This window comes from Cyprinodon tularosa, unplaced genomic scaffold, assembly GCF_016077235.1.
Source record: "Cyprinodon tularosa strain WSP-4 unplaced genomic scaffold, ASM1607723v1 ctg919, whole genome shotgun sequence".
Lineage (NCBI taxonomy): Eukaryota > Metazoa > Chordata > Actinopteri > Cyprinodontiformes > Cyprinodontidae > Cyprinodon > Cyprinodon tularosa.
In genome coordinates, this window is record NW_024039695.1 from 508 (window position 1) to 71916 (window position 71409).

General features: G+C 37.4%; 5 protein-coding genes and 1 long non-coding RNA gene across 7 annotated transcripts in view; all 6 read left to right on the forward strand.

Moving 5' to 3' along the window:
• The first annotated feature begins 9916 nt into the window (after nt 1-9916).
• LOC119776209 lies at nt 9917-11677 on the forward strand. The gene is made up of 4 exons (XR_005279753.1): nt 9917-10254; nt 11060-11162; nt 11318-11368; nt 11458-11677. It is a non-coding gene; the product is annotated as an uncharacterized LOC119776209 (long non-coding RNA).
• A 4303-nt stretch (nt 11678-15980) lies between these two features.
• On the forward strand, nt 15981-28655 carry LOC119776204 (OX-2 membrane glycoprotein-like). Its single transcript, XM_038274492.1, has 8 exons — nt 15981-16079; nt 23315-23653; nt 23727-24029; nt 26281-26319; nt 26395-26476; nt 26572-26619; nt 26810-26975; nt 27259-28655. The coding sequence occupies exons 1-7, from the start codon at nt 16013-16015 to the stop codon at nt 26964-26966; spliced, it is 1035 nt and encodes a 344-aa protein (XP_038130420.1). The 5' UTR covers nt 15981-16012; the 3' UTR covers nt 26967-26975; nt 27259-28655.
• Nucleotides 28656-32048: 3393 nt separating this feature from the next.
• LOC119776206 (OX-2 membrane glycoprotein-like) lies at nt 32049-38068 on the forward strand. Its single transcript, XM_038274494.1, has 6 exons — nt 32049-32175; nt 35468-35806; nt 35880-36182; nt 37208-37246; nt 37333-37409; nt 37498-38068. Exons 1-6 carry the CDS (start codon nt 32109-32111, stop codon nt 37516-37518), a joined length of 846 nt encoding a protein of 281 aa, XP_038130422.1. The 5' UTR covers nt 32049-32108; the 3' UTR covers nt 37519-38068.
• Nucleotides 38069-47307: 9239 nt separating this feature from the next.
• On the forward strand, nt 47308-49779 carry LOC119776194 (OX-2 membrane glycoprotein-like). Its single transcript, XM_038274480.1, has 6 exons — nt 47308-47346; nt 47505-47877; nt 47956-48258; nt 49183-49267; nt 49360-49407; nt 49635-49779. The coding sequence occupies exons 1-6, from the start codon at nt 47308-47310 to the stop codon at nt 49777-49779; spliced, it is 993 nt and encodes a 330-aa protein (XP_038130408.1).
• Nucleotides 49780-54252: 4473 nt separating this feature from the next.
• Nucleotides 54253-55650, forward strand: LOC119776195 (OX-2 membrane glycoprotein-like). The gene is made up of 3 exons (XM_038274481.1): nt 54253-54322; nt 55201-55539; nt 55613-55650. Exons 1-3 carry the CDS (start codon nt 54253-54255, stop codon nt 55648-55650), a joined length of 447 nt encoding a protein of 148 aa, XP_038130409.1.
• Nucleotides 55651-56295: 645 nt separating this feature from the next.
• The window catches only part of LOC119776201, a 101038-nt gene continuing 85924 nt past the window's right edge, over nt 56296-71409 (forward strand). The window contains exons 1-3 of one of the 2 annotated variants that reach the window (XM_038274487.1): nt 56296-56434; nt 62898-63236; nt 63310-63612. In XM_038274487.1, coding sequence (XP_038130415.1) covers nt 56368-56434; nt 62898-63236; nt 63310-63612 — 709 coding nt within the window. In that variant the 5' untranslated portion in view covers nt 56296-56367. The remainder of the gene's footprint in view (nt 56435-62897; nt 63237-63309; nt 63613-71409) is intronic. The other variant, XM_038274488.1, reaches the window with a different exon arrangement.

The following is a 71409-nucleotide window of genomic DNA, read 5'->3' on the forward strand; positions in this document are numbered from 1 at the left end:
ATGTTCATATATTCTTTAAACCTTCACAGCTTAGCTGAGGAAGATTTTAACAGGACATCATATTCACAAAAATCCCTTGAAACACAGAGGTAATAGCATAATGCTTTAGGAGTGAATTTAATTCAGATGGGACAAGGAAGCTGTTTATTGTAAGCTAAATGGACCTAGAAAAGAAAGGTTGGAAGCTTAATAAGACGTTAGATTGAGAGGCTCATGTTCCAACAGTTTAACAAATTTAAAGCTGCAACCAGAGCTGCAAGACCCATTCAGTTAAATTAGGATCATTTTTATTTTATTTTTATTTTATGTTATTGAGAGTAACTTTTTAAACCTTCCCAGCTTAGCTGATGAACATTTTGAAAGGACATCTGAGTTGTTAGCAAAAGGAAATGTGATTGAAAAGTGCTTTGATTTAAGAAAATCCATGGTAAGTTCTATTTAGTTTCTCAAATCCTAAGAAGATGAGGCCGGGGGAATTTGGGCGGGGGGGGGGGGGGGGGGGGGGGGGGGGGGGTCAGTTGTGTTCTGTTCAGCCACAGGTTGACCTGCTCCCAATGTAACACTGACTGTTCTACAGCAGAACCTCAGCTTCCTGTTTTTGGGGGAATATGGTTTAGCTCGTTTCTGCGCAGACTTACCAAGTGTTGTTTCTCTTCAGGTAATCAGTCACAGATTATCCTCATCATCGCAGTTCTACTTATTATCTGCATTGCTGGTGTAATAGTTTTGATCGTTCACAAAAGGTGAGACATTTCACTTCCAATAAGCAGACATTTTATTTATAGTTATATAATGGTTCACATGGATGATTGCCAACACTTCTGTTTTCTTTTCTTTTTTTAGGAGTTCAACGAGAAGAAGCAACAATGATACTATAGTTTGATCCGTTTTAAGGAGCAGAGCATTCCAGCATTACATCAGCCTCTGGGACTGTTGCACCAGTGATGTGAATAAGCTAAGAGCAGCTGCTTTCCTTCCAGAGTCACCGGATTTTGGACAATACACTGAATTTAACCTGCATTAGATCACATTTCTCTCAAACTGCGTCACTTTGCACTTTAACTCGGAGCTTGTCTACTTGTTTTGATGAATGTAAAAATGACAGCGTGAATATGATACTATGACAGAGGCTGTGAGGGAGGAATAATGCATCAGTCAGGATTTACATTAAGAAGTTCACACTTTAATGCAAACTGAGCCTTTATTGCCATCTAGTGTCCTATTTTATTTCTGCATAAAACTCCTACAAAATGTTTTACCTCAGTTCAGTAGAACAGTTTTGTTCTTAAATGTTTTTTTTTTTTCAAGATGGTTGTAGGTTTTTCTATCCTCTTGCATTTTGTACATGGTTTATAGTGGTTAAAATGTTATTTATCGTGTGCAAAAGGAATGAAAAACTATTAGAACTGTACTTATAAAAGATAGTGTTGTCCCTGATTAGTCATATTTATGTTGATGTCATTTTATTATTTATTCTTTAAAAAATATTTATTGACAATTGGTTTAAATAAAATATGTCAAGTTTTGGAAATGATCTAATTTGTGATTAGAGGTTTGTTTTTCTCTTTGTAAAATTAAAGTCCTTAAATGTCATTGTTTCATTTTGACTCACTTCTGACGCAAATGTACAGTTTGCTCAAAGACATCCCTTTTTTTTTGCAAGTGCATGGCTATAGGATTTAGACCCTTTGTAGGTGTTGATCAGTACAATAAATATAGATTTATTCTTAAAAAATGATCACTATGATTAATATTTGATTTCTATTTCGTAAAGTTCCTCTCTTTAAATCATGGCCACTTGAAAAACCTTCACTTAAGATACCAAAGCAGATACCAAAAAAAAAAAAAAAAACTCAATAGATTTATCACATAAACTATTTGAAAACATAAAAACACCCTATTCTTATCCCTCTATTATCAAAAGATATTGGACTATTTACAAGCATTAAACTTTTGATTCAACAGTTTTATTGCAGTTTCACCTGCATCAAACATGGATCTAAATATAAAAACATTAGATTTGACATTTAAAAAATCATATCGGTTATTGTTTGGTTTTGGTCTGCAGAGAAGATGATTGGCTTCAATCTTCCGTCTCTCCAGGATCTGTACGCCTCCAGGACTCTGAGGCGTGCAGGGAAGATTGTGGCTGATCCCTTGCACCCAAACCCCAAACTATTTCACTCACTTCCCTCTGGCAGGAGGCTGCGGTCCATCAGGACCAAAACCTCACGCCACAAGAACAGTTTCTTCCCATCCGCTACCAGCCTGATCGACAAGGCCCAGAGCCCCCATGACACTGCCTCACTCCCTCCCCGTTTTAGGACCTAGAAGCTACACTAACATCACATCTCCTGACCTCCTGCGTTACATTAAGGCACAGCCTAATGTGTATATGATAAATAGTTACATACAATTTATTGTATATAGTATAAGGTATGTTTCTTATCATATAGAACTAGAAATCCTGTATTCTGTATATATATATATATATATATATATATATATATATATATATATATATATATATATATATATATATATATATATATATATATATATATATATATATATATCTTTTGTCTGCACCATCAACACCAAGCCAAATTCCTTGTACGTGCAAACCTACTAGCAGAGATGGGAAGTAACGAAGTACAAATACTTCGTTACTGTACTCAAGTAGATTTTTCTGATATTTTTACTTTACTTTACTACTTATTTTTATGGCGACTTTTTACTTCTACTCCTTACATTTTTACACAAATATCTGTACTTTCTACTCCTTACATTTTAAAAAATTGGCTCGTTACTTTAGTTTTGAATCATTTCAATGGAGTTACCGTTATTATTTTTCACATCATCAATACTGTGAAAACGGAGCCGTTTTCCCCCTCTGTTCCCAAAGTGTAGCCGCCGTCTGTCACACACAGCGTCACATCCTCCACTACATTTCCCAGCATGCACCACAGACCGGCCGTCATGGCGACGGCAGTTCCAAACAATTCACCCGGTAATTCTCACTAGTGCCGAAATTACAACGTCACCTTTCATTCAACACTTTACTTACTCACCAGCGTAGCAAACTCTGAAGGTACCCACTGCGACAGCTTTAATATACATTCCGTAGTCGGCAATAAAACTTCCCAGTCAAATCTTCACTTAGTCCGTCAGCATACTGGTCCGTGTGGAAACACGTACCGCATCGGAGCCAGTCTCTTATCCATTGTCCCAGGGCATTGGAAAAGACTATTAGCGGGCAGGGGTGTTAAGTGGGATTTCAATGTATGTAATAATTGTTTGCATGGTAATAAGTAGGTGAAATGGTAATGTTAGTATGGTTAAATTATTTCATAAATATGTATGTTTTTGTATGAATGATGCTATTGTCTGTTTTTATTTTTCTACAATGTTAACTGTGCTTTATTGGGGATTTGCCCTCCTGTTTAATTGGGCTGTCCAATTGGCTGATTATTGGTGGGTCTATTTAAGGGGCACACTCACAATGGCTTAGGGGGCTGCTTGGAGAGACTGGTTGGAGAAACTGCTTTTGAAGGTCTGCTTAGAGACTATATTTAAAGTCAGCTTGCTGTGAGGCTGTCAGTGTTTTGTATTGCCTGCAATGGCCGGTTTTGTTTTCTTTATTTGAAAGTATTTTGTTTGTTTGTTGTTGTTTTTTGTCTTCACCGTTGCACCAGTAAATAAACCGCTACACGCTTTTGAACTTGAATTTTGTTTTCCGCTGGTTCTTACCACCTTTTTGCAAGTCATCTGCTTACACCTCCTCTGATGTGAGACGGGAGCTGGCGAGCCGTTATCTCGCAAATACCAAATTCAATCTAATTGGATGGGAATCTACGTTGCATTTGACGCACCACTACAAGATGAATCGACAGATTCGGCGGTATTCATTCACGGCAAATCATTGCAGCTTGGTGGCGGTGGCGTTAGCATAGTAGTATGGACGACAAGATGATTGAAAATGAACACAACGGAGATCTAGTCCTATTGGCAGACATCCATTTAAAATGTAGGCAACAGCATGAAAAAAGCGGTTTCTACTTTTACTTTTATACTTTAAGTAAATTTACAAGCCTGTACTTTGTTACTTTTACTTGAGTAAAGAAGTTTAATCAGTACTTCCACTTTTACCAGAGTATTTTTTAACACAAGTATCTGTACTTTTACTCAAGTACGGAAAGTGAGTACTTTTGCCATCTCTGCCTACTAGGCAATAAACTTGATTCTGTTTCTGGTTGACATTTACATTATGACCATATAGCCATTAGATGGCGCATTTGTATTCCTTGCAGCCGATATTGAAAACTGAAAGTAAAAGTATTACTGTTGCCAGTTTGTACCAGTGCGTCTGAAAAAGGGGATCAACTGAAATTATAGTACTAAAATACATAGAAAGCCCTGCAAAAAAATAAACTTGTACTGTTGAGTTCCTATGAGTTTCTTTTGATTATCATTATCATTTTAATGAATGGAGATGAAGTGTGATTCAATTTTGCTTGTTGCTTGTTATTGATAATGCAGGCTATTGGTTTAGTGCAAATTTGATTTCCTTGACTCAATATATTTGGTGGCAAATTTGAAGCGATGGCGTGCAGTGAAGTTTCCTGTTTCTTTATTCTGCACTTTCTTCACATAGGTGAGAGAGACTTTGTCTGTTTAAAATTCGCATAAGGTTGTTGAAGCATATTGTGAATGTGTTTCTTTTGTCTGATTACTTCAGTATTGTAACTCTGCACTTGAAATGAGAAAAAAGTGTTAAAAAAGTAAACAGACACAAATGTGGTGAGAGAATTAGTAAGAGAATTAGAAGTAATTTCCCTCTAAGATTATTAAAGTATGTCTGGTTCTGATTCTGAACTTATTAGAGTGCTTTGATTTCCTGATAATGTAAGTACAAATGTGAAGCCCTTAAATGAATAACCTAAAATACGTTGCTGTTAAGTTTTCCTGCAAGATAATGATTCAACATATTAAATCAATTCCACAATCAACCTTCTTTCATTCCTAATGCTTAAAAAATTTGAGCTGAAGAGACAATTTACTATTATTTAAGCTTGGGGGACACTGTAGCCGAGGACAAATTGTTAACTTACAAAGGCGTATCTTACAGTCTAGCTGGGAGGTAATGTTCCTGCAGTTTCTCTGCTTGATTTTTTTAAAAACCAAGTAATTTAACTTCTATACAGGTGCAGCAGCTGTGGTCCAAACCCCGCTGAACGTCTTCGCAGCAGAGGGTGAAGATGCTCCTCTCAGCTGTCAGCTCCTGGAAACTAAAGAGGTCCAGCAGGTCACCTGGCAGAAGGTCTTTGGGAGCAAAGAGAGGAATATCTGCTCCTACAGCGAGTATTTTGGTCAAACAGTGAATCCTGACTTTAAAGATAAAGTCCAGTTTACAGAAGCTGGACTGAAGAATTCCTCCATAGTTATCAGGAAGGTTACAGAGGAGGATGAAGGATGTTATCTCTGCTTGTTCAACATCTACCCTGATGGAGCTCTGAGAGGGACAACTTGTCTAAATGTCTATAGTAAGAACCAGACTGTATTCCAGGGTTAACTTCTATAACTAGATGTTGATCATGATGTTTGTTCTTCTCTCAGAGCTGCATGAACCCGTCCTTGATGTCATCAGATCAAAGTCTCCTGCAGAGTCAGTTGTGTCCTGTTCAGCCACAGGTCGACCTGCTCCCACTGTAACACTGACTGTTCTACAGCAGAACCTCAGCTTCTCCCACTACAACAGCAGCAGTGTGACCCACAGCAACGGTACAGTCACCGTCACCACCACAGCTCTGCTGTCAGCTTCCAGCAGCACACAGGTTGGATGTTCAGTGTCAGTGCTCTCTGCTGCTCCCAGAGAGAAGCTGATCACCGTTCCTGGAGTTAAAGGAACATCGGATGATGGTCAAAGTGCATCATCTTATAGTGAGTATTCATGTTCATATATTCTTTAAACCTTCACAGCTTAGCGGAGGAAGATTTTAACAGGACATCATATTCACAAAAATCCCTTGAAACACAGAGGTAGCAGCATAATGCTTTAGGAGTGACTTTAATTCAGATGGGACAAGGAAGCTGTTTATTGTAAGCTAAATGGACCTAGAAAAGAAAGGTTGGAAGCTTAATAAGACGTTAGATTGAGAGGCTCATGTTCCAACAGTTTAACAAATTTAAAGCTGCAACCAGAGCTGCAAGACCCATTCAGTTAAATTAGGATCATTTTTATTTTATTTTTATTTTATGTTATTGAGAGTAACTTTTTAAACCTTCCCAGCTTAGCTGATGAACATTTTGAAAGGACATCTGAGTTGTTAGCAAAAGGAAATGTGATTGAAAAGTGCTTTGATTTAAGAAAATCCATGGTAAGTTCTATTTAGTTTCTCAAATCCTAAGAAGATGAGGCCGGGGGAATTTGGGGGGGGGGTCAGTTGTGTTCTGTTCAGCCACAGGTTGACCTGCTCCCAATGTAACACTGACTGTTCTACAGCAGAACCTCAGCTTCCTGTTTTGGGGGGAATATGGTTTAGCTCGTTTCTGCGCAGACTTACCAAGTGTTGTTTCTCTTCAGGTAATCAGTCACAGATTATCCTCATCATCGCAGTTCTACTTATTATCTGCATTGCTGGTGTAATAGTTTTGATCGTTCACAAAAGGTGAGACATTTCACTTCCAATAAGCAGACATTTTATTTATAGTTATATAATGGTTCACATGGATGATTGCCAACACTTCTGTTTTCTTTTCTTTTTTTAGGAGTTCAACGAGAAGAAGCAACAATGATACTATAGTTTGATCCGTTTTAAGGAGCAGAGCATTCCAGCATTACATCAGCCTCTGGGACTGTTGCACCAGTGATGTGAATAAGCTAAGAGCAGCTGCTTTCCTTCCAGAGTCACCGGAGTTTGGACAATACACTGAATTTAACCTGCATTAGATCACATTTCTCTCAAACTGCGTCACTTTGCACTTTAACTCGGAGCTTGTCTACTTGTTTTGATGAATGTAAAAATGACAGCGTGAATATGATACTATGACAGAGGCTGTGAGGGAGGAATAATGCATCAGTCAGGATTTACATTAAGAAGTTCACACTTTAATGCAAACTGAGCCTTTATTGCCATCTAGTGTCCTATTTTATTTCTGCATAAAACTCCTACAAAATGTTTTACCTCAGTTCAGTAGAACAGTTTTGTTCTTAAATGTTTTTTTTTTTTTCAAGATGGTTGTAGGTTTTTCTATCCTCTTGCATTTTGTACATGGTTTATAGTGGTATAAATGTTATTTATTGTGTGCAAAAGGAATGAAAAACTATTAGAACTGTACTTATAAAAGATAGTGTTGTCCCTGATTAGTCATATTTATGTTGATGTCATTTTATTATTTATTCTTTAAAAAATATTTATTGACAATTGGTTTAAATAAAATATGTCAAGTTTTGGAAATGATCTAATTTGTGATTAGAGGTTTGTTTTTCTCTTTGTAAAATTAAAGTCCTTAAATGTCATTGTTTCATTTTGACTCACTTCTGACGCAAATGTACAGTTTGCTCAAAGACATCCCTTTTTTTTTTGCAAGTGCATGGCTATAGGATTTAGACCCTTTGTAGGTGTTGATCAGTACAATAAATATAGATTTATTCTTAAAAAATGATCACTATGATTAATATTTGATTTCTATTTCGTAAAGTTCCTCTCTTTAAATCATGGCCACTTGAAAAACCTTCACTTAAGATACCAAAGCAGATACCAAAAAAAAAAAAAAAAAACTCAATAGATTTATCACATAAACTATTTGAAAACATAAAAACACCCTATTCTTATCCCTCTATTATCAAAAGATATTGGACTATTTACAAGCATTAAACTTTTGATTCAACAGTTTTATTGCAGTTTCACCTGCATCAAACATGGATCTAAATATAAAAACATTAGATTTGACATTTAAAAAATCATATCGGTTATTGTTTGGTTTTGGTCTGCAGAGAAGATGATTGGCTTCAATCTTCCGTCTCTCCAGGATCTGTACGCCTCCAGGACTCTGAGGCGTGCAGGGAAGATTGTGGCTGATCCCTTGCACCCAAACCCCAAACTATTTCACTCACTTCCCTCTGGCAGGAGGCTGCGGTCCATCAGGACCAAAACCTCACGCCACAAGAACAGTTTCTTCCCATCCGCTACCAGCCTGATCGACAAGGCCCAGAGCCCCCATGACACTGCCTCACTCCCTCCCCGTTTTAGGACCTAGAAGCTACACTAACATCACATCTCCAGACCTCCTGCGTTACATTAAGGCACAGCCTAATGTGTATATGATAAATAGTTACATACAATTTATTGTATATAGTATAAGGTATGTTTCTTATCATATAGAACTAGAAATCCTGTATTCTGTATATATATATATATATATATATATATATATATATATATATATATATATATATATATATATATATATATATATATATATATCTTTTGTCTGCACCATCAACACCAAGCCAAATTCCTTGTACGTGCAAACCTACTAGGCAATAAACTTGATTCTGTTTCTGGTTGACATTTACATTATGACCATATAGCCATTAGATGGCGCATTTGTATTCCTTGCAGCCGATATTGAAAACTGAAAGTAAAAGTATTACTGTTGCCAGTTTGTACCAGTGCGTCTGAAAAAGGGGATCAACTGAAATTATAGTACTAAAATACATAGAAAGCCCTGCAAAAAAATAAACTTGTACTGTTGAGTTCCTATGAGTTTCTTTTGATTATCATTATCATTTTAATGAATGGAGATGAAGTGTGATTCAATTTTGCTTGTTGCTTGTTATTGATAATGCAGGCTATTGGTTTAGTGCAAATTTGATTTCCTTGACTCAATATATTTGGTGGCAAATTTGAAGCGATGGCGTGCAGTGAAGTTTCCTGTTTCTTTATTCTGCACTTTCTTCACATAGGTGAGAGAGACTTTGTCTGTTTAAAATTCGCATAAGGTTGTTGAAGCATATTGTGAACGTATTTATTTTGTCTAATTACTTCAGTATTGTAACTCTGCACTTGAAATGAGAAAAAAGTGTTAAAAAAGTAAACAGACACAAATGTGGTGAGAGAATTAGTAAGAGAATTAGAAGTAATTTCCCTCTAAGATTATTAAAGTATGTCTGGTTCTGATTCTGAACTTATTAGAGTGCTTTGATTTCCTGATAATGTAAGTACAAATGTGAAGCCCTTAAATGAATAACCTAAAATACGTTGCTGTTAAGTTTTCCTGCAAGATAATGATTCAACATATTAAATCAATTCCACAATCAACCTTCTTTCATTCCTAATGCTTAAAAAATTTGAGCTGAAGAGACAATTTACTATTATTTAAGCTTGGGGGACACTGTAGCCGAGGACAAATTGTTAACTTACAAAGGCGTATCTTACAGTCTAGCTGGGAGGTAATGTTCCTGCAGTTTCTCTGCTTGATTTTTTTAAAAACCAAGTAATTTAACTTCTATACAGGTGTAGCAGCTGTGGTCCAAACCAAGCTGAACGTCTTAGCAGCAGTGGGGGAAGATGCTCCTCTCAGCTGTCAGCTCCTGGAAACTAAAGATGTCCAGCAGGTCACCTGGCAGAAGGTCTTTGGAAGGAAAGAGAGGAATATCTGCTCCTACAGCGAGTATTTTGGTCAAACAGTGAATCCTGACTTTAAAGATAAAGTCCAGTTTACAGGAGCTGGACTGAAGAATTCCTCCATAGTTATCAGGAAGGTTACAGAGCAGGATGAAGGATGTTATCTCTGCTTGTTCAACATCTACCCTGATGGAGCTCTGAGAGGGACAACTTGTCTAAATGTCTATAGTAAGAACCAGACTGTATTCCAGAGTTAACTTCTATAACTAGATGTTGATCATGATGTTTATTCTCCTCCCAGAGCTGAATGAACCCATCCTTGATGTCAGCAGATCAAAGTCTCCTGCAGAGTCAGTTGTGTCCTGTTCAGCCACAGGTCGACCTGCTCCCACTGTAACACTGACTGTTCTACAGCAGAACCTCAGCTTCTCCCACTACAACAGCAGCAGTGTGACCCACAGCAACGGTACAGTCACCGTCACCACCACAGCTCTGCTGTCAGCTTCCAGCAGCACACAGGTTGGATGTTCAGTGTCAGTGCTCTCTGCTGCTCCCAGAGAGAAGCTGATCACCGTTCCTGGAGTTAAAGGAACATCTGATGATGGTCAAAGTGCATCATCTTATAGTGAGTATTCATGTTCATGTTCTCACCTTATAATAATAAAACTATGTTTTATGCTATTCAGAGTGGCTTAAACCTTCCCAGCTTAGCTGAGGAAGATTTTAACAGGGCATCACATTCACAAAATATCCCTTAAAGCACGGAGGTAGCAGCATCATGCTGTAGGAATGATTTCATTTCAAATGGGACAAGAAAGCTGTTAATTGTAAGCTGAATTGGCCTAGAAAAAAATGTTAGAGGCTTAATAAGACGTTAGATTGAGAGGCTGATGTTCCAACAGGTCAACAACTCTAAAGTTGCAGCCAGAGCTGCAAGACCCATTCAGTTCAATTAGGATCATTTCTATTAAAGAGCACCAGTTACAATCACAAATTATAGTTAAACAATTTTGCAAAGTAAATCAAAATGAATAACCCAATCTGACATTATTTAAGGTTGTCTGAATTATTTTTCTTTTAATGTTTGAATAAATCATAAATATAAAATGAACAATCGATTTTTTTTCAAAACAACTATTTTGTTTAGTATCGACAGCATGTCAAATTAGTGTTGTATCTGGATACACTAAGTAAAGATACTGGTATTTTTTAAAACCCCAGAAATGAGTCTTACCTTAGATTGACATCCATGTTTTAGAATGGCCTCATCAAAGTCCAGACTCTAATCCCTCTGACTTTTACCTACTTTGCAAAAAAAGAAGAAGTAGCCAAGATGTGTCTGCAAATCTGTTAGGAGATAAAATCTGAAGTACCTTCAGCTGAAACTATTAATCTGTTCTCATGTTGTTCCTTTTTTGTTTTTCTTTAAGGTAAAACTCTAATCATCATCATCATACCTCTAATAGTTGTGTCGGCCTGCATCTTTATTATTTCGCTCACTATACTGTTTGTCAAACAGCAAAAGAAAAACAGGTAATAAACCTCATTTTCTACACCACTTTTGTATTATGATATAAAACAGTTAAACTCTTAGACATTCAGGAGCATTAAAACATTTCCCGATGCATTTATGTACGGTAACTCTTTAAAGCTCATAAAGCAAAACAACATTTTTTTCTTTTATTCAGGGACCCTGAATGGAACAAAACACCAGTTAAATTATTACAAGACACAAATGGGTAAGAAATCATTTCAAATACCTTTTTTTTATGCATTTTAACAATTTGGTTAAAACGTGTCATTCTCTGATGCAAACATCTACAATAAGGAGGGAGAATCAGGTCCGACTGCGATCGTCTGGAAAAGGAAGCAAAGGAAAACGTCCACCTTCAGAGGCTGAAGCACATGTTAAGGACAATGTGGTTACTACTCTGACATTTTAACATGACAACATTGAGCTGTTCTGTGTTAGATTGTCTGCTTAAGTTGGCTGAAACCTTAAACTGAAACTGAAATGTTCACAATCCTGATTAATAGATAAACAATTTAGATCTTTTATATGGATAATATTTCAGTTAGATTTATACTTGCTGCATCTTTGAATCCAGCAAGAGTATTTTTTTATTCCTAATATTTTAAAGAATGAACATTTAATGTAAATATTTTAGAGAAAGAAAACTTCAAACAGGATGAAACAAAGAGGATGTCCTCTCAATGACCATGGAGCATACCAAATAATTAATCTATGATAAGTATGAACTCAAACATGATTATTTCAACCAAAATTATTTTATTTAGTGTCATTATTGTTGCAAGAATTAAAGCTGAATTAAATAAGATAACAATCCTGATAATAATTAAAGTTAGATCTTTTATATAGGCAAACGTTTCCGTTAGATTTACATATCTGTACATCCAGCTATAGTTTTTTTTCTAAGCATTTTAATAAATGACCATTTATTGTTTACACTTTAAGGAAAGAAAACTGTTTTTATTTTATTAAATTATTTTATTTTGTTTCATTACTTGTCTTTAATGTGTACCATTCCTTGTTGCAGCTAAAAGTTTCACGATTTTTTCAGCGTTAACAAGTAGCTCATCTGTGCCTATATTTTATGGTTTAAAAATATGTAAAAGCTACATTTTTTATTTTAACATCTAAAACCAGCATATTTATATACCATCAAAGAAGAGGGGCTCAGCATATTCTTTAAGGAAGTTTATTTACAGTTTGATAAAAAAAAACACCAATAGATTGCGCATTTGTAACTCATTTTAGTGAGTTGGCACAATTGTGTGGGAGGAAAAAAAGGATAATTAGGAATACTGTGATTAAACTAGACAGAAAATTTGGCAAAACAACATAAATTGTAGAATCAAGTTGTCACCTTAGATCTATGAATAGAGGTGTTTATTACATTTTTCTGTCTGGATAAACATATTTAATGCATATGAGTTGCATGTCTAACCCTTTTTACTGTTATGTAATATTCTCAGCTTTTTGTTAATCGAAGAAGTTAAATGCTTTATTTGCAAAAGTAAGTAATCAGATTACATTGATGACTGCTGATAAAATCACAGATCAAATTCTCTTTTTATTATTTATGTAATAAACTTTTTGTAATTAAACTGAGATTTGAAAATTGCAATGGGTTTTATGTCTTTTTCAACATATTATGTGAATGCTTTGTACTCTTCTGAAAATTATGAAATTGTTAGGGAGATGAAACATGCCGTCTGGAAATGGCAGACCTGGAGCAGTTTGCTCATCAGTAGGGGGACAAAATACCTGCTGAGAGGAGCTACAGTACAGGTTTGATTACGGCTATTGACAAAAAAGGTTGTATAACAAGATATTAAGTTAAGTTTCTTTTTAATCATTCTGTTGATGCATTGTTGAAGAGCAATATCTGACTTTCATTTGTTGTGTTTCATAGAATTTTTTATTCGTTATTACTTTTGTCAGATTCAAGTTATTCCTGTGACCATTCTGAGTTTTTCCTCATCATGTTAAGACTGGACTCCCTTGATGAGATGACTGCAGTCTTGTGTGCTCTTCTTGGTTGGAAAGAAAAACCTGCAGCCACACGGGCCTTTCTGGAACCAGTTTGAGACCCCTGAAAATCCAGTTTGGCAGACAGGAAGTCAATTAGATAATTAGTAATCAGGAGGTCTAGCTATCGATAGGAAGCATCCTGCTTCCTTCTCTTAAATCCTTCCTCACTGTCAGCACTATTCAGACACCACTTATTGTAGGCCAGATGGATAATCTGCAGCATTTAGGTTTAGTTCTACATCATATTCAATTGGGACTGCTCTGATTGTTCTGTTTAGAGAAATTAGGAACATTCTACTTAACTTGTAAAAAGAAACACCCTAATACCAAAGTTTGATTTTAGACAATCATGGTAACATTGCATATTTTTTAATTTTCATATGATTGCCATGAAACCATGTAGATACCACAAGAAACCACAATAACGTTGGCTTCTATGATTTTGCTGTTCCTTCATTCAAAGATGAAGCATTCTTTTCTGTTCCTTTTGAGTTTATATTATGTTTGCATAAGAACCTAAAACAACCTTTACTTAAAGTTATATATAAATGTTAAAACCAGCCATCCTGGCTCTTGCAGTTGTTCCTCCCTACTCTTTTGCATTTCCAAGAAAATATTCAGTTTAAATCTGCTTCTGTCTCTGTGGTTGTGCCTACCTAAGAGTTCACAAGCTTGCATTATGTAATTAACCATTTTAATACAGTAAGTCACCAGTATAAATGCATCTTTCATGGAAATACCTCAGAGGTTTTTATTTGAACAGTTATCTAAAAATGGAATGGAGCACAGAGAAAGGAGAGCATTGCTCAGAGAAGAGGGCAAGAGGCCCTTAGTTACTCTGAAGGAGTTGCAGATCGGAACTCAACTGCCTGGCAGTGTGTTTCCTGAACGGGGCCGCCTGTGGAGCTGGTTTACAATTGCCTTTTGTATCTCTGCTTCATTTTCTATGTCTGCTTCTGTCTCCTTGAACCCCACTCAGCCTTGGCAGATGGCCGCTCACACTGAGCCTGGTTCTGCTGGAGGTTTCTTCCTGTTAAAAGGGAGTTTTTCCTCTCCACTTTCGCTACAAGCATGCTATAGTGTTAGGGAATGAGTCGATGAAATCAGCTGGTTTTCCTTAGATAGATTCATTCAAATTGTCCAGATAGATAAGTTGCATTCAGCCTATATAATGTGCCTGATACTTCCATAGTCCAGCTTTAAAGAATCTTCCTTCATTTTCAGCAGTCGGTGTCTTTAACCCTCAGCTCCGCCTTAATCAGTCTCTGTTCTCTGTTCACTCAGTGGTAATGAAAATGATAATCGTTGTCAGTGCGCCGAAATAGCAAGAGAAGAAAAAATTGTGATTGTATGTGAACAGACAAAACCTGTACACTTAGAGGACTGAACATTCTATTCTATTCTATTCTATTCTATTCTATTCTATTCTATTCTATTCTATTCTATTCTAGAACTACTGATGTGTAATTCTTTTTGCCTGATGACACCAAGGTGGTTTTGTTTCGCTATTACTTTGATGTACTATTTCAAAAATATACTAAAAATAAGACTATAAATAATTGTTTCAAAAAATGTTATTTTTAAAATCAAGTTGTACTATCATGCATATCATATCTACCCTGAACAACAACAAAAAAAGCTTGCCTTACTTTTTAAACTACGAGTGAAAAAAAGTCTGCTCTTTCTTGTTTACAGAGTTTTAAATATTGCATTTCTTTCACACCTAATCCCAATAACACACACTGAAGCTTTTTGTTGTAACACGAAACAACTTGGGGGTAGAAATATTCTTTTAACTAATTTTCAATAAATATTTGTAATGTTTGTTTAATTATTTATTTTATTATTTGATTTCAGCTCAAAATTCAGGGATTTATTCATATAGATACATCAAAACTTTTAGGATTTAAAAAAAATGCTAAGGAGTCAAGTTATTGCAACATCAATAATGCAATCATTAATTATGTGCTCATATATTACATTTACAATATATAACATGCAATTTTTAATATTTTGGCCACAACCATAAAATTACTAAAAGTCAGACAACATAAAGCTTGGAAATATGTTCAATGCTTCTATTCATTCTGAGGATGTTTAAAGTAAACAGATAGATTTAGTTTAACATCCATAACGCTAGTTTTTTGTATTTTTGTTATTCCCCAACTGGCCTTGATGCAGTCCTTAGTGTCTGTACTTTAAAACTAATCAACATTAACAAAAACATTTTATGTTTGCTGTATTTACTGTATCTTTTTTGGGTTGAATTAAAAATCCTCTGGAGTTTCACAATAAAAGCAGAGAAACCATCATCTCACAGATACCAGCACAAAGTAATTGCAATTTAAAGAAAATCTGTTTGAAACAATAAAACAAGCCCAAGCAAGTTTATTTCAACAGACCCTGTCACATAGGATCAATAAAATAAATTAATATACTTAGATATTATTTTATATTTTTATTTTACATAGCCAGTGTTAAAGGTATGTCTAGTGTTTTTATTCATTCATTTTCTAAGATACTTTTACCTAATTTGTGTGCATTCAACTTAAATGCTTGTGTGGCTATATAAGTGAACTTAAATTTCTCTAATGATGTCAATTTGATGCAGGACTTAATTAATTAAATTAATTGCATTTTTTTGTCAGTAACCTCGTTACATGCTACAGGAACTTTAGCCTCTTCTGCATTGACTGTTCTAATCAGTGCTTCTGGACCATCTATAAAACAATAGATAACTCTTGTTCATTTACATAATCTTGAGGCTGCACCACGTGTTGCCTTTCTCTCCGCCTTTTTTCAGTTTTCACTTCAGAATTGCACTACAATGCCACATGGAAGGAATCTATGGCTAATTCTATTTCTTTTTACCTTTGGAGGAGCATTTCAGAAAGGTGAGAATAAGCACTTCCAATGCTTTCGTATACATTGGGGGGGATTTTTAAAAATAAATTATTTAATGCATTGCTGACCAAGTGCTATGGAGTCAAACTTTCACTTTATTCAGTCTCTGAAGTCCAGTCTTTTCCTCAACTTTAGTTAAATAAGGAATTGAATCTAAAACCGTAATTATCAACAAATGGAATAAGGGTCGGAAATACTTTGACGTTGAAAGTTTGGTATTTCTTACGGAACCTTTCTTAGCTTAGTAAAAACGTTGTGTTCAGATCGATGTAAGCAGGTCCAGACCTGCCTTCTTGTTTTACTAGTTTAAAGGGGTGGAGCTCACCTTTAAAGATAACTGGAGTACATTTTAGATATAAATCTCCTTGTTGTTTTAGTATCAAATATCAAATATTGTTATAATTTTTGTCTCTCAGATTGTCAAAAAAAATCTACAATTAATATCCATGTTTACTCCTTTCTTAATTTGTCTTTTCTGATTTCTAATTTTTTTAATGCTCTTTATGGTAATTATAGTTTTTATTCATGAAAATGCCAGGATTAAACCTCTCATGAAATTAGATTATAATTTTTTTATTGAGCTGCACTTGTGGCCATTCTTTTATGATCACTCTTCAAAAACAGTCCCCTGTGTTCTATCTGCATATTAAAACTGACTATCTAGCTATCTATATTTGCCAATATGGCGAAGACACAACAATGTGGCCAAGTGAACAAGAGTGCACAGCATGTTACACCCACGCAAAGGCCCATAGAACATGAACATAAATATTTGTGAACTGAGTAAAGGAGTCTACAGGGACAGCTGGAGTTAAAAATAAAATCCTTTTACAGCTGAGTATTTTTAAAGGAATGTGGGAGAAAAAGGGAAACTTTTAAAAATAAGTAATACATGTTTAAGTTCAGAAGATGTTAAGGAAGCTTTTTATTTACTCAGGTGCTGTGGCAGATTACTCAAGAAACTTACATAATAACATTGTCATTTTTAAATCAGTGTTATGGGGCCAAGGCAGAAGCTGCATGTTGCTGAAATGGAAACTTTCTCTGATTACTTGGATCTCAGTCGCACAAAGATTTCACATTTGACTGAGACTAAGGGGTGTGGTTATCTGCACGGTTGGCAGAGTAGTTGAGCAATAGGATTGCTTCATAGTGACATGTTTTTGAGAAACGAGTTATGCAGAAAACAACATAAAGCTTTTGCAAAAGATTTTTAAGAACAGATGTGATCAGAGAATCTGGAGCTGGTTTCAAGCTTGGGGGAACTGCAGGGAGTTTACAGTAACTGTGGGAGAGGTTATGATCTTGAAATATGAGCTAACACACCCAATCATCCATTCTGGATATAAGAAGGATGACTGGGATCCAAAGCTGAGGTTTTCTCAGCGTAGGGGTGTATTCTGGCTGAGAAGGAGCAGCGCTGACAGGACCAAAGAATGCAGGAAAAACAATCCTGAGGCAGAGAAGCAGACATTAGGCAGACCTGACCGGGAGATGGGACTTGACAACCAGAGGTTAGCAAACATTCTTAGAAAAACCAGAGACTCAGGAGACTCAGCACCAGCTGGATCCAATCAGTGTGCACTACATCCACACACACACAGCAGCACAGCATAAATATTGCCATTGACTGATAACTTTGAAATAACACAAGGCAAATTTATGGTGTGACATTTGTGCACTGATTTATAATGCAAACTTCTAGCAAGTGTCTGCTCTCTGCCCTTGTACTGTTAGGAACCTGTTGTAACAGAAACAAGAGCTTTTCAAAGGTCCCTTTGTCCACAGTGGATGTGTAATAACTTGCACTGGGGAAATGCACATGCTCTCTTGGCTGTGTACGTAATGCAAAGGGTTTGTTGCAACAATGGGTGTCAAGGGTTAAAGATTACCAAAACTGTCTGATCTACTGGAAAGGAGGCAGGATATTAAATGAAAAGATATTGTATTGCAGTTCAGAGTAGTTAGAGACCTGTTCAGGTGGTTTAAGGCTAGTGAAGCTAAAAAAGAAATAATCTGCAAAACATAGAGACCACTTTCTCAGAACGTAACCCCTGTACCCTTTGAAGACCACCGCAGCAGAAGACCACAAAGATCTCTTGTTGGCTAAGAACATAAACTTATTAGAATAATTCACACTGGTTAACTAAAGTTACACAATAAAGTCTCTAAATATGTTCCTTGTTTTTTAGAGTATTGATTTTACCAGCAGTACTAAAAAAAAAAAAAAAATCATGCCTTCTTCAGGTACACAAAGCACATGTCAACCAGATGAGCAAACTCCCACGAAGCCTCAAGCACCCTGCAGAAGGTGTAGAACTGAGTCAGTGTTCCACAGCTGGAAAGAAAACAAACACTGCTCTTTCTTAAGCTAAGGTTTGCAGTTGGCAGAACTCTCCTCTCCAGTCCCCTGGCATAGGCCATCTTTGTAAAACTGAGAGGTGTGCTCGCACTGTAATTGAACCACACACACTGTCCCCCTTTCCTGTCAAGGTCAGTCAGCACAGGGCCATTGACCCTGATGACATTGAAGAAGCGGTATGTCATCCACCCCCTAAGCCTCGCCACCATGAAGATTTCCAATCACCTCATTCCTGCTGCATATAGGACTGTGGAGGGGTTAACCTCTGTAACTGGTCCTGCCCAAAATGCAGCAGCGGTATGTTTGATGCTGACAGGGCGAAGTCATTGGGATGATGAGCAGCGCCTTCAAGCTGGAGTCGATGGTTCTGACCAGAAAAAGTGGTTCAACCACCTAATGTTTAATGTTTATGCATTTAACAGACGCTTTCATCCAAAGCGACTTACAATATACTGTAGACACAATTTCACAGTTATCCTTAATATGACAATAAGTTCTCTAAAAGGAAAAATCCCTTGTCAGAATCAGTGGGGATAGCAGAGAGAGAGAGGGGGGAGTGCAGAAAGAGTAGTAGAGAGGTACAGAGGTATGGGTAAGACGGAAGACGGATGTGCTTAAAAGAGGTTGGTCCTTAAGTGTTTCCTAAAGATAGAAAGGGAGGCTGCTGTTCTCATTGTGCTTGGTAGGTCATTCCACCCTCTTGGAACAACCCATGAAAACAGTCTGGATTGTCCTAAGCGTGGCATAGGTACTGCTAGTAGGCAATCCATTAATGGCCAGAGTGACCAAGTTGTGATATGAGCCTTTGCAAGAGGGTTCATTCAGATGGGAGCCGTCTCCAACTTCGGGTTGGAGAAGAGTTCCTGCCTCAAATGAAGGATTTAATGTCTGTACTGTCCAGTTCATGAGAAAGAGAAACAAAAAGTGGAAGATCAACAAAAGATGGTGTCACTGTTGCCTGTGGATACTACAACAGATCGGGTCAAAAAAGAGCTCAGCCAAAAGGCAAAACTCTTGATTTACCGGTCAGTCTAAGTAATGTGATGTAGGCAGTAGTCCTTTTGAAGACGCCTATGCCTTGGGGCTTATTCCCAGTTCTTTTTAGCTGGACATATCACTCTTTATAAAAATAACACTGAATAACACTTCTTATAGTCAACAACTAAGACAGGACTTAAAACTTCAACATGATTTAATCTAAGTTTAACAGAGAAATGTGAGGCAGAGCACTGGGCTCATGTTACCTTTGGAAGAAAACTTTTCCCATCGGTTCTCATACCTTAGTGATATCTGCAAAGTTTACAGTATGTGTCATACTTGTCTATCTTATAGGGTGTGTAATTGTTTCAAAAGTCCAGACCCACTTTAGATGGCCTGCTGCTCTTGCAGCTATGAAGACACGTGTTGCCTTTATCAGGCCTGGCCCACCATTGTTTTTGTAATGTCAACTAAGAACGCCTTTGGACTGGTCCTATAAATACCTTACTTTGGGGAGTGAAGAGAATTTGTTGTTTCAACAGAGGAAAATGGGAGGGAATTAATAGTCATCTAATAAAATGGCCATCATACAGATAAGCTTATGTTGGGCCTAAAACAGAAGACCCAGTAATGATTGTCTGAGAGGATGCAGGTAACAAGATAGTGTGAATTGACCAACTGGCTGGATGGAAGTCACACAACCGTGTGATTCTGCCTGGAGGTCATAAAAGTTTATGACCCTTCTGGTTGATTCACAGCATAGAAATGTAACATCCTCTTTCTTTCAATGTTTCATATGTCCACACAATAATTTTATAATTATCACTCTAACATTTCCCTCCTCTTATACATAAAAACATCAGCATCTTTCAATTCATATTGTATTCATAGGAGTAGGAATATGAGTACAAACATAACAGTCTGTTTTGTTCAAATCTTCAGCAACGCGCTTGGCATGTTGCCACCACATATTGGCACCGTATGGATGACTTTCTGTGGATCCATCAAAAATCATCCTGCTCTTCCTTTGTTTCAGACGGTCAGTTTGAGTCCCTAGAAACACCACTCCAACGGTCACCACCAGGCAGATGAACGTCATTAGTTTTTCCATCTTCATCAGGTCTTCCAATGAAACACCCATTAACTAGGACTCTAAAGGACTGGGTTAGGTTGTTTCCTTCACCAGCGTTGAGACGAGTGGTCCTAAAAAAAACCAAACCTCTTTGAAGCTGGACTTCACCACAGATCCCTCACCTTAGTTATGGGGTTCCTGTGAAGGTAATTGGGCTTCTTGCTGTGGAAAGTTTTTAATCAGTTTACAATGACTCTGGTGGATCCAAGTGTCTCTCTCCTGGATTTTCACGGCAGTGGGGGTTGTTAGTTGCACTATGTAGGGTCCTTCCCACCTCGGAGCTTTCTAAGTTTTCCTTTTGATGATTTTAATCAGCACTCGGTCTCCAGGCTTCAGGCCTTCCTTTGGGGAAACAAAAGGAGCACTAGGCAGATTACATGTTTTCCGAACAGTTTTGTCGCTGAAAAGCTTCAGCATCCACTTAGTTAGCGGGTCAATGTCATCTTGTTCTTTTTCTGCCCATGGCTTTCCTGTTTCTGCCATGAATTTTCTCAATCTATTTTTAACATCCTTGGACCATTTAACTGGGTTCTGTCTGGCTGGAGGTAAACCTTGACAGGCAGTCCGCATCTCTGCATCTGTCCATGGCCCACACACAAGAACAGTGGGTCCACAATCCAGTGGGTCACCATCTTGGGGTCCCGTGCATTGACCACAATGAGGGTTGGCCACCTCCAACACCGGAAAAGCACATGGACAGGGGGCCTGCTCCTTCTCCTCCAATATCACCACACGATGGTGGGGCTACTGGAGGAGGAACAGTGGCATGGCTGTGTTCATATTCACCGTGATGGGGTTTATGTCCACCTTCCTGCGCAGCTGATGCCACTGCTTGAACCCCATCACCCCCTTGAATTTGATTAGGGTCAGGATATTGAGGAAGCATACGGGATACAACAGTTTCTTCATCAGCTTTAACTTTTACAGCAGCAATTGTAGCTTTTTTTCTATCCTTCTTCTGTTGTATTTGGCTTTCCCTATTTTTTGCTTGCATAATCCACTTATTTAACTCTTCTAATTCTTTTCTGTATTTAGCTTGTTTTCTTTTTGATTTATACACCAACTTCATCTCCACCTTCTGCTGAATCTTCGTCAGCGGCTCAACTCTCAACTTTCCATCCCAGTCCTCCTTCTCAATCCACTTTCTGGCAAACTCTGGGTCACCACCACAACACACAAATTCTTGCCTCTGCATCCACAAGAGTTATACTGTATTAATTCCTGCTGTTTTAGTATGAAACAACAGAACACAGTGGTTCGATTGTTTCCTCACACACTTTCACACAGTCACACACACCTATTCTAAGGCCTAATATTTTTTATTTTTTTTACAACACAAAGTCCCAGACTCGAATGCACAGAATACCCAGATCCCAGACCTGTAAACAAAACTTGGTTTCGTCAAATATTCTTGCAACTACAACCAGTTATAGCTTGAACACAGAGGGTCCCAGACCCGAATGCACAGAATACCGATCACAGATCTATCACAACAAACCCTGTTTTTCAAATATTCTAGCGACTACAACCAGTTATAGCTTTCACAAAGAGGGTCCCAGACCCAAAACGCACAGAATACCGATCCCAGATCTCTCACAACAAACCCTGTTTGTCAAATATTCTAGCGACTACAACTAGTTATAGCTTTCACACAGAGGGTCCCAGACCCAAATGCACAGAATACCGATCCCAGATCTCTCACAACAAACCCTGTTTGTCAAATATTCTAGCGACTACAACTAGTTATAGCTTTCACACAGAGGGTCCCAGACCCAAACGCACAGAATACCCAGATCCCGGATCTGTAAACAAAACTTGGTTTCGTCAAATATTCTTGCAACTACAAGTTATAGCTTGAACACAGAGGGTCCCAGACCCAAATGCACAGAATACCCAGATCCCGGATCTGTAAACAAAACTTGGTTTCGTCAAATATTCTTTTAACTACAAGTTATAGCTTGAACATGGTCCCAGACCAGCTTTTGATAAAAAACTTTAGGCGTACTCTTTCTGTGCAGATCAGTCCTCAGCTTGAGTCATCACCAGGATGTCCAGGGCAGGGCTGGACAAACCTATTGGCTCCGTCCGGCAAAGGGTGGACGGCTGTTGACAGTTTCTTGGCCTTGGTCCCGCACGGTCCTGGACAATTGGATCTTGACTCCCGGAGTTTCAGCACCAAAAAATGTTGGGTTTTAATCCAGAAAAATGTGAGTTTAAAAGATTAAAAGGAAATGATCAACACAGAGACAGGGTTTTGTGACGTCAGCGTCTGCCGGGTGGAGAGAAGATGCTGGCTCGGAAAACCAGCACCTTCTCCCACAGATCCCTTCATAGCAAAGCCTTTTATTAACAGTTTACAACATCAAACAGGCGGGCCTAAAACAGAAGACCCAGTAATGATTGTCTGAGAGGATGCAGGTAACAAGATAGTGTGAATTGACCAACTGGCTGGATGGAAGTCACACAACCGTGTGATTCTGACTGGAGGTCATAATGATTGTCTGAGAGTATGCAGGTAACAAGATAGTGTGAATTGACCAACTGGCTGGATGGAAGTCACACAACCGTGTGATTCTGCCTGGAGGTCATAAAAGTTTATGACCCTTCTGGTTGATTCACAGCATAGAAATGTAACATCCTCTTTCTTTCAATGTTTCATATGTCCACACAATAATTTTATAATTATCACTCTAATAGCTTACTATGCTCAATTTTTTTTTTTTTTTTTTTTTTTTTTTTACTGTTTCCTGAAGATGTAGCAGCTGTTATCCAGACCCAGCAGACTGTCTTAGCAGCAGAGGGTGAAGATGCTCCTCTCAGCTGTCAGCTCCTGGAAACTAAAGAGGTCCATCAGGTCACCTGGCAGAAGGTCTTTGGAAACAAAAAGATAAATATCTGCTCCTACAGCGAGTATTTTGGCCAAACAGTAAATCCTGGCTTTGAAGAAAAAGTTCAGTTTACAGAAGCTGGACTGCAGAAGTCCTCCATAGTGTTCAGGAATGTTACAGAGCAGGATGAAGGATGTTATCTCTGTTTGTTCAACACCTTTCCTGATGGAGCTCTGACAGGGACAACCTGCCTGAAGGTTTATGGTAAGAACCAGACTGTATTCCAGGGTTAACTTCTATAACTAGATGTTGATCATGATGTTTGTTCTCCTACCAGAGCTGCATGAACCCATCCTTGATATGAGGAGATCAAATGTTTCTGCAGAGTCAGTTGTGTCCTGTTCAGCCACAGGTCGACCTGCTCCCACTGTAACACTGACTGTTCTACAGCAGAACCTCAGCTTCTCCCACTACGACAGCAGCAGTGTGACCCACAGCAACGGTACAGTCACCGTCACCACCACAGCTCTGCTGTCAGCTTTCAGCAGCACACAGGTTGGATGTTCAGTGTCAGTGCTCTCTGCTGCTCCCAGAGTGAAGCTGATCACCGTTCCTGGATTTACAGAAACATCTGATGATGGTGAGAAGACTCTCTTTATAGTGAATACTCATATCCATGTATTTCTGTACATTTTCTCATATTCATGGTTATAAGGGAATGTAAGTTGGTGGACCAACTCAAAGTAGTTCATAATTGTGGAATATTTTTGAATGAAAAAATTACAATGCTGAGGTTCTAGAATCCTTCAGACCCTGTATGGGCACAGCAAACTTGTGGAAGAAGAGTTTGTTAATATGACCTAGACTTAGACAACTTTTATTGTCATTTTCACTATGGCTTGGTCCAGCAAGGTGTTAGAATTGTCTGTGAGGACATCAGCTAGCTGACCAGCACACTCCTTGAACACCTGCCCAGGTATGGTATGGGGGCCTGGTGCCTTTCTTGGGATGACTCACCTCAGAGTCTTCCACAATTCAGCTGTGTCAAGGTTGAGTACCTCCTCTTCCTGATGTGGTTCTTTCATTGCTGGAGTGCTTTTTAGTGCCTCAAACCTTCTAAAGAAGTTTTTGAGTTCAGTCAGCATCAGCTGCACCCACCAGGAGGGAGGATGTGTTGCAGTCTGTGATTGCCCATATGCCTTGCCACATCCTTCTGGTGTTTCTGGCATCATGGAAGAGATCCTGGATCTTTTGGCTGTGGTTCTGCTTCTCTGATCTGATGGCATGGGTCCAGTTGGCACACGCTGTCCTCAGTGCCTCTCTGTCACCAAACTTGAAAGCTGAGTTCCGTGCTTTTAGTGATATCCGAACCTCCTCATTAGTCCAGGGTCATTGGTTGGCCCAGGTGGTGATGTCCTTTGTGGTGCTGATGTCCTCAATGCATATGTCGATTTAGGCTGACACAGTCATGGAATACTCATCTATATTGATTTTGTTGTCATATCTAGCCACAGCTTTAAAGACGTTCCAGTCAGAGCATTCAAAACAGTCCTGGAGTTTCCCCAGGTACTGAGGGCCCCCTTAATCCACACTGTACTTTGTCCTGATTAGCTGGGGCCTGTATGCAGGAATTAGTATGACAGATATGTTATCTGATGACCCGAGGTTGGGGCGGGGAGCTGCTTTGAATGCATCTTTAATGTTAGAGTAGGCATTTTGTCCCCGAGTTGCTTAGCCCACATGTTGGTAAGAATGAGGGAGCAGTCTTCAAGTTAGCCTGGTTAAAATTCCCAGCAATAATGAAAACACCCTCTGTCCTCTTCAGATTAGAGCTCAGAGATAGCCTGCCCTGGTAGAGAATCTTTATGGCCTCTTTTGGATTAGCGCTCGGAGGGACATATACTGTACAGCAGTGATGCTAACCATACTAAACTCTATAGGCAGATAGAACGGTCGGCAATTAATTGTCAGAAACTCAATGTCTGGAGAGAAGAAGCTGTTGATTGATCTAGCATTTTTACACAAGCTACCAATCTTCGTTTTTGAAGAGACCTTGTGGCAAAGATCATCCATTTTGTTATCCAGTGATGGGATGTCGGAGAGCAGGATTGATCAGTGGTGGGTGGGATTTCCTAGCGCACCGCCTCTTCCCGCCTTATCTTGAGCCTGTTCCATTAGTCCAGTACTCTGTTTTCATGCATCTGAAACTCTGCAGTGTAATAAACGGTCAAGAATGGCTATATTTATAAGTCCGGACAAAACATTTTATGACCGTAGCTCCAATAGGCGGTCGAAGATGTAGAATCTATGCCCTTTTTGTAGTGTTTTAAGCTGTATATTTTGTTAAATTGTTGAAAGCTGTATCCGCCCTGATATGACACCAAATTGGTGGTAATCCTGTAAATATAACCAACACAGTCTGAGGGGGAAAGTAAATGCTGCAGCTTATCAAATCATAATACAGTACTTCGGGATGGTAACATCATACTTAGGTGAAAATGGATAGAGTTAAATACAAGATAATACTAAAAGCTTTCTGGCTGCAACTTTAAACTGGAGTAGAAGTTCACAGAAGCTAAATGCACCCATGTGTTAAAATGACCTAATCAAAGTGCATAGCTAAATTAAACTGAGATATGTGGAAAGAGTTAAACACTAATGTTTAGATGATCCAAATACACTTGGATGCCACCCTTAGATTTTTATAGGAGAAAAAAAAAACACATTCTTTGCTATAATAAACTTTAAATCCTACTGTCACATAAAATTACCAAAAGAAAAGTCATAAAGGTTGTGGTCTGTTTTTCAAATTATTAAAAGAAAAGTAGGCAGGAATTTTTTTTTTTTTACTGTGAGGTTCTGTTATTTTTATTCTCGTGTTTTTTTTTTAGGTTTGGTTGAAGACTCTGGACCTGATCACAGTGTTATTGGTATGTAGTGTTCAGGCTTTTTATAATTTCTCTTCATTCAGTCATGTTTCTAACGCCTGTTATTTTTCTGCAAAGGATGGATTGTTGGGGTGTTGGCCATTGGAGTTTTAGTGGCTTTACTTGCCATTTTCTGGTTTAGACGAAAGAATCAGAGCAGGTACTACTATCAGAGAACTTAGCTGTTTTGTCAGTAATCAGTTTATTATTCATTTATAATTACTTAATTTATAAAACCCTTAATTTGCCACACAGGAAGCATCAAAAAGAGAAAAACTCAAAGGAACAAATCAGCGTTATTCAGTAAGTTTTTTTTAGTTATATATCACTGAAATTATTACATTGTTTACATATTAATATTTTAAAATTGCTTCTAATGTGATAACAATATCACATTCACTCAACATAATGGTATGACATTTTCTTTTGAACGTCTTTGACTAATTTACTTTAACAGTCTTTAGGCTAAAACATATTTTTCTTTTTAATCAAGGAATGAGGAAATCTTTGTGCCACAAAAGAACATTGAGGAGCAGACATCTGTCTTAATCAACAGACAAACCAGCAAATCACCAACAACAAAATATCCAATAACACTTGATGTAGAAAGCTCTCCACATCCAATACTGACAGGAAAAAAATCTTCATAACCAAACCTGGTTTGTATGTTTTATACGAATAAAGATCTAATTAAGTCATTTTATACATTTTTAAAATAACCAGAAATAATCCTTTTGTGACTTTCTTTCCAATTTCCCCATCATAGATGTGTGTGTATGCATTTATATGTATGTGGGTAAATATACATATAGAAAGTGAGAGCGATCTGAAAAACATTTCTCCACTCTTCATGATTTGTGTGTTTCAATGCCTTCAATTTCCTTTTCATCACCCACTCAGAGGTGTAATTACTTTTTTTTTTTTTTTTTTTTTTTTTTTTAGTTTTATAGGATTTCCCCTCTGCAGAATCCTCGTTGGTTTCAGCTGGAGGTCACAAACAGATGAGGACCGGACTTTCTCTTTAAGGAGTATTTATTAGACTCAGAATACTTCTACGTCTTCCTGGTCCTGAAGGTGTAAAACAGTCCCACATAATCACATTACCACCACCATGTTTTACTGCTTATATGATATTCTTTTTCTGAAATGTGGGTTTAGTATTGTACCAGGTGTAATGGGACACACACCTTTCATATTCAGCTTTTGTCATGTAAGCCAACAAAATGTTTTCCTCAAAGTGTTAAGAATCTGTAGCAGCCTATTGGAATTAACAGCCAGATGCAGGGATTTCCAAACAGGTGCGATTTAATCTTGACTTTTCTTGTCAAAGACACAGTGAAAACTGAAGCATGAAATACTGAAATAATGAAAGAATATGTAATTGTTGGACATGCTTAACCATTGTTTAAAATTAAAACCTTAATGTTCACACATACAACAAAAAAGGATTTTTATTGTCCTTAACTCGTCAGCTGTTTTGTTTTTTAAATAAAAAAACGAATGATGTTCTACTGCTTCAAAAATAAATGAATAACATTAACTATCACAAATCACAATTGTGCATATTAATACCTCATTCTGCTTTACAAAGGCTCTATTTTAAGAGTTCCGGTTCTGGTTCCTTCAGGATCTAACGCTGTTTGAACATGCTTAGCAAGAACAGGAAGTGCAGTAAATCACAAAACACAAGTAGAAGAAATCTACCCTTCTTCAAAATAAAGCATAAGTTAACCACTAGGTGTAACTGCTTGGCCAATGAACATGAAGGAGAATTTGATCATTTAGTTATTTACAGAATCATGGAGATTTATTCTGGAAAATTTTGAGATGAGCCTTTTTTGCTCTGCAGTGGTTTTAGTTTTGGACCTCTGCTATTTTTGCTCAGTCTTTTTCCCACAGTGGAGGCTTGAACTCTGAACTTAACTGAGGTTAGTGAGGCTTGCAGTTCTTTAGATGATGATGTGGGGTCTTTGGATCCTATTGGATGCTCTGTTCTTTGGGTATTTTGGTCAGTAAGCTCCTGCTAAAACGTTCACCACAGTTCACGATGCTGTATGCTGGAGACCCGAAGCTTTAAAAATGGCTTTGTAATCCTTTTCCAGACTAACAGATCACAATTATTTTATTTCTTATTTGTTTTCAAATTTCTCAGTATCTCGGCATGATGTCAAGCTTTTAAATTGCTCTTCTTTGTGTCAGACATGTCCTTCTTAGTTGATTTCTAGATTGAGAGGAATGAGGCTGTAATTAGTCTTGGGTGTAGCTAGAGAAAGTGGGCCAAGGGGCATTAGGTTATGTTCACCTTTACAATAAAAACGTTCATTTCATTTAAAACTGCATTTTGTGTTCTTGTGTTTTCTTTAACTGGTATTTAGATTAGTTGATGTTCTGACAATCCTAAAGCACAACTGCATACCTTCTAACAAATTATTAGCTTTTCTTGAATTGTATAATATTATTTTGCCTCTCAATATACTGAAAAGCACTTGGCGTGAATTCATGCTCATTGCAGCTGCCCTTTTTATACATTCATCCATCTAACTTTAAAGGGTTGGATCCATCTCTCGGTCCTCAAGGCACACAGCATGTTTCAGATTTCTCTCTGCTTTAACCCAACTGACTCAGAGGATCGCAGTTCAGCAAAGCTTGTCAATCTGCTATCAGTTTATATCAGGTTTGTGAAAGCTGGGAAACATCCATGACATGTAGGGAAGTGTGCCTAGAGGACTGGGATTGAAAAACACTTGGGTATGAGACCCAGAGCGCTAATTTAAATCATTCTGAGCTCCCCTCAAGAAAAGAGCTACCCAAGCTAGAAAAGTTTTAGTAGGTAACAAAACATATGGGGGGGGGACTGATTATCGTTCTTACATATATTAAAAATGTCAGGCATTCTAAAAAATAAGATTAGTCTTAAAACTTTTTATTTCAGAACTAAGCTTGAAGTCTAAAATTAATAAAACAATTGACTGATAATCATGTATATTATTCTGTTAATAAATAAGTTATTAAAATAAGTTATTGAAATTACCATCAAAGAAAATGTAAGCCATCGAAGAGTATAGATCATAAAGTTATTGGGATAACGGTATGCTTCCCCCCGCCTGCCCGGTAAGACAGGCCGGGCTGAGCATGGGGCCGCCTGGTCGGGTTCGGTCGTTCCATCCCCTGCTGGCTCCCTGCCCCTGTCCGCCAAGGTTTCCGGACCAGCCCCAGAGCTGACGGCTCGGTTTTGCTGCACTGCAGTCAAACAATGTTACACACCCTATTCAGAGACCTTAAGGACCAGCACCAAATACCCTATATAATAATTCTATGACCCCTTTAAATTAAGAACAGACTGTATCCCAGGGTTAACTTCTATAACTAGATGTTCATCATGAAGGTTTTTATCTTCCCAGAGCTGCATGAAATCCTTAAGTTAATGTAAAGGCTTAATATAGATAGAATATAGATGTCCTGTGGGTTTTTCCCATGACACACCAGCTGCAATGGATGACTGGAAAGACAGGAATTCTAGTGTTTAGGCTGAAACAACTGTGTATTATGACTCAGACTGAGTCAGACAATAAAGTCTTGAGGAAAGTCTTTTCTCATATAAGGATGAATGTATTACAGTGGTTGTCTGAAAGGAGAATTCTCCAGTGTTTCAGTATACAAGCAGACTAGTAATGTTCGTCTGACAAATAAGCGTTAGTTTTTTTCAAGAGAGACAAGGAACTTTACAAATAATTGCAAAGCTGTGTTAAAGCATCAGGAGTTGCTGTGACATTTGCCCTGGTTTGTTGGATGCATTGCTAAGCAAAAGGATTGGTTTCTCCTAAAAAAGGGATACTTGTTTAGTAATAGAGAGAGAGAACGCAACTATACAGTCACAAGGGAACGTTCACATACTTTTGTGTAGCAATGTTCTCATGCTCAAAATAAAGGTCAACAATCTTTATTATGATATTGCAAATAAGATATATGAAAAATTAAGGACATTTTTGGACTGACAAAATAAAAACTAATGATTATAAATAATTAAACTGATGCATTAATGGAGTTCCAGTAAGATGGAAACATAAGCTATGTTTTGTTTATATATATTTTTTTCTAAATGCAAATGAACCAAATATGTGTTCTGTTCAGCTGTTAAACAATAAAATCTTGTTTATTTGAATATCTGAGTTAGTTTTTATGGGGGGAAACCCATTTGGATGCCCTAAATGCAAAACTTTTAAACTGCATAAACATTTGTAACTTATCACCTCATGCTCATTTGCAATTCTATCAGTCATCGCAACATGAACTTGCGACTGGTAGTATGAACTAATAACCACTTGATTTAACAATTTTTTAAACTATATTCAATTTACTTTAACAGACTATTTTGGGTGTTTTCAAAATCGACATTAGGATTAGATGATAAAATATAGTTTTATGCAAATAAAAATATTTATTATGATTGCAACAAAAATCCATTTCAATTATAAAGAATATTCCACGGACAAATCTATAAAGGTACCATAAAAGAAAACTATTCTATCTACAGGGTGGGAAACTAACAAAGAAAATACTGTACATTTTAAGATGTATTAAGACAAAGAATTAAAGTACAGTGTAGGAAACGCAATGGTTAGGAATAAAATACAGAACTTAGTGTACTGTGTAAAGAGCAATTTGTGCTTTTTCACTGTTGCTTTTTTTCTTTTTAGATTTTTTATTTTTATTTGTGAAATAAGTGTTGTCAGGATTTGGTTTAGGATAGTTGACCCAAAAGCAGAGGGTTAGGGTTAGAATTTTTTGTTGATTTAATGAAGAGAACTGAAACAAAGTCCAAAACGACAGGCAACAGAATCCAGAAATCCAAATGAAAACAAAGTCCAAAAACAAATGAGAAACCAGGAGTCCAAAAATTCAAAGATTAAAAAAAACATGAAAACACAAGTCAAACGTTACCAAAAACCTAGGAGTCATCAGGGAAAGAACTGTAACCTGGAGGATGGCTCTGAGAGACGAGTCGGAGGAAGACTGATGAGGTAAGACGAGTACCCAGCAAATATGAACTGAAGAGAGAGGGCTTTTAAAGGAGACAGAGACAAAGAGAGGGCTAATGAGAAGATTGGGAACAGGTGAGGACAGAGCAGAAACAAAACGGGAGCTAGGGAGAAAAGAGAACACAAGAGGGCAGCAGAGGGCAGCAGAGGGCAACAAATGAAAAAACCTGGAAGACTGACGATAGCTAGAAAATACAACAAAATAATAATTAAACCACTAAGTCTCTAAATCAAGGAGAAACATAAAACTAAACACTCAAAAGAAAACATAACAGAACCAAGACTGAAACAGTAACTAAGAATTAACTAGAGAACACAGCAAAATAAAAATTAAATCACTAACACTAGAAAACAATGAGCAAAGCAAAACTGAACACTAAAAAGAAAATATAACAGAACCAAGACTAGGACAGCAACTGAGAAAAAAAAAAAGAACACAATAAACTAATAATTAAACCATAAAAACCTGGAAACGAGGAGAAAAGCAAAACTGGATACTCAAAAGAAAAACATCACAGAAAACAGAAACCTAACAAGTGTATTGTTTCTTCAGTAGTTCATAATATTTAACTTTATTGTTTTGTGTAAGAGAGTTAGAAACTCTAAAGGTTAATATCTCTCTTCTGCGCTCAGCTGTGCCCCTCCCTCAAGTGTTAGACGGTTGGAAAGACCAGCAGGCAAGGGGTGGGGGGGGATCACTTCTTTCTCTCCATATCACTTCAGTTCAGTCATGAATTAAAAACCACCCTTAGGATGCCACATGAAGGAACTTTGTGGTTAATTCCCTTTCTTTTTACCTGTGGAGGAACGTTTCAGAGAGGTGAGTATACGCACTGCTTTTTACAGGATGTTTTTTCTCTTATCAAATTATTTATTCTAAAGGTGAAAAAATCCCCTAAATTAGTACGCCCATCCCTTTTGCTCATTGTCCTCTATATAAATCTGATTTAACAGCATATAAACGATCCTTATGTTAATTAGAAACAACTAGTGGTGAAATTTTTCTTTTTTTCTTATTATTTAACAAAAATACTGGCTTGTATTGTTTTCTTACACCCTGCATACTTTTTTTAGGTAAAAATCTATATATCTCTATATCTCTCTACACACACAAACATATTCATCTTGCTATATTTAGAGAGGACCATGTATTGAATCCCATCAACTTCGGTTGATTTTCATTTTAAATGCTTTCTTTGCCCTAACCCTGACATTAAAACTAAACCTAACAATTACTTGTGCTTGGTGTGATGGTGATATCATAAAAATGGTCATCACTTTGAGGACTAGAGAGGAACTCCATTTTGATCCTGAGAAAAAAAAGTAACATTTGTTGCTTAAGTAGAAGTATAGATACTGCAGTTTGAAAAACATTCTGGTAAAAGTATAACTATCAACTTTACCTGTTTACTCAAGTAAAAGTGAAAAAGTATGTGCTCCAAAAACTGCTTAAAGTATAAAAGTTTAAAGTAACCTTTTAAAAAAAAAAAAACAGCCAGATGCCACTACATGAATTGAAAGCTAAATTTTTAGACTGTTTTGAAAAATTCTTTGAGATAGGGCCAAGGATGAAGGAGGTCTTGTTGGTCTCCATCTCCTGATATGCTCTCGCCTGTGTCCGACCTTTCAGACATTTTAACATCTTTTTCTGAATCCTACATTGTAGCATGGCATAGACAATTCAAGTTTGCAGTTTGAAGAACACCTGCTTGCTTCTGATGATTTCCTTTAGCTAACCAATGAGTGTTTGCGTTATATGACTCATCCAATTACCCTAGTTTTCACTGGATGTGGATGGCGCCAATGATCTGCATTCGATGGCGCACATGACGTGAAATAAATATTTATAAACATTAAACCAGTGGTAACCAATTAAAAATCAGCGGGGTCCGAATAAAGAAAATCATCAACCAGTAAAGGTCTGGAGACATTTTTAATAATCTGTTAATTTAAACAGAATAGAAAGAAAATGTTTCGATTTTAAAATCTAAAGTGTTTTTTGAAGTAGAGAACAAGAATCTTTCAGTTTGGAATATAGAGAATTTGCTGATTCACATATTTTATAAAACACCTGAACTGACTGGCTTAATTAGAGTTGTGGGCTTTATGCTGCCCTGCAAGGCTTTAAACCTGGGTTTGAATGGAGACAAAGCCATGCTCAAGCACATATCAAGGTGCTCATTTTGAGCTTGGATCCATTTATTTTTGATTCTGTTCATGGTGGAGAATCCTGCTTCACAGCAACAGGTAGAGCCAAACATACAGTACTCTAAATGTGCAGCCTCCACTCTGGTCCGGCCAGGTCAAGATCCTCTACTGCAATCGCACCAAACAGGAAAAAGAACAGCGAGAAGACCCGGTTTGACAAATTAAAATATAGTAACAGCAGATCGGTAGTAACTACAAAGCAGAGTATAATTCTTATATATTTAAAAAAAAAAAAACGAACACTGTTTATTTAAAAGATTGGATGCAAACTATTGGTACTTCTACAGAGCAGAACGCAGATTTTTCATCTCCTTCAGAAACCATAATATGCTGGATGCTGATTGTTTTTTTTTAATATGTCATATAAAATTAAGCATTCATTTCTGCATGTTTTGCACCTATGGATATAATGATAATATCGCGCATGCTCTCCTCGAGCTCTGAGGATAAGTCGGAGCGCAGCAATACAAGAGGAACAGCGGAGGCTGTAGGCTTTGCTTTGCACATTAGGTCTGGAGAGCTGCGGGGCGGAGCGGAGACAGAGGATGTGGAATATTGGGGTCAGACAACATGTGGTAATTTATCAATGTTTTAAATCAAGTCTGGTCCGGATTAGCCAGCAGGTGCGTCCAGATCTGGACCGCAGTCCGCTAAGCCACGACCTCTGCATTAAACAGAAGCCAAGAGTAACGAGTAACTTTTGTTTTAAAAACGTAAGAATTAGAAAGTACAGATACTTGTGTAAACATGTAATGAGTAAAAGTTAGAAGTACTAAGAAAATAAGTATATATACCTAAAAGGTGTACTTAAGTACAGGAACAAAGTATTTGTACTTTTTTACTTAACACCTCTGGTTATTAGTTGTAAACTCGTCACACCGGGTTGGATTTGAGAGGCTAACCTGTGTTTTCTTCCTGCAAAGGTTCATGCCTTAGAGACGCTAGCTGTTCACTGCCGGTCCTTGTTTTTAATAAACTTTTTGAGATATCATACTCTCTGTCTGTCTGAAAACTGGGTTCTCTGTTTTGTTATTTTTACCTGCAAAACATTTGACAGCTTTGTGTGCTTTTGCTGTATTTACCATTTAAATGAAAAAAAAACCTATTACCCATTACCTTATCCTTACCCTACGTCAGATCTAATTTTTTTGTGGACCCAATATAATTAAAAGGGTAGATTCTTCAACTGTAGTGTACTTTGCAGGTATGATGGCCCTCTTGTTTCGCTGTAATAGCCAAAAAAGTCACATCTGCTTAATAGAAATTAAAACTTTCTTTTTGTTCTGCCTTGCAGCTCTCCTGAGCCGCCATCTAGATAGGGAAAACATAAATTGTTAGCTGCAGCTGTGAAATTGTGTTTGAGCAAACCTTGAAGAATGATTTATACTTGATTTATGTACAAGATCACTTCAGCCAATTATATCATAAAATAGCAACCTCACTGCTCACCGTGGGAATTTGCAACTATGTGGTCAAAAACAAGGTAGACAAATTAAATCTCCTGACAAGGAAGGTTTGCAAATATGAAATTCTAGAGACATGCCACTTGGATAACACGAAGTAGCTTTGAAAAATTTGAAAAAAGCTGTTTTCCGCTTCCTCCTGTAGTATGGTGACATAAGCTTGTGGTTTATGCTGTTCAAACATCCCTCCAGCCGGCCAGAATATTTGATACAACTAAAGAACCTGCTTTGCAGGTATTTTGTCCATATACTGTATCTCATTTGGAATGTATGTGCACCAGCTGTAACATAAACTTGGTGGTTTAAATTTTGCTAAGCATGGAGGTTTCTGAAATATTGTGGAATCTCTGCCAAAGAAAACAGAGAAAATCAAGGTGCATTAAAAGGATGGTGCACCATCTAAATAGAATAAACCAGATCTGTCCTCTTTATGTTCTGCAGATGTAACAGCTGTGGTTCAGACGCAGCAGACTGTTTTAGCAGCAGAGGGTGAAGATGCTCCTCTCAGCTGTCAGCTCCTGGAAACTAAAGATGTCCAGCAGGTCACCTGGCAGAAGGTATTTGGAAGCAAACAGAGAAATATCTGTTCCTACAGCGAGTATTTTGGTCAGACAGTGAATCCTGACTTTAAAGATAAAGTCCAGTTTACAGAAGCTGGACTGAAGAATTCCTCCATAGTTATCAGGAAGGTTACAGAGCAGGATGAAGGATGTTATCTCTGCTTGTTCAACATCTACCCTGATGGAGCTCTGAAAGGGAGAACCTGCCTGAATGTTTATGGTAAGAACCAGACTGTATTCCAGGATTAACTTCTATAATTAGATGTTGATCATAAAGTTTATTCTTCTCCCAGAGCTCCATGAACCCGTCCTTGATGTCAGCAGATCAAAGCCTCCTGCAGAGTCAGTTGTGTCCTGTTCAGCCACAGGTCGACCTGCTCCCACTGTAACACTGACTGTTCTACAGCAGAACCTCAGCTTCTCCCACTACAACAGCAGCAGTGTGACCCACAGCAACGGTACAGTCACCGTCACCACCACAGCTCTGCTGTCAGCTTTCAGCAGCACACAGGTTGGATGTTCAGTGTCAGTGCTCTCTGCTGCTCGCAGAGAGAAGCTGATCACCGTTCCTGGAGTTAAAGGAACATCTGGAGATGGTGAGGAATCCTCACATATTATATCTGGATTCAGTTCCCTTCATTGTACCACTAATTTTAGCCAGTTTCTTTGTCCCTGCTAAAGAAGAGCATCACAGGTTACTTTTCTCTCTGGAGTGTTAGTTTTCCACCATTTTGCATCTAGGCAAGTAACATTTAGCTAAATTTGTTGTCTTTCCTGTGCGCTTCAATGCAGAATGTAAACAGGAATTCTTGTTTATTTTTATCTATCTTTTTTCCGACCACCTCCAGATTTGTAGAGTGACCTGTCCCAAGCATACCTGTCAAATTTGGGATTTTAAAATATGGGAATTATACGTTATTCACTGCGAGCCATCCGCCTACCCCAGTCCAGCTCCAGTGTTCAATATATTTAAACACATGTGCACAAGAAATCTAAAATAAACACTAATAGCAGACCACAATAAGTTGATGAGATTTTGACTTCCTTTGCTAAAACCTGTGCTAAAGTTGGAAAATAAAGTGCATGGTTAAGTGCCCTTTACAGTGGTGAAGATGCACTATATGTTTACTTTTTTTCAGCCCCTGCCCTTCAAAAGGCCTGTGCACAGCACTGGTAGAATTCTTCTCTGAGTAGTGCTGTTCATTTTTAGCATTCTGGTTAAACAAGACAGCCAACAGGGTGATATTTTGAGCTGTCCCACCCTAGAACCCTTTCTAATAGACTGAAAAAAGCTCTGGCTTTAAACATTTCTAAACTTCTCCACAACTTTCTCCCTGACCTTATTATGTCCCTCTGTCTTTATGATGATATAGGTTTTTTTATTGTATTTAAAGTTTATTACTTTATCCAATAATTTATGTAAATCAATGTAATTCAAGTAACATAAAGCAATATGTTTTTGCTTTATGTTTTCTTTTTTTGTAAAGATGACTTAATACAAATGCATGCCACATTTTGTCAAATTCAGATTTACCATCATGCACAATTTTGTGTCGGTCTGTCAGGAAGTTGTTGATGTATTGTAAGAAAATGTACAATAAACAATCAAATCTCTTATCAGATCTGGATAAACAACCTGGATCAGATGGCAGAGGTTGGAGTAAGTTCACGTTCAGATTCTGATGTTGAGTTTTCAGGGTTTTTTTCCTTATTGATGTTAAAACACATTTAATTTTTTCCCTAAAGGATGGCCTGTGATTGCTGCTCTAATGGTTACCTTGTTTTGTTTTGCCGTGATGATTGGAATAGGACTTCAAAAAAAGGTATTTCTTTCATTTAATGATAACCTAATGATTTACTTTATCACTGTCTCAAATATTTCTTTGATGGCTGCTTCCGAATTGTTCACAGGGAGAAGAATCTCCAGGATGACCCAGAGATTGTACTTATCAGTTCCATTCATATAAATGTATTTCATCTTTTACATTCACGTCTAAGGGGACATAACTTTTTGCGCAATACATTTTAGAGTGTAGTTTCTCCTGTTTAAGTCCCTTCATTTTCTACTGACATATTTTTGTTTGGTTGGTTGTTTAAATTATTATTATTATTTTTTAAGCCAGACAACTCATCAGTGTACAACTACAAAGGACCTAAAAGACGAAGGCATGAAAGACATAGAAAACAGCGAGTCCCAGTCAACATCTTGACATCTGTTGGCTTATTAACAGTAAAAAAGCAAAGTGTGGTCGGATGTATAAGGCAGCTTAACTTAAACAACACTGGCTTAAAGCTGCCAACCATTCTTTTAACTGTGCTGCTAGACATTTCTATAATTGCCTACTGAATTTTTACACGTTGCTGTCAGATTTTTTTCATTCTTACTTATCTTTTAAACATTTTTCCACTTTTGGTTGTATATACTTTTTACTCATGTGTTTTGTACTTATTTTACTGAAAAATATAGAATAAACAGTAGATTGCTTCACAGTTTTTCTGGCATATTTTTTAAAGTTCAGAACAGAACTGTGGCGGAGAACACCAGCGCCGGAACAGGCTACAATACAGCAGGTAAGTAACGGCATAACAAGGTGGCATCTGTTTACATAAAAGCATAATACAAGAACATAATAGCAGGTGGTAGTAGTGGAATACGTCCTTGAGTTAGAGCGTCAACAACAGAAAAGCTTATTAACCCCACCTGCTCATAATTATGGGTTATCATGGAAACCATAAGATAAGGTCTTCCTTTCTTTCTTATCAAAATAAAATCAAGGTCTCTGCATGTGCCAAACAAGTCTTTTCAGTTCTACTAAGGGTACATTCACACTGCAGGCCTTAAAGGAATAGTACACCCAAAACATGATTAGCCTTCATTTTCTACTCACCTCCATGCTGAACAACACTCTGGAGTACTTTTTTGATATCTCAAATGCATCTGGAGATCTGGGAAGCTTCTTGCTGTCTGCTGACATTCAAATAATGGAGGTCCATGGCGCCCGAGACAGAAAGGTCCATAAAAGTCCACAAAAACGTGTCAATATTCCTCCATACTGCTCGTCCAATGTAATCCAAGTGTCCTGAGTGGGTAGCATCCAGAATTTACTCGAAACGAAGTCATTTATAATGTTTTTAGAGCATAAACAGTAGTGTATAGGATTTCCTAATAGCGCCCCCATGCGCGCTCACGATTCTACGGAAGCCGGCAGACCAAACCGGAAGAAGGTGCGCATTCAGCGTCTGGTCTGCCGATAATGCAAGCGTAGAAGAAGAAATGTGCTGTTTACCTGTGCAAAGAAAGAAACAACGAAAGAAGAATGTCTGAGGACTTCAGTGTTGAGGAAGAGCATGAGTTCTTTGCCGAGCTGAATGCGCTGGTTTGGTCTGCCGGCTTCCGTAGAATCGTGAGCGCGCATGGGGGCGCTATTAGGAAATCCTATACACTACTGTTTAGGCTCTAAAACGTTCTAAATGACTTCGTTTCGAGTAAATTCTGGATGCTACCCACTCAGGACACTTGGATTACATTGGACGAGCAGTATGGAGGAATATTGACAAGTTTTTGTGGACTTTTGTGGACCTTTCTGTCTCGGGCGCCATAGACCTCCATTATTTGAATGTCAGCAGACAGCAAGAAGCCTCCCAGATCTCCAGATGCATTTGAGATATCAAAAAAGTACTCCAGAGTGTTGTTCAGCATGGGGGTGAGTAGAAAATGAAGGCTAATCATGTTTTGGGTGTACTATTCCTTTAATGCTCAATTCTGCCTTTTTTGTGAAATCCGATTTTATTTTTTTGCGTTGTCGTTCACATTTCCAATTATATGCAACTTTTATGTGATATCCTGTGTGGACTGTATTCATACAACACTAGTGTCCCGCATGCGCAGTTGAGGATGCAAATGAGCTATGTATTTACTGAAGTAAACATGGATGGTAGAGCTGGAGCGTATCTAGCGATCTTTACTAACCTTAAAAACTCAATCTTTTCAAGATTGTTTAAAAAAAAAGACTGCTCTTCTCATTATCGTCCACCATGGTTGTTATTTTTCTTTCCACTTCTACATAGCAAGACCCAGAATAGAGACCTTTGTTGAGTATTAATGATGTTCAGGTCAAATAAATGCGACCTGGCTGTTCAGACACAGATGCATTGTGAACGTAGGCTTGCAAGGATGCAGTGGTAAAAGGATGTTCGGGTAGGTGGGAGAGGAGGCAACCACATGACCGGACAAGTAGACAAAGCAACTTGAGATCTACAGAAAGAAAAGGGTTAGGGCCTGGCACTACCCAAGAGACAAGAGCAGTAATGTTCGTAGGCCAGATCTAGTCCCAAACAAGCTAAGGTTAACATGCACTCCTTTATCCTTTACTTTTACTTCTGTTTCTGTTTTTGCTTCTTCAACAATGTAATGGGAGGGCGCAATGCCCTGAGCGCCTTGTGGGATGGCCTTCATAGAGGTTATTTTTTCATAACATGAAAAAAAAGACTTAATTTGCATTAAGTAAACTTATAAATTTGTTCATACACATTTCCCACTTGCCAAAAAATGTGGTTAAACCCGCAAACAATTGGGCTTTAGTGGCAGTTAGAATAGCTCACCAAACCGAGTCAGCCCACATCAAATGATTCAGGAAAGTGTCACAGGTTAAAATCTTAAAATAGCTCAGCTTTGCTCGGAAAATAGTGGGAACACAAGACTTATGTCTACCCAATAAGTTATTTGATGCCTTTTGGCGCTAAGTGGATACATCACAACATAGCTCCAGTCGTGTCTGACATAAGCCAAAAAAAAAACTCTGCTTGCATTCAGTAAATATGGCAAAGTATTGTAAGATAGAAAATAGTACAGACAAAATACCCAAACAATAATGCATTCTAATTATGCCCTGGCTCTTTCTATGTTGTACTTTATTGTTTACTTTCCTGATTTCTGTCACACTGATGACATTATCAACACTAACCCGGCGTGATGTCGTCACCAGACATGCAGTGGTGGGGGAACAGAGGCCATGCGGCTTGCCTGAGGGGCATCACACCAGGCTTTCTTGCCAAAGGGGAAAGAGGCCAAAGACTGAAAGATAAACTATAAGGCAACTTTATAGTGTGGTATTTGGATACTAATTTTAAACTTTTAGCAGCTGTCTGTTCTCCTCTGTTACAGCCTGCCTCTAGTTTGTTGACACTGACATGTTTGGGGTTGTTTTGAGTCTTTTGATTCTCTTTTGAATGTTAGTTCTCTCTTATGTTTACCTTTTTTATATGTCTCTAGTCCATTTCTCTTGCTTGTTTTCTAGTGTTATTAGTTGGTTTTGACTTTACATTAGTTGGTGATTATTCCTGTTTTCTTACTGTAGATAGTTTATCCCATGTGTGTTTCACCGTTTAACCCTGTCTAAACCTTTCTCCCTCAGTCAAAGCTTTGTTAATCACTTGATTCATTTCACCTTTGTGTGTCCCTTATTACCTGCACCTGGTTTCCCTTCTATTTAACCTGCTATTGCGCTTTGATGCTTTGCGTTGTTTCTCAGGGTGACAGTCAACTTGCAGTTCATATGTTTAATGTTTACCTGCCTGCTCAACCCCTTGTAAATTCCTTTGGTTAATAAATTTCAAGAATTATTATCATGCTGGTTTTGTTTTCTAGATATTGGTCCATACACCCACAACCACACCCTGACGGACACAATATTGTCATTGTTGTAACTGTTACTAAAGAGGTAAAATCCCTGTTAATGTTCTTGTGTTTATGAGCTGTGCATGAACTGTGCTCACTCTGTGTTATCGCCAGCTTCAAACATTCAGTGCATTATATTTTCAGTTTGTTCCCGAAACATAATTGTTTTACAAGCATTTTTCAGAGCTTGGATATTGTTTCCCTTTAAATTAAGGTCAGCTATCAGAGGGCATGGTTTTACTAACAGCTACTCTTTCAAGTCGTAGTCATTTTTGTAACACAAATTTAGCAAGAGAAAATTATTCATAGAATTTGTTAAGAAAAAAATCTGGGGTTAGATTTTTATGCTGTATTGCAGAGCCCTACCAGAAATATTTATAATACAATATCAATGTGTCTTATTGGTCAAAAATATATTTTTGTAGATTGGCTGGCAGTTGAATGGCTTCATTAAGTAATAACTTTTTGTCATATAAACATTAGTGATGTGGAAAAAATAGTTGCACATTTATTGTTTCACAACACAGTTTGGCCAAGAAAAGTCTAATAAATAAGTTATGTTCTTCTCCATAAACTCCTTAAGTTACACATCCTAAATCTAACAGATAAGCTTAGTGTGCTGCTGCACTTTACAGCCCACCCCCTTAACAATAGACGTCATTTAGACTTTTGTTTTAAGGCTAAATCTGGTCTGTCCGTCTGTCTTGATTTAGTCCAGAAAGAGTTGTTTAGAAAATTGGGCTTGTTTGGTTGGTCTGATTTTGTCCCGCTTTAGTGTTGAGGTGAACCTACCTATTTCTAGCCAGTATCACTCCACCTCCCATAGAAACTCCCACTTCCTTCCACCAGGGAGGTGATCTTTTTCTTCTTTTTTTTATCTTAGAAATGTATGTAGATGTAAATTTTGCATAAGCTTTCAAACATAGTGATTAAAGCTCAGTCTTCCACATTTTTCTTTTCTCATATAATTATAAAGGCATGAAACTACTCTGATTTTCAATTTAACTAAGCAGGCCTTGTGAAAACAGGAGGGAAGTACAGGATGACAAATGTGGAGATCAAAACTTGTGATGAACCAAAGTTGGTACATTAGGACTTAAGCTCAAAAGCTGCATATCTGACATATGTGAGTGGAGGACTACAAAAATGATTCTGATTTTTACCATATATATATATATATATATATATATATATATATATATATATATATATATATATATATATATATATATGTGTGTGTGTGCATTTTTCTTAGGAACACCAAGCTAATCAAAACTAGTTGATTATTGCAGCAATTTTATGACCCTTTAGCTTTTTTACATTTTATCCCATTACAATCACTAACTTTAATGCTCATTCAGTTTTTAGATGATAAACCAACACAAAATAGTAAGTAATTGTGTGTCAGAAGAGGACTGTTATTTGTTTTCCAAATTTCGAGCTGCAAAGTGTGTCTTACATTTATTTCCAGAACCCTGCTGAGGATGTAGAGCTGATCAGCTGAGCAGTGCTGCAGAGTGCAAAAGCTTAGTTTATTCCAGAACTAAGCTTTTGCACGTCACAGTTTGATGATTTTGTTGATGGTGTTGCTAGTTTTCGGCACATTGCCTTAGACAACACAGCCCCTTTGAAAAAGAAAAATGTTAAAAATGGAAACCTTGCTCCTTGGTTTAATCCAGAGCTGCACACTTTGAAGCAAAATGCTAGGAAACTGGAGAGAAACTCGTGCTCCACAGGCCTACGGGAATCCTGCTTAGTCTGGAAAAATTGTTAACCGCTGTATAAGAGGACCCTTTGTAAAGCAAGAGTGGCATATTTCTCCTCATTGATAGAGGAGAATAAGAATAATCCTAGATTTCTTTTTAATACAGTTGCCAAACTCACCCAGAGCCATAGCTCTGTTGAACCATCCATCCCACCTGCTCTAAGCAGTAATGATTTTATGGGATTCTTTATGAATAAGATCATTATTACTCCTTTAACAATGATTGGCTTTTTGAAGAGTTTCAGTCTGGCTATAGAGCTCATCATAGCACTGAAACAGCTCTGGTGAAAGTCACTAATGATATTCTCATGGCCTCAGATAATGGACTCGTATCTGTACTTGTCCTGTTAGATCTCAGTGCTGCATTTGATACAGCTGATCATAATATTCTTTTAGAAAGACTTGAATATTTTGTTGGAATTAAATGAACAGCTCTAGACTGGTTTAAATCTTATCTATCTGATCGATTTCAGTTTGTTCACGTTAATGACAGATCTTCCACATGCTCAAGGGTTACCTGTGGAGTACCACAGGGATCAGTGCTAGGACCAATTCTCTTTACTACATATGTGCTCCAAATTTGTAGAATTATTAGACAGCATGGGATTATTTTCCACATTTATGCTGATGATACTCAGCTATATCTGTATATAAATCCAGATTTATAGATTACAGGCATGTCTAGAAGAAAATAAAAACCTGGATGACTCTTAACTTTCTGCTCCTGAATGCAGACAAAACAGAAGTTATAGTCTTTGGACCAGAGTCTCTGAAAAAGAAGCTGATTAGCCAGTCACTTCATTTGGATGGGATTAAACTGATTTCAGATAATAAAGTTAAAAATCTTGGTGTTATTTTTGACAAAGATCTGTCATTTAAATCCCATATTAAAGAGGTTTCTTGAATTTTCTTTCATCTATTGCAAAAATTAGAAATATCATGTCCAGGGTTGATGCTGAGAAACTAGTCCAAGCATTTGTTGCTTAAAGGCTGGACTATTGTAATTCTTTACTATCAGGAAGTCCATAAACTGTAGTTAAAATCCAAGATCCAAAATGCTGCAGCCAGATTTCTGATCAAAATGAAAAAGAGAGATCATATCTCTCCTATCATGGCTTATCTTCATTGGCTTCCTGTTAAATCAAAAATAGAATTTAAAATCCTCTTTCTCACATATAGTCTTAAATGCCCAAGCTGCATATCAGAGATCTGATTGTTCCTTATGTCCCTAACAGAGCACTTCACGCTCAATCTGCAGGTTTACTAGTGGTTCCTAGAACTTGTAAAAGTAAAATGGGAGGCCAATCTTTTAGTTATCAGGCTCCTCTCCTGTGGAACCAACTACCAGTTTTAGTTCAGAAGGTAGACACCCTGTATACGTTTAAGGGTAAGGCTTAAAACTTTCCTTTTGTCAGGATCCGGGACTTTGCCCACCAGAGGGCGCAGTGGATCCAAGCCTAGGGAGTTTGGACTCAGCTTGATCAGCTGTTTGTTGTTCTGCTGATTAGGAAGCTCCCTATATAAGCTACATGTGATTTTCTCTCTGTGCTGGATCGTTTGTTTTACCTGTGCCATCATGCCTGTCTGAGCCTTGATCCTGTAAGATTCCTCCGTGTTCCAATAAATGTTGGACTTTTATTCCTCTCTCTGTGTCTATGAGTCTGCATATGGGCTAGAGAAACCAACGCATCATGACACCTTTAGGATAAAGCTTATAGTTAGAGTGGCTCAGGTTATCCTGAACTATCTCTATAGTTCTGCTTCTATAGGCTTAGACTGCTGGAGGACATAGGGACCCCCATTTCATCATTCTGCTTCATTCTATCTATATTCTCCAAATCGGCAGAATCTTTTAGTTCAGTCTCTAATGTTATGCTCTCTCTGCTTTTTCCCATTGTAGCTTCGCCTCATCTCTTCCTTTTGGGCCGTGACACCATCCTGTAGAGAAATATCAGCTGTGCTGCTTCTATCAGCATGGATGTTGGGGATCGGCCTGTTTTTCAGTGTCGTCCTCTTTCTCTGACTGTGACTGGCTCGATGTGCTCTCTTCATCCTCTGACATGGGAGCTGGCTCGTAGCTTGACTGCCTGGCAGTGTGTTTCCTGGGCGGGGCCGCCTTTTACAGTTCCTTTCTGTATCTCTGCTTCTGTCTCCTTGAACCGCAGTCTGCCTCGGCAGATGGCCGCTCAAACTGAGCCTAGGTCTGCTGAATTTTTCTTCCTGCTTCTTCTCGCTACAAGCATGCTTAGTGTGAGGGGTTGCCTTCGAGTCAATTAGTTGATGCAATGAACTGATTTTCCTTAGAAAACTTTGAATCAATTTGACCGGAGGATTTGGTGAACTGTAAAGTGCCTTGAGATGATATGTGTTGTCATATAAATAAACTGAATGCACTGAACTGAATTGACGATGACAGAGCATTCTAGAGCTCAGGCAGGAGCACCATGAAAAATGGAGCAATAAAGCCAGCAGAGAGAGACAATAAGCGGATATCATGGGGCACCATCTGCTGGACACAACACAAAATCACAGACTGAATGAAAAACAGCAATTGAATGTATGTTAGTGAGATTTTGGTGTTCTAGTTTGAATCTTTGTAGGAATATTACACAATCTTTTCCAACTTGGCCCAAATCTAAAATGGAGGCACTATAACTTGTTTTTTTAGCATAAATCGCAAAGCTTCTCTATTGTTTAAGTTTACTTTGATTGCACATTGTGTTATTATGTTTCTTACTCTTATTTATAAAATAATTATAAAAAATTCAAAGTAGACATTTCCATGCAATGACACTGATACTTTTGAGTTTTGCTTTTGATTCCACAGCTTTATGCTGTAAGGTTATCCGCAGTATTTTGATTTTGCACTCCACCCCCATGACTTCTGCAAAACATTTGTTATTGTAGTAATTTAAGGATGCTTATCTTTCAAGCTCACATTTATTCTTTAGAGTGTTGCCTTTCAAAGTTGTTGTCTTAACCTTGATATTTAAGTTTTGCTTTGATTGCACATTTTTATTTTGATTTTGCGCTTCCACTCGACATCCTCAGGTCATTTTGATTTGTTTTGTTATATATATATTCTCAGGCTACTCATCTTTCAAGTTAACATTCTCTCTTCTTGGCTGCTTTTCAAAGTTGTCTTCTGAATCTTTTTATTTTGCAACCATCATATTTGCACACAATTTTAATTCTATCCCTCAAACTTATATTTGTCCTTCTGGATTTTGCCTTTAAAAAGTTTTGTCTGAATATTATAAATAAAAAATGAATAATTATTGAATAACTGTGGAGTTCCTTTTTGGGAAGTAAAACCTCAGCGGGGTGGTGTTGATGGGGAGGGAAGCTGCATTCTCGCCCTGGGGATGAATACGGTTAACTTTCACTGGGCTGTAATTATTTGAATCGGTTGTAAAACATGCAGGGCAGTGTGCTTTAAGGACTAAATTTACAAAAAAAAAACATATGTGTCTTTGTTTAAGAAACAATTAAAATAGAAACCTCTTTTCATAAATATTGACTGGTTTTCATTAATTTGGAAACACACCGTGATGCCATATGCAGCTAATCTCTGTTTAATCTTCCTAATTTTTAAGTGTGGAGAATCTCCTCTGAAAGGTAAGAAATATATTTATGCTTTTTAATGCAGTAACTGTCATGCCAATGACAATTAATAAAATCAAAAAACTTTATTATCAAAAAAATAAATATGATTCCCTGAGGTGTGAATTTCCATCAAAAGCTTTGTTAAGTATTAAGATAGCTGTACTTGATTTAAAATAAAGCTGGCATAGTGCCAAGAATGCTAGTCAGCTTTAATTGTGGAGTGTAGATTAAAATGTAACAGAAGTACATTTCAAAAAACGCTCTAACATTTATTTTATTGCAGCTACTTTTTACATAGGAATATCAGGGCAGTTTTAGCTCTACTAGCTTTGTTGTTCTGTCGATATTATCTATCTGTTGAATTTACCTCATACAAGAAAAAAAGGAGAAGAAGACTACAGCAAACCTGAATCTACTTCTCTTTTCACATTTTGCAAAAAAAATATAGAACAGGAATGTTCTGTTTGTAACATGACGATCTATGTGAAGTGCAAAGAGTGTGAATACAAAAATAAAACAAAAATGTCTTGGTTACACTGAATAAATAACATTAAGCAGAAAAAATGTTCAGGGAAGTGGTTTGTTACTGCAGAGTATTGTACAGTGAATTCAAATTGCACAGTTTTTGGTGCCGCATGAATTGGTTTAAAGAATTCTAAAACCGGGCTGCACAATGGGGCAGTTTGTGGAGCTGTTGTCTTGCAGCAAGAAGGTTCTGGGTTCAATTCCTGGTCCAAGGTCTTTCTGCATGGAGTTTGCATATTTACTTATAAGTGCTGTATAAGTTACACCAAGCTTGGCGGTTTCTCAAATGTTGTGAAAATCCTCTCAGAGAACACAGAGAGGAAATGAAAATGGTACATTACATAGAGTAAACCAGATATACTTTCATTGTTTCCTGCAGGTGTAGCAGCTGTGATCCAAACCCAGCTGAATGTCTTAGCAGCAGTGGGTGAAGATCCTCCTCTGAGCTGTCAGCTCCTGGAAACTAAAGATGTCCAGCAGGTCACCTGGCAGAAGGTCTTTGGGAGGAAAGAGAGGAATATCTGCTCCTACAGCGAGTATTTTGGTCAAACAGTGAATCCTGACTTTAAAGATAAAGTCCAGTTTATAGAAGCTGGACTGCAGAATTCCTCCATAGTTATTAGGAAGGTTACAGAGAAGGATGAAGGATGTTATCTCTGTTTGTTCAACATCTACCCTGATGGAGCTCTGGTAGGGAGAACCTGCCTGAAGGTTTATGGTAAGAACCAGACTGTATTCCAGGGTTAACTTCTATAACTACTGTAGATGTTGATCATGATGTATGTTCTCCTCTCAGAGCTGCATGAACCCATCCTTGATGTCAGCAGATCAAATGTTTCTGCAGAGTCAGTTGTGTCCTGTTCAGCCACAGGTCGACCTGCTCCCACTGTAACACTGACTGTTCTACAGCAGAACCTCAGCTTCTCCCACTACAACAGCAGCAGTGTGACCCACAGCAACGGTACAGTCACCGTCACCACCACAGCTCTGCTGTCAGCTTCCAGCAGCACACAGGTTGGATGTTCAGTGTCAGTGCTCTCTGCTGCTCCCAGAGAGAAACTGATCACCGTTCCTGGAGCTACGGGAACATCTGGAGATGGTGAGAAGACTCTCTGCATTTCTTTACATTTTCTCACCTTATAATCATAAAGGTTTTTGGTGAACCACCTCAAACTAGTTCACAGTTGTGGAAGGAAAGTCAGACAAAAGATATGCAGAAAAAATATTGCTGAAAGAAATTCTGAACATGCTGGGTCTTTAGTCTACAGGCCATCTCCTCTTTATATGACAGTGCAGGAACACAGTGAAAAATACTAGATAATCCTGTGAGGTTTTAGCTGCTACTATAGACTGAGGTCACAGTTCATAGAGGCTAATTGGTTAATCCTTTATAAGGCACTCAGTTAATTACATAAAAAAAAAGCCAAGAGTGTTATTGTAGTCCAGGACAAGACCTTATTACTTTAGCAACATTCAAAAAATATGTGTATAGTCTGATCGCAAAAATGTCACATGTCAATGTAATAACAAGAAACAGCCACTTGCCCTCATGTATAAAGAAAAATGACAAAAGGACTCCATTTCTTAGGGGTATGGAAGTGACAAAAGAAATTGTAACTTGCCCTATAAAGGATTGGAATTTTTGGAATGGCCTAGTCAAAGTACAAAGAAAAATTGCACTCATAACCATGAAATGAATTAAAACCAAATGTTTAGATGATTTGAATTCATACATAGGCCATCTTTAGATTTTTATTTGTGAAAAAAGAAATCTTGCACTTTACATTAATGGTTTGATATATAAAATCACGAAAAAATTATGATAAAGGTTTCGATCAGTTTTTCAAAATGTGAAAAAAACAATGACAGTGCTGAGACTGTTGAGTTCTGTTGGCTCATTATTTGACAGGTTTGGAAGAAGACTCTGGACCTGATTATATGGATATAGTTAAGTTAATGTTCAGGCATGTAGCTTTTTATTTATTTAGTCATATTTTTAACTCCAGTTGCTCTGTTTCCAAAGGATTGAGTGTAGCTACTGGAGTGTTGTTCTTTGGACTTCTAATGGGTTTATGTATCGTTTTCTGGCAAAGAATGCATCAGAACAGGTATTGCTATTGGAAATATTCCCTGTTTTTTTTTTTTTTAAGTAATTAATTTGTCCCTGTTCTATTCTTAAAATCATGCATGTGTCACACAGGAAACTTCCAATGGACGAAAACCCTGAAAAACAAACCAGCAACATTCAGTGAGTCTCTTGTTTGGTGATTTATCTATCACATTGTTTTTTTTTTTTTTTATCATTACATTTTAATGACAATATAATAATTTTAGTGTGTGTATATAAGCACTATTTAAAAATATTTGCCAACTTCCCAATTAACAACTTAAAACATTACATTTTCTCTTAAATATATTTGGTTCATTTAAAAACAAATGTCTCTAGTCTAAAGGATCGTTTTCTTTTTAATTAAGGGCCAAGGAACAGCTTCCACAACAAAGGAGCACTGAGGAGCAGGAGCAGACATGCGTCCTAATTAACAGACAAAGCAGTAAATCACCAGTATCACCAACACCCCCTGACATAGACGGCTGTCTGCAAGGCAAGAAATCTTTGTAACACAAACTGGGCTTGTATGTCTCTACAATGTGATATATCTTCACTTATGTTCATATTTTAAAAAAATAAAAATTGAGAAAGGAACTCTTTTGTCTTCATTTGTTTTGTGTTTGTCTATATCTGTATAGATCTATAGTGTTCTGTCTGTATAATATATGTCTGCATGATTCTACTTTTACTGATTTCAAAAGTAAAATACTGATAGTAAACTGGCTGCTGAGTCACCACAATAATATTTCATTTTTCTTAAACTCCTGCTTTATGAGGCTAAGAAAAAGATTACATTAAATGAATTATGTAATATTAAGATTTTATATTAGTTTTGTTTTAGCTGGTCTTAAGATAAGGAATTTATTGATTTTTGTTTCTCAAGAGTGCTTGGTTTGTTGACGGTCCCTAACTGCACCACCGCGTGTGGGAGGAGGGAGCAGCTGAGAGATGCTGGCAGACATCGGAGTCCCTCATCTGGATCAACTGTTTGGTAGATCCAGATGCTTGAATGTCCGATATCCAACTTCAAACGAACTTCACTGCGGTCATTAGCGACCGGGTTAAGAAGATGGGCCACTTCGTCCAGATTCTGAAAAACTACATTGTCGACATCTGTGTCCATGTGTGCCTCTGACTGAAACACACACGGTCTGACAGAGCATCCAAATGAAAAATAATAAAGTCAATACTTATAACATTAGCATTGTTTTCAAAAACAGTTGCTAATTTCCTCTGCTAACTCAGACAGCTTCATCGTTATGTTTGTTGTGACTGTGGCAGGTGGCTGCTAACCAACCAATGGGCAGAAGATGACCCTTTAAGACACACCCCTCCTCGTTTGCATAATGAGGCAGAAATGCATACAGAAATGTAAATACGACAGGCAGAAAAAAATAGGTAAATGGCCTGTACTTATATGGCTCTTTTTGAAGTCAGGAGATTTGACCAAAGCGCTTTAAACTACATTCAGTCATTCACCCATTCACGCACACACTGATGGTGGCAAGCTACATTGTAGCCACAGCTGCCCTGGGGCTCACTGACAGAAGCGAGGCTGTCGTACACTGCCGTACACCACCATAATAGACAATGCAGGTGAAGTGTCTTGCCCAAGGACACGACAACACTGAAAGTCAGAGTTTGACTTGAACGGCTTGAACCGTCAATCCTTCAATTTCAGGGCAAACTCCTACATCCAATGCCACTGTTGCCCCGGTTAAAAAATAGGGTAAAAAAAATAAAAAGATACAAAGGAAGAATAAACCAGACAAAAATATAACATGCACATAAAATAAATAATTAAAGAAATAAGTAATAAATAAAGTTGAAGATTATAACGGACAATAAATAAATAAAGTAATTATTACAGAGGCGAAAAAACAAAGCAAATTAAAAGAGATATATACATTTATGTCTCACTGTATAATTTAATTTCTAGCTACATTTATTTGTTTATTGTATTTTGGGGCGGGGGGGGGGGGGGGGGGGCAATGGTATGCTCATTTATTTTTGTAGCATTTATTTATTTCTGTATTTATTTTTAATTATGGCAGGATTGGTCCTCCATAGAATTGACTAGGAAGAATCTTATTTTAGAGAACAAATGGAATAGAGATGACAGCGCTTCTAATAAATGTCAAAACGGCCTGCCATACATCGTTTCCTTCTTTCTCCCTCCACCACTTCTTCTGCTATGCTTCAACCATGCTACAATGCCACATGGAGCAACTTTATGTTTAATTTTTTTAATGTTCAGTACCAAAGGATCACTTCTGAAAGGTGTGAATAATCACTGCTTATGCTTTTTTATTCAGGAACTTGCTCAGTTTTCTATTTGTGATTCATCCATCCAGGTTTTCTTTTCAGGTTTACTTAACAACAGTTTGCTGATCACATCAAACCATATGCCTTAATCTCTAGACATTTTCTGTTTGAGCATCTGGACTCAATATGATTTAATTGTTTTATCAAGTCAGAATAATAATGAAAACCTGATGAAAATTGTAGCGTTTGATCAGGGGCGGATTTAGGAAATTTGGGGCCCTAGGCAAAGACACTCAGGGGGCCCCCTGAGAAGAAAACCCATAAAACAGACCCATTCTACAGATAGAGAAATGTTAATAGAATAGACATCCATTATCTGTTCTAGGTTTTGTCCCTCTCTTCTTGTCCCTTTTCCCTCTCTATTTATCAGCGTTCTGATGGCATTTTAGCCAAAGGATTTTTATCAAAAACATAATTAATGTGCACAAATAAGGATTAGTTGTATTAACTATACATGTAAACAGAGTTTTATGGGGCCCCCAGGAACTTGGAGCCCTAGGCAACTGCCTAGTATTGCCTAATGGTAAATCCCCCCCTGCGTTTGATCAAGTATGACCCTGTATTGGAGAGGTCTCCTTTTATTTTTTTGAGCAAAAAGTGAAATACAGAAGCTGGTTCAGGAGTTTGTTAAGCTGTCAAATCTAACTGGAGGAACTGAGAGAGCCAGATTTAAGGAACATAATACAGACTGATCCTGAAAGACAGGCTTTACAACGAACAAACTAAAACTAATTTTAAAAAGAAACAAATTTTAAAGTTTTGAATAAGCATTTCCGTTTCTCACATATAAAGTCTTAAATGGCCAAGCTCCATCTTACTTCAGAGATATGATTGTTCCTTATTTCCCTAACAAAGCACTTTGCTCTCAATCTGCAGGTTTACTAGTGGTTCCTAGAATTTCTAAAAGTAGAATGGGAGGCAGATCTTTAGTTATCAGGCTCCTCTCCTGTGGAACCAACTACCAGTTTTAGTCCGTGATGCAGACATCCTGTCTGCTTTCAAGGCTAGGCTTAAAACTTTCCTTTTTGATAAAGCTTATAGTTAAGAGTGGCTCAGGTTATCCTGAGCTATTTCTATAGTTATGCTGCTATAGGCTTAGTCTTCTAGAGGACTCAGGGACCCCATTTCATCATTCTATCTCTATTCTCCCACTCTGCAGAATCTTTTAGTTCAATCTCTAACGTTATGCTCTCTCTGCTTTTTCTCATAGTAGCTTTGCCTCGTCTGTTCCTTTTTGGCTGTGACGCCATCCTGGAGAGAAATATCAGCTGTGCTGCTGCCATCAGCACCTTTGTTTATGGATGTCTTATGGATGTCTTATGGAATGGATGTCTTATGGAATCTGCCTGTTTTTCAGTGTAGTCCTGTATCTCTGGCTGTGACTGTCAGGATTTGTTTGTGGATTGTTGACCCAAAGCAGAGGCAGGAAGGCAGAGGTGAATTGTAAGTAGATTTAAAGGAATAGTACACCCAAAACATGATTAGCCTTCATTTTCTACTCACCCCCATGCTGAACAAAACTCTGGAGTACTTTTTTGATATCTCAAATGCATCTGGAGATCTGGGAGGCTTCTTGCTGTCTGCTGACATTCAAATAATGGAGGTCTATGGCGCCCGAGACAGAAAGGTCCACAAAAGTCCACAAAAACTTGTCAATATTCCTCCATACTGCTCGTCCAATGTAATCCAAGTGTCCTGAGTGGGTAGCATCCAGAATTTACTCGAAACGAAGTCATTTAGAACGTTTTAGAGCCTAAACAGTAGTGTATAGGATTTCCTAATAGCGCCCCCATGCGCGCTCACGATTCTACGGAAGCCGGCAGACCAAACCAGCGCATTCAGCTCGGCAAAGAACTCATGCTCTTCCTCAACACTGAAGTCCTCAGACATTCTTCTTTCGTTGTTTCTTTCTTTGCACAGGTAAACAGCACATTTCTTCTTCTACGCTTGCATTATCGGCAGACCAGACGCTGAATGCGCACCTTCTTCCGGTTTGGTCTGCCGGCTTCCGTAGAATCGTGAGCGCGCATGGGGGCGCTATTAGGAAATCCTATACACTACTGTTTATGCTCTAAAAACATTCTAAATGACTTCGTTTCGAGTAAATTCTGGATGCTACCCACTCAGGACACTTGGAATACATTGGACGAGCAGTATGGAGGAATATTGACACGTTTTTGTGGACTTTTGTGGACCTTTCTGTCTCGGGCGCCATAGACCTCCATTATTTGAATGTCAGCAGACAGCAAGCAGCCTCCCAGATCTCCAGATGCCTTTGAGATATCAAAAAAGTACTCCAGAGTGTTGTTCAGCATGGAGGTGAGTAGAAAATGAAGGCTAATCATGTTTTGGGTGTACTATGAGTAGCTGAAAAACAAAGCACACAGGCAGATATCATAGGGCACCATCTGCTGGACACAGCACAAAATAACTGAATAAAAAACAGCAATTGAATGTATGTTAGTGAGATTTTGGTGAGTTTTGCTTTTGATTTCACAGCTTTATGCTGTAAGGTTATCCGCAGTATTTTGATTTTGCACTCCACCATTTGGAAACATCCCTAGGCTATTTTGTTGTATTTTGTTTCTAAACGTAGGTTATGTATAAACAAATGCCTACACTACCGCTTCTTCTTTCAGTTATGACTTTAACCAAACCATGATGCCAGATGCAGCTAATCTCTGTTTACTTTTCCTGATTTTCAAGTTTGGAGAATCTCCTCTGAAAGGTGAGAAACATATTTATGCTTTTTTTAATGCAGTAACTGTCATGTTCCCCACCCCACTATAGCAGACTATGCATCACTATAGTCTACTATAGTGATGCATCCATCCTTTCATTATTATAATTTCTCCAGTCTTGGCAACAATTAATAAAATCTGAAAATTGAATTATCAACAAATTAATATGATACCTTGAGGTGTGAATTTCCATCAGAAGCCTTGTTAACCATTAAGATAGCTGTACTGTTTGAAATAAAGCTGGCATAGTGCCATCAATGCTGTCAGCTTTATGGGGGGAGTGTAGATTAAAATGTAACAGAAGTACATTTCTAAAACATCTCTAACATTTATTTTATTGCAGCTACTTTTTACATAGGAATATCAGCTAGTTTTAGCTCTACAAGCTTTGTTGTTCTGTCGATATTATCTATCTGTTGAATTTACCACATACAAGAAAAAAAGGAGAAGAAGACTACTGCAAAACTGAATCTACTTCTCCTTTCACATTTTGCAAAAAATATTAAACAGGAAGTTCTGTTTGTAACATGACAATCTATGTGAAGGGCAAAGAGTGTGAATACAAAAGTAAAACAAAAACGTCTTGGTTACACTGAATAAATAACATTAAGCTGAAAAAATGTTCAGGGAAGTGGTCCATTACTGCAGAGTATTGTACAGTGAATTCAGTTTGTGCAAGAAGGTTCTGGGTTCAATTCCTGGTCCAAGGTCTTTCTGCATGGAGTTTGCATATAAGTGCTGTATAAATTACGCAAGCTTGGCGGTTTCTCAAACGTTGTGAAATTCCTCTCAGAGAACACAGAGAGGAAATGAAAATGCTACATTACATAGAGTAAACCAGATATATTTTCATTGTTTCCTGCAGGTGCAGCAGCTGTGGTCCAAACCCAGCAGACTGTAACAGCAGCAGTGGGTGAAGATGCTCCTCTCAGCTGTCAGCTCCTGGAAACTAAAGATGTCCAGCAGGTCACCTGGCAGAAGGTCTTTGGGAGCAAAGAGAGGAATATCTGCTCCTACAGCGAGTATTTTGGTCAAACAGTGAATCCTGACTTTAAAGATAAAGTCCAGTTTACAGAAGCTGGACTGAAGAATTCCTCCATAGTTATCAGGAAGGTTACAGAGCAGGATGAAGGATGTTATCTCTGCTTGTTTAGCATTTACCCTGATGGAGCTCTGATAGGGAGAACCTGCCTGAATGTTTATGGTAAGAACCAGACTGTATTCTAGGATTAACTTCTATAACTAGATGTTGATCATGATGTTTGTTCTCCTCCCAGAGCTGCATGAACCCATCCTTGATGTCAGCATCAATTAAAAGAGATATATACATTTTACGTCTCACTGTATAATTTAATTTAAACATTTATTTGTTTATTGTATTTTTTTTGGGGGGGGGGGCAATGGTATGCTCATTTATTTTTGGAGCGTTTATTTATTTCTGTATTTATTTTTAATTATGGCAGGATTGGTCCTCCATAGTTTTGACTAGGAAGAATCTTATTTTATAGAACAAATGGAACAAAAGAGAGGACAGCGCTTCTAATAAATGTCAAATTGGCCTGCCATACCCGTTTCCTGCATTCTCTTTACGCCTCTTCTTTTGGCAGAACCAGTATGATCCAAATGGGTAGGTTCACTTTAAGACAGTTAATTTAATACAAGGTTGCACGGAAGGCACACAGGCCCGCTACAGATGACAGAATCGGTACAATAATTTTGTTGCACAAATCTATTATTCTAATCAAGACAATTTAAAACCACACAAACATTAAAATAACATTATTATGTATTTTAAGATATCTGGAATTTAATTACCGTATGAATGTTCAGACGAAACCGAATATATGTTAAAACGGCTTACCATACTCAGCGTCCTTGGAAGACGCAGGACTCGAACAGAGCCCGTCACGCCTTCATTTCGGCTGGAATCCGTTCACGTGACGTCACACCAAAATAGGATCCACAAGTGTCTGGGTTCCAGCGCAGCAGTAAACATCAGGAAGGGGAGAAAAAAATTACAGGAGGGTGATAAATGAACCGCAAAATGCGCCCCGCTGTTATAATCAGCTGTTTTCTAATGAACACCATCATTCAGACAGGTGAGAGATGATTTGTTTTTCTTTATTAACTCTTCCTATTCCTTCCTCTATTTTTCAACATAAACATCTAGAAACAGCCGGTGGTTTCGGTTTGTTATTTATTTTTTTTTTCGGATTTTTATTTTTTTAAGCATTATGGGACCCCTGTTTTATTGGTACATTAATGTAGTGAAACTTGTGTACCAAAATTGAAACAATATTATCACTCCTTTTATAAATGACCTTTAGTCATAATGTAGAACAAGCTTTCTGTTTAGAGCAGCTTCCTTCCTGGTATTTTGAAGGTCTGATCTAACTGGATCAGACAAGTTTGGTCACTGAAATTATAGCCGATGGTCACTAAAAATAATTTGTTACCCTGAAGCCACTTTTTAAATAACAGCAGGCAACAAATAAAGTCTTTATCTTGGAAGACTCAATCTTTATCCAGGCTTTCCAGATGATGTGTAGAAATTTTTGCCTGAATATTTCCTATTATTTGTCATGACTATGCCTTATTTAAGATTTTAATGAATTAATAATTTATTTTCTGTGTACGTAATGGATGTTTATAATGATTTTACTGCACATTTGTTCTGTTTTAATGATGTAAAGCACTTTGAATTCCCTTGCCACTGAAGTGTGCTCTGCATTTCGATTTGCTTTAGTGTAACCTTTCTAAGGTTTAGGGCTACAGTACTTCATAGTTGCTAAGTCGGCATTCAAACTTCACTCATAAACAGATTTTTTATTCTTTTCTTTTTTTGCCCTTTTTAAATCTTTATAAATTACAAAAAAAGAGAAACAGAATAAAATTTAATTTCAAAGTAAGTAACTTTTTTCAGAAGATGTTGAGGGTCCCCCATGTGGTCCTGGAGGGCTCCTTGGTGCCTGTTGGCACTGCATTGGTGACCCCTACTGTAAAGTAATAGGCCTAATTGAAGTTATTTACAGTCTGTTATTTAGCAAAACCCAAACATAACATGACTGCTACATCTCTTTTGGGATGCATTTCTCAGAGTTGGACATTTCTTCCACCAAATCTACAGATGGTCAGAACACCAAATCACTTTAGTTTTTTCAGACCTAAAGGACAGGCATCACAAATGTAGGAAGTTGTTTGTTCCAGGATGTTTTTTGCAAACTGTAATCTGGCTTTTCTCTCTGACTAACCTTCGACCCCAATTCTTTGCAGAACATGCTTCTATGAGAAGCTGAGAAGAGAGTTTGGTACCTAGTCTTTTACGTAATTGCAAAAAATCAACATTATGATGGCCATCACTGAAAGAACCTATAAATAAAAAATCTAAATCTATGGTGAGTTATGTTGAGCTGTTATTAGATTCAATAGAGCTGTAATAAAAAAAAATCTGATGTAAGCAGTTTCTTCTGTGTCACATGCTTGTCAGGAGGCCAAGCAGTCTTGGAGGTGGGACCCAAACTGGTTGCAAGAAGAACATGCTTTGTAGAGTTTTCAGCAGACAGAACTTTCATTTCTTGTTGTGCAGGACATCAACCAAACCACACCAACCAAGAAAAATGGCAGACATGTTTCTTAAGTAGAGGAGGAACTAAATTGGAAGAAACCAATTTTAAAAGGCTGTTCAGCTTCACAATAAGAAGAAAAGGACATTTTGGTTTAAACAAACAACTACTTAAGAAATACTTTTACCAATAAATACAGAAACAAATATTTTAATTCAATCCAAACAAATACTCAAACTCAATACAGAAAACACCATACATCAGATCAACCTCCCCCCTCTTCAATTATCCCATGGTACAGTCCTGTACACACCTGCTTGGAGAGTGAAACAGCAGAGGTGAGTATTTCAAAATATTTTAAATCTTAAGCCATGAATGTCCCTTTTATAAATAAACAAAAACAAAATATTGTAGAGTGAAATCAATTTACCTTTTTACAAAAATAAAAACAAGATATGGCCAACCAAAGAACCACAACCCAAACAAATCCACTTCACCCAAAACAACAAAAATAAACCAATGTAGAAAACCAGATCCTGTGTTTAGCTGCTACTTTGGCCAATATACAAGTAACAATGGCTCATTGTTACATTCGGTCTAAGCTGTAAAATTTTGCTCGACCAAATTCGTCTTCCGCCTCCTGATGCAGATGAAGTTTGGTCAACAAGATAAATCAGAACAAAGCAGCTGATTTTTTATAGGAGTTAAATGATTAAGTTGCATTTTTTCTGCCAGTATAACATACAATGTATTTCAGCACATGACTTATACACACATGAGTAATACAACAAACACTACAAAAATGACAGCATCATCCGCTTGATAATAAATTAGTACATTGACATTTCACAGTGAATTACTTTCCATTTACTCTATTTTCTATTTTCTTACACTAGACACAATGTCAAAGGCTAACTCAGTCAATGTCAGACTAATGTTATGCTACATAATATACTATGGGATACATCGGCATATATATGGATTTTCTTGGTCAGTACATCCACTGACTGTGAAATTACCTGTGGAACGTCTTCCCACAGCCGGCAAACTGCTTGTTTTTGCAGCCAAATGCTACACACTTAGGCATTTTTGCTGTGTGTCTCCATGGGAGTGGGGAGTACCCGCATGGTAGACGGTGGCTTCACTTTTTTCGGGCTATCAGCAACTCAGTAGAGATGAGTGGCGCAGGCTGACACGGACTTATAACTAAATCCCGGCTGATGGCGGCTCCTCCATCACAGTGATATATTGCTCTGTGAACACATTCCCAACTGGCTGTGTAAGGACAACAAACTAAAGTATGAATCAAGTTTAAAGCATGGTATGTAAACTTTGCACGTATCATGAAATACATTCATCACAACTTCTGTTCTTAGTTATTAACAAAAAAAGTCAAAGTTAAACACGCTTCAGGTAAAATCTCTTGTCTAAACCAGGTACAAAAAAGGAATGATAAATGGTTAAAAAAGCATAATCAATAAAATCACAGTTCAACATTGATGTCATATCTTGAAGAATATGGAATGAGGTCAAATTAGCTTTTAATTCATTTAGAGCAATTAATTTAAACCAATTTATAATGCAAATGCAAGAAGCAAATAAAACATTATTTGCTAAAATAACATTTTATATTATTTGCTTAGTCAAAAATTATGTAATTTTATTTGAGTTATATTTAGCCTTCTGTAATTGAGCCAGTGACTAGCAGAGATTATGGGACTCTTCTTAGGGGACTCTTGGTCATATTTTGTTAATAAAATGTGTTGAGCATGAGAAAAAGAGCAAACTTTAATCTTATATTAGTTTTTAAAACCCTTATGAATTAAATTTTGATTTAGCTTTTTGAACAACTGCTGAAAGCAGTTCTGCATGGGAACAAAGCTTGTTGTCGAAACATTTAAATAACAAGCTTTATTGAAAACTCTAAGTTAGTTAACCATGAAATCATTGAAACTCTTGAGTTTTCCATTTCATGAAAAGATATTACTCAACCTCTCTCTGTTACCGTAGCAACATTCTCCTTAGAGCTGTGGTTCTCAGAAACCTCTTTTGCATGTTTTAGATATCTCTCTGTTCTCAAATAACTGATTCAATTAGGGCTCCTCATCTTCAACCGAGTGCTGTAGAACCATGTTAATCATCCATTATTTTCTGGTGTGATGCAACTAGTATTTACTGTGTAATGGAAAAATGAGAAGAGACCCCATGAGATGATGCACAGGTCCTACTTGTTCAAAAACAATATTTTTATACTTCATCTTCATCTGCTGAAAGGTATGCTTCTCCGCTGTGGGAATGAATCTAACTAGCATACACTGATACACTACCATTCACGCAGTATACTAGTTTTTCCCTGTCATGTTGTATTTGTTAAAACAGACTGTAGGCAGACATCGAAGAAATTCTTCCCATCTAAAATAAATAATCTGAATGTCTGTAAATTAATTTTAGATCTCCATATTCCTCTTGTGTGTCTGTACTATAAGTTATGTGTAATCTGATTTGCAAATGTGTAAGAAATCCACAAATACTCAGATTTACAATGTGTGTTTCTTTACAGATTTACAAATGTATTGATCAGTCTGTAAACACACAGAGACACTTAAGTCTGAAGTCTTTTTTCCCCTCAACACCCAGAAATACAGACCAATCATTGGTTTAAGTCAAGCGGTTTCTCGGTTGGCTTTCTATACACACATGATTTTTTACAAGGCAAGGCAAATTTATTTTTATAGCACAATTCAGTACAAAGACAATGCAAAGTTTTTTACATGATTAAAATATAGGAAAATAAAACAGAATCAAAGCAAGTAGAAAAAAAATTAAAATAGAAAAAAAAAATAATAATAAAATAAAAAATAAAACTTCTGCTATGGGATATCTGCAAATGCTTAGAGAGGATTTGTTTGTGTAAAATCTGGATTTGTTGACCTGAGCGCAGGCTCACTTGCTCACAGGCTTACTGTCTGTGTCTTCCTTCCTTACTTTTTTTCCTGCTACGAGAGTTCACGTGTTAAGGAAAGGTGGCTATGTGGTTGTAGGTGCAGCAAGTTGTGCTAAACTCCCACAGCCAGAAGACACAGCCGGATTCACAAATCTCCTCACACATTTTCAAATCCCTCTGCACACAGACACAAATCAAGATAGAGACACACAACTCCCTGCACAAATTTGCAAATTATATTGCAACAATAATGCCCTCATAACACCTTGACACTTCTGGATGCTCAATGCTCAGCTGTTCTTGCTAAGTTCTGGCGTTACAAGCTAGAGAGCAGATTCTTTGCATTGAAAAGTTGGGGGAAAAAAGTAGTTATAACACATTTTTAGTGAGAAAGATTGCCTCAAAGCAATCTGAGCAGTCAATTAATCAGGATTATGATCCTACTGAAATATTCTCTTCTCTGAAGCCTGCAAGGTTGTCTGGAATTTCCCGTTGTCATTAGCAGCTAAAAGTAAATCTTTTAGCTGCTAATGATGCCTCTTGATGCTGCTTGACTGCATGGGAGAATGAGAGTATCCTTTGTAATTTAAGCCAGTGTTCTCAAGCATAAACACATCATAATTTCAGTGAATTAATCACATCATTGTCAAAGTGGAGGAATGGTGGCCCATCCATTTTAACTAAAGCTTTGGTTTCCAGACTTGTTCAGGCAGATAGGTTATCAATAGGTTTGATCGACAGTATCTTGCTGCCATTATGATGTAAAATCATCAGAAGTGCAGTAGTTTACTTCATTTTAGCAAATATTTCTATTCCTGTTTAATAGTGTGGAATCAGTGGTGTGCTTTAGAGTCCTGCACGGGTCGAGTTTTACGAACCCGCACCCGCCCGAACCCGTTAGGATGACAACCGAACCCGACCCGTCACCCGCGGATATCTTCAATTCAAATCCAAACCCGACCCGACCCGTTGATATTTAACCCGCAACCCGACCCGTTAACACATCAAGTAATAGGCTATAGTACGCTGTGCTGCAGAACAGCGCCATTAACACTGACGTGTATGCACTGACTGTGGCCTTTTTGGAGGGAAGCCCACACTGCCGGCAGGGCTTTAAGCTACAACAAGGGTGACACCAGTGCCTGATTAATATAACATTTCTGATGTCCATAACAACACACACGAATAAAAAAAAAAAATCACCAACTACCCGCCTGCACTAAAAAAATATCCGCCCGACCCCGCGTACCCGTTTATTTTTATTTATGTATTTTTCACCCGTAAAAGAGCATTTTAGCAGGTGACCCGTCGGGGACCCGCGGGTACCCGACCCGTTGCAGGACTCTAGTGTGCTTCATAACCTTTATTGTCAGATTTTAATATGTTCTAGAAGCTGCTTTAAGACCAAATCAGTGTTATTTGGTCTGATATGTTATTTTCAGGGCTGCTCAGTGGCACAGCACTGCTGCCTTGCAGCAAGAAGGTTCTGGGTATGATTCCTGGCCTGGGGTCTTTCTGCATGGAGTTTGCATGTTCTCCCTGAGCATGTGTGGGTTCTCTCCAGGTACTCCGGTTTCCTCCCAAAGTCCAAAAACATGACTGTTAGGTTAATTGGCTTCTATAAATTCTCCTTATTTGTGTGTGTGTGAGTGGTTGTTTGCCCTGCAATGGACTGGCGACCTGTCCAGGGTCTACCCTGCCTCTTGCCCTTTGATAGCTGGAGAAAGGTGCCAGCCCCCCTCGCGAAAGCGTGTTAGAAGATCGATGGATGGATGTTATTTTAACTATATTCATCGGCAACATTCAATATGGATTCTATATAAAGCTGATGGACTGATCACATCTCAAGGCCTTATTAGAGGCTCAGGGGAGGATTTAAGTTGTGAAAGGGATGTTTTTTTATACTGTTAGTGTAAATTATGCCAAGCTATAGGTATGGGTATTACTAAACTGTTATGAAATTCTTAGTAAACAGAGAGGAAATGAAAGTACTCCGATAGAATGCTAGATAATATAAATAAAGTTACATTGATCTATTTCTTTGTTTTTTTGCAGGTGCAGCAGCTGTAGTCAAAACCCAGCAGACTGTATCAACAGCAGTGGGTGAAGATGCTCCTCTCAGCTGTCAGCTCCTGGGAACCAAAGGTGTCCAGCAGGTCACCTGGCAGAAGGACTTTGGGAACAAAGAGAGGAATATCTGCTCCTACAGCGAGTATTTTGGTCAAACAGTGAATCCTGACTTTAAAGATAAAGTCCAGTTTACAGAAGCTGGACTGAAGAATTCCTCCATAGTTATCAGGAATGTTACAGAGCAGGATGAAGGATATTATTTCTGCTTGTTCAACATCTACCCTGATGTAGCTCTGATAGGGAGAACCTGCCTGAATGTTTATGGTAAAAACCAGACTGTATTCCAGGATTTACTTCTATAACTAGATGTTGATCATTATGTTTATTTTCTTCCCAGAGCTGCATGAACCCATCCTTGATGTCAGCAGATCAAAGTCTCCTGCAGAGTCAGTTGTGTCCTGTTCAGCCACAGGTCGACCTGCTCCCACTGTAACACTGACTGTTCTACAGCAGAACCTCAGCTTCTCCCACTACAACAGCAGCAGTGTGACCCACAGCAACGGTACAGTCACCGTCACCACCACAGCTCTGCTGTCAGCTTCCAGCAGCACACAGGTTGGATGTTCAGTGTCAGTGCTCTCTGCTGCTCCCAGAGAGAAGCTGATCACCGTTCCTGGAGTTAAAGGAACATCTGATGATGGTGAGGAACTCTTAGAGATACAGAGATTGTTTATGTCTATCTTTATGACCATACAGCGACACAGTTTAATGAATTTTATTGAGTTTTAGACCAATACAATCAGATAATGAATGGAAAGAGAAGTACAAATCTAACCTAATAAAATCTCATTAAAATCTAGGGCTGTCCTGATACAGCTTAGTTATTTGTGATAAGATACCAATATGGAGCTTTGAGTATTGACCAATACTGATATTGACCTGATAGAATATAAGCATGAATCATAGATGCTTTCTATACTTATTACATACTGTAAAATGTTAGCAAAGGTTTAATAAAGCGATATTATGACAAACTTTAAACAGAAGCAGATTGGTTTCTATCAGCATAAAAATATCATAGATTTTAGATGCAGGTTGATAAAATAGAAGATTAGTTTTTTGGACAATATCAGATCAATATCTGAAATTTATATCCCATCGTAACACCACTACTAAAACCTGCTGTTTGTGGGTGTATCAGGGGAAAATGTGGAAAACTTACAACTTGAATGGTTCAGACTTTTACTTATAGGCTCTGTGAATTAATTGCAGACCTGTTTCTTATTTTCTGTTTATTTTTTATTAGTTTTGGAAAAACAATCAGAATCATCACTTAGAGATTCCAGTAAGTTATGTTCAGATTCTCAGATTGTTTAGTTTTTTCTCAGTTTGTTCTATTGTTGAGGAAAAAAATAATCTTCTTTCTCCAGGATGGCCTTTAATTCTTCCATTGCTAATGATGGTTATCATTGGTATTTTTCTTCTTAGTTTTCAACAAAGGTACGTCTATGAATTATTGATTTTTACCTTAATAAAATCACAGTAACTTCTGTTGCTAATTGTTTTATATAATTGTTCTTCATTATTTTATTTTTTTTTTTTTTTCAAATCTTTGCTTGTGTGGTATATACTGTAAATCCTATCTTTTACTTCTTTTAAAGCTTCTTAGTTTCTTCTTTTTTCCATTTTCCTTTAATGCCAGACAGCAAAGCAGTGTTGGAAAGAAGCTCAGGAAATGAACATCTGAAAAACAGACAAAACAGCAAGTCGTGACCATGAAAAACAGAAACAACTTCATTTTAACTGTAGTTTAACAGTAACTGAGCAACACGTGGTCAAACTGATTAGGCAGCTAAACCTAAACTAGACTGGATAAAAGCTGGAGACAGAACTGATAATGTAGACATGCCGTTAGACAATCCTCAATCGCCTCCTGAGTATCTGCACGTACGTGCCTGATTGTTTAAATGTTTCTAATTTTAAGAAAACTGTTGCTTCTTTCAGGGTTTACACATTTTAATTTCAGTCAGGTTTTTTCAAGTTTTGTATTAAAAACAAGTTTTGATAGCCATTAACTTTGAAAAAGAAAACCATACTGCCCAATGTTGGAGGAAGAGAGATAACCACCTGTTAAATGTTTTTTTTTTATTGTATTTCCAAATATTTTGGTGATTAGCCTTTTTAGTATTTAATCAGTTGAGATAACAACAACAATAATAATAATGATAATCACCATCATCATAATAATCATAATGTGACATGAGTGTCATGATGACATTATATGTGTTTGGAAGGGAATTGAATTATATTATGTCCCTGTTTTACTGTAGTTAGTGTAAGATTGATAGAAAAGAAGAGGAAGAAGATTAAATGAGAGCAGAGGAAAAAAGGGACACTGATAGAAAGAACAGTTGGAGAGAAGGGGAAATCTACTTAGAAGATTTAAATAGAGAGCAGGCAGAATATATGGATAGATATATTTTCTTTTTTTTTATAATCTCTGCTGATCTGGTATCTACTGTATATTTCCTAAACATTATAAATCATATTTATTTCATTTTATTTCTCTTTAAGGCGAGACAACTCTGCAGCGTTGGAAAAAAACACACTAAGACTCTGCTGATGTGGAAGTGAACCAGCTCTGCTGTACTGACCAGCTGTCATTTTGAACCACAAAGCTTCAAGGACAAGAAGCAAACAGGAAGTATGCAGTTTTATGAAGTGACTGATTTTTATCAAAAATGTGATTTAATCCAAATGTCCAACTATGGTTGTTGCCCCAAGTATGATTGTAAACATGAAGCACTTTAAGTCTCAGACACTGACTGATTTGAGAAAAATGAAGGAAAACAGCTAAAAGTAAAGGATGACCAGAGAGCATTATATGCATCTTTATGTGGAGAAAAAGGTTACCCCAATCATACCCTATTTAAATATGTTTCCAAGGTTGAACCCATTAATTATATAATTTAGTGGTTTCAGTTTTAATTAATTTATATATCAAATTTGTGTTTTTCAGCGTTTTATAAATAATCAACTTTAAATTCAAGCACTTTTTCTACAGTTCTTTTTCTTTGTTTCATGTCGTTCCTGTAATGTTACTAATGAGCAGAAAAACTATAGATTCAGGGAAAATGAAGGAAAACTGGTTCCACTGATACAGTTGCTGCTGCTGTTGTTTTTGTTGTATGAAGGTTTTAATGTTTATTTCTGCTTGTAGATGTTAGTAACAATAGTCAAAGTAAACTGTTACTGTAGGTCTCTAGCTTTTCTTTTGAAAACTTTTCTGCAGGGCGCACTGTTTTCCAAGTGTTATACATTATAGTATTATTGATTAAAAAACCTGAAAGTATTTTTATTTTAAGTCTGTGCTTACATGAACTACATAATGTATTATTCTGTATCCAGTGTCTGAAAGCTTCCATTAGAATGTTATCATGTAAATTCTACCAATAAATATAGACTTTAATAAAAACTGTTTTCATTATGTTTAATCATTTCTAGTACGTATTTGTCTTTTTTTACATTGTTATCTCAGTTGCATTTTAGTGCATCTTAATGCAGAAAAATAAATATATAAATATCTCAAAGAAATGTCATTGAATTAAATATAATTATTACAGTCAGACCTGTGTGGTTCAACTAGTCTCAGCTTAAAGTTTTACATACATCTGCAATAAAATTATTATAATTTTTTTAAGACAACAACCAGCAAAATGTTAGTGTTAATTTCTGATTTAACATTGAAATTATGCATTGAATAGTTTAGAGATTATTGCTAGAAATTAATCAGCAGCAGGAAAACAAGAAAAGCAATACTTGCCATATATACTTGATGCACAGGGGGATATTTTCTAACTATTTCAGTTGTTCCTTTAACTCAGTTTATACATTTAGGTTCTTTTTAGTTTTAACTTCATATAAAATGATAATGATTATTTGCTGGGGAGCTCATCCAGTATGTGTTTAAATCTAACAGAAAGGCATGAAAACAAGTTATTTGGGCCAATCAGGCTTAGTGAAATGTTACGTTGTCATCCATTCAAATTAATGTGCACGTTTTTGAGGAACAAAAGCATTTTTTTTTTTTTTTTTTTTTTTTTTTTTTGCATTTTTAACAAATATGTAGTATTTATTCCAGGGGATGTCAAAGAAAAGCCAGTGAAGTTAAAACTATAAATTTGTACCACCATAAGATTATCCCTGGATGTTCAACACCTGGAACCTTGGAGCAGATCAGCTACAGCAGCAGAGGATCCCACAGATTAACATTCCTGTCAGCTACTGAGAGCAAGAACCTCAGACTGTAGAACAACAGATGCTGTTTAATGAGGTGCTGCTAACAAATCAGCTGTGGGATGCTGTAATGTCAATATTTATCACAATCTCTACACCTAGTTCACACGGTTGTAATTAAAAAATAAGAGGTTCTAACCTGATAGTATTAAACTGCAGGGTGGCAACCGTAGCTCTCATCCTTTATTTCAGTAAAACAGGAAAAGTTCTGAAATGTACAAAAATAAAAATAAAAATTTTCTTTTGCCTTCAATAATAAAGGACATTTATTTCATAACTTTTGATAAATAAAAACACAAAGTTTTAGGTACAAAACATGTCAGCCAAATAAGCACAGCCCATATTCCATGTTTTGGAGACAGCTGGATTAATGGTTTCATTTATCACAGCAAGTCTTCCAGTCCCTAAAGCAGTAAAATAGCCCCAGACCATCACACTACCACCACCATGTTTTACTGTTGGTGTGATGTTCTTTTTCTTAAATGCAGTGTTTCTTTTACACCTTCCCAAAATAAATTCTTGTCTTGTTAGTCTACAGAATATTTTCTGTAGATTTTCTGGGGATCTTTAAGGTGTTCTGAAAAAAGTTCCTTTTGATCAGTAGTGGTTTTATTCATTGAACGCTGCCATGCAGGCTTTTTTTTTTTTTATTACAAGTATATGTTTAACAACCGTTTTCAATGGAATCAGAACATTTAGACTCAGTGAAACAACGAGAGATTTTTCTAAGGAACGTGTTGAAACGAACAAGGAGCTGTTTGCTTTCAGAGGAAGGAGTAGACACTGCTGTCAGCCACCTGCTTTCAAGCAAACGCTCCTGTTTTATTTTTGTTTTTTATCAGTATCACTGGCGATATTCTGCTATAACATGTGAAGGGGGGGAAAAACAACAGAAAAGCTCATCTTTCATAAACAGAAAACCTTACTGATTTCACGTTCAGTACGTTGGAATTGAGGCGGAGTGAGCTCGGTCAGCTCTTCCTACTGCTACGAGGAGAGGTGTCGTGCCGTGCCAAGAGGTGTCTTGGCACGGCACCTCTCCTGAGCGAGAAAGCGGTTTAACGTAACGTTTTGCATTTATATCAACAAAAAAGTTTTAAGTGTAAGAAAACGTCAAGGCATAAAACAAATCCATCTTTTTGTCAGTGGAGTAGAGAAACAAATGATGTCACAAGTTTTTTGTTTGTTTGTTTGTTTGTTTCTTTGTTTTTTATGAACAAAGTAGCAAAACATGGTCCGTGTAAAAAGCGCCGGAAGGAAAAATGTGGTTAGACAAACCGTTCAGAGAAAAACAAAGCATGGAGACATAGTAAAATAGTAAACTCTACAATCAACCCTGCATGTTTTATATATGTCCTGTACTTTGATTTCTAATATAAATGATTAACTTTTATACACTGCAAGTATAGTGTATGGGCCATTTTTTATTGTTTTATTTCTAAACGTATGCCTCCCATTGGTTATTCATCAGGTTTCTTTCTTTGTCTCCACCCCATCCTCAGTAATGACTTCAACTCGCCACGATGCCACATGGAGCTACTTTGTGTAATTTTCTTAATTTTAAACTGTGGAGCATCACAGCTGAAAGGTGAGAATAATCACTGTTTATGCTTTTTTTATGCAGGAAGTTGGATGTTTTATCCCTGCCAATGCTCAGTCTTCTATTTGTGATTTATCATTTCATTATTATTTTTTTCTGTCTAGTCCAATCTGATTTAAGAAAATTAATCAAAATCTTTGTTTACATACAACAAGATGCTCTGAGGTGTGAATTTCTTGCAGAATCTTTGTTGAATAATAAAACCGTCTGTTCAGTCTAGACAAAGCTGGCACAGTTCCAACCATGCTGTCAGTTTTACTATGAACTCTTCTCATTCAGAAATCTACTTAAGTTACTTAAATAGATGCTCCTCTTATGGTAGTTTTATTGCATCTACTTAAATCATATTTGATATTCAGTGCAGTTTTAGTTCCATGAGCTGACTTGTTCTGTTGATGTTTTCTATCAGTTAGATCTAAAAGGCAAGAGGGTAAAAGTGTAATAATTTCAGGGCAATATGCAGGGCCCAATAAATACATAATCTTTATGACTTTTGAATAGCCTAGGCTGTGCATTTATCTGTCCCTTTTCCCCTGCAGGACATTTCAGGCATTATAAACTTGATTTTTCTTTTGAAACTTCTATCTAAGCGAATAGAAATGTGTCACAAAAGGCATTCCAGTATAACTGAAATAAGTTGCTTCGTATTTACTTAAGTATTTAAAGTAGATACCCAAGAGCTATTACATTATTATGTTCATGAAGTTTCCTGATCTGTTCATGCTTGTTATGGGAAGCAGGCTTTTTAAAATATTTCTATTATTATCATCTGCAGAATTGGATGGAAAATAAAGGGAGGAGATAATTGGATTAGAGTGATGGACAAGAGACTGATATAAAATATGAAGGGCAGGAGCATTGGAACCACTGTGTTAGATCAATGTAGATTTTAAGTTTTGGGCAAACAGTGAAGTTCGTTAAACTGTCAAATCTAACTGGAGGAACAGGGAGAGCCAGATTTAAGGAAAATAATACAGACTGTTCCTGAAAAACAGGCTTTACAGGAAAATAACTAAAACAGATTAAAAAAAAAAAAACAGGAGGGTATCAACCTCTGATATGTTAAAGCAGACCAAATATGGTGGTTGGGAATACAACCTGCTAATCTTTGCATCCTTTAAAGCTACTTCATTTCTAGCTGTAATGATGAGACCACCTAGCCATACCATTAAGATCATTTTTTCACTATTTTTCTTTTTAGAATACAAACACTGATTGCTTGGATATTGCTTGTAGTCATCTTCAATCAAATATGCATGCGGTGAAGCATTACAGTTTCTCCCAGACCATTTTAAACCATACAGACACCTTTTTAGTTCATATGACTGTATTTTAACCACCTATCTTAAAACCTTCAGGTGGAATTATTTGCTTTTCATCAGTGGTTTCTATGTAAATATCTGGTCTTAACATCCATGTAGTTTTTGCTGTGCTGCTTTTATCACTGCTCTCATGCTTGTGATGTCTCCCATTGTGAAAGTTCCTCTTCATCATGTGCCCTGGATGATTGTCAAACATGAAGTCTTAGTATATTACCAACAGTAACCTTAGAAACGGTGGTCCCAGCTCATTTCAGGTCATGGACCAGCTCCTACTGATCCTAGGATCACTGAGAGCCCACAAGGTGAGATCTGGCATGGAGTCGCCGTCCGAGAGAGATTGACAATAATGTTCATCTTCATCCTTTTTATAATAATGGGCTCTATGCACAGCTCCACTACTTCCTGAATTTAAGGCAGCTCCTTTGTTTCCTGTCTTTCATTACTGGACGAACTGATTAATCCAGGTGTGTCTGGCCAGTTACTTAGGTCATACACACCTGGATTAATCAGTGCATCCAATCATGAAAGACAGGAAACAAAGGAGCTGCATTAAATTCAGGAAGTAGTGGAGCTGTGCATAGAGCCTATTGCTCCAACAGTTGATCTTTTTTTTTACCAAGTTGCTCTGCAATTGCACCGTAGCCCTTTCCAGCATTGTGGGAGTCTACAATTCTGTTTCTGGTGTCTTTGGACAGCTCTTTGGTCTTAGCCATGTATGTGGCTGTTGTCTTACTGATTGATGGACAGTTCTCTTTGTGCAGATAAAAATTTCTCTCATGCTGGACATGCAACTAGGATGAAAATTTCAGATTCCTTCATGATTTGAAAGTAGGAGAATTTGCAAAATGGCAGGGTGTTCAAATAAATATTTTCCTCTGTATAATTTGCCTGTATCAAAGTCCCTTAATTTGGCTAGCACATGAGGTTTTATCATGAATCTATAATTGTTGTGCGATAATCATATATTCAACCCCCACCCCCCATGAAGGGGCAGCAAAGATGTTATTTATTCAAATAATATTCAGACTCTATGAACACATCCCCAACTGGCTGTGAAGGGACAACAAATTAAAGTATGAATCAAGTTTAAATTATGGTATAACTTTGCACATATCATGGAATAAATTTACCACAACTTCTATCCAAAATATAGGAAGTTATTAACAAAACAAATAAAGTCATAGTCAAATAGATTTCAGTTAAAAAAACTCTTGACTAAATAAGTGAAACTCAATTAAGTACATGGTACAAAAACAAAATGAAATGACAAATGGTTAAA

Bases quoted from the DNA above. Each gene is read 5' to 3' on its own strand.
- LOC119776204 (XM_038274492.1), top strand. From the start codon at position 16,013: ATGCCACATGGAAGGAATCTATGGCTAATTCTATTTCTTTTTACCTTT. The intron at 26,477-26,571 runs GTACTACTATCA...TTTGCCACACAG, and splicing joins AGACGAAAGAATCAGAGCAG to GAAGCATCAAAAAGAGAAAA. The intron at 26,620-26,809 runs GTAAGTTTTTTT...TTTTTAATCAAG, and splicing joins GAACAAATCAGCGTTATTCA to GAATGAGGAAATCTTTGTGC.
- LOC119776206 (XM_038274494.1), top strand. From the start codon at position 32,109: ATGCCACATGAAGGAACTTTGTGGTTAATTCCCTTTCTTTTTACCTGT. The intron at 36,183-37,207 runs GTGAGGAATCCT...ATCTCTTATCAG, and splicing joins TAAAGGAACATCTGGAGATG to ATCTGGATAAACAACCTGGA. The intron at 37,247-37,332 runs GTAAGTTCACGT...TTTTCCCTAAAG, and splicing joins ATCAGATGGCAGAGGTTGGA to GATGGCCTGTGATTGCTGCT.
- LOC119776194 (XM_038274480.1), top strand. From the start codon at position 47,308: ATGGGGCAGTTTGTGGAGCTGTTGTCTTGCAGCAAGAAG. The intron at 47,347-47,504 runs GTTCTGGGTTCA...TACATTACATAG, and splicing joins TGTTGTCTTGCAGCAAGAAG to AGTAAACCAGATATACTTTC. The intron at 47,878-47,955 runs GTAAGAACCAGA...TTCTCCTCTCAG, and splicing joins AACCTGCCTGAAGGTTTATG to AGCTGCATGAACCCATCCTT.
- LOC119776195 (XM_038274481.1), top strand. From the start codon at position 54,253: ATGATGCCAGATGCAGCTAATCTCTGTTTACTTTTCCTGATTTTCAAG. The intron at 54,323-55,200 runs GTGAGAAACATA...TGTTTCCTGCAG, and splicing joins TGGAGAATCTCCTCTGAAAG to GTGCAGCAGCTGTGGTCCAA. The intron at 55,540-55,612 runs GTAAGAACCAGA...TTCTCCTCCCAG, and splicing joins AACCTGCCTGAATGTTTATG to AGCTGCATGAACCCATCCTT.